The 71,639-nt window shown below is 46.0% G+C and overlaps 1 long non-coding RNA gene across 1 annotated transcript; it reads left to right on the top strand.

Annotated features, from left to right (window-relative positions):
• The first annotated feature begins 28,526 nt into the window (after window positions 1-28,526).
• LOC113601936 (uncharacterized) lies at window positions 28,527-42,080 on the top strand. The gene is made up of 4 exons (XR_003423287.2): window positions 28,527-29,447; window positions 31,080-34,159; window positions 38,684-38,747; window positions 40,100-42,080. It is a non-coding gene; the product is annotated as an uncharacterized LOC113601936 (long non-coding RNA).
• Window positions 42,081-71,639: the final 29,559 nt, after the last annotated feature.

Below are 71,639 nucleotides of genomic sequence, written 5' to 3'. Positions count from 1 at the left end.
CTGTCAGCGCCGGGGGTGGGGGGAGGCTGGGCTGGGGGCAGGGGGGGATTCAAACGTAAAAAGACGTTGCCAGACGCTCGCTCGCCTGGGTGGCCGAAGAGCTCACTTTTGGGAGAGAAAGATGGCGAATGGGGCAGTTTCCCACTGTCCAGGGAAATGATGAGCATGGAGAGGAGGAATAGAGCAGAGTATTTGGAAACTAACCAGGCGGTGACACAAAGTGGCCCGAGGAAGAAATAGATGCAGAGGAAAGAGAAAGAGAAAGTGCCCGGAAAACTTCAGTCGCAGTAGATAAAAGGTTACAGGTTCGAACTTTGCAAGTGGAGGTAGAGGGTCAGGAGGCTCGTGCCAGAGGCTGGCAAACTTGTCTCTTTGGGTGATCTTCAACATTTTCAGCGTTTTGGTGGGGGGGGGGTGGTGGTGGTGAGAATTTCAGATGTTTGCCCCTGGGGTACTGCAGATATATATGTTCAGGGCTTCTTTTGCGCCTGAGTGTCAGAGAAAAGGCAAATGGGCAGACAGTGGGGTCAGGAGGACAGCAGGGTGGTGGGCCCCCGGCCTGACCCCCAGAAGAAGTGAGCGACGAGGAGGGGAAGGCTGCCTGTTTCACCTGCCGGTGCTGCAGGCTGGGTGTGTGAGTGTGCCCAGTGGGCATTTTGGGGCAGCGCATGTCTCTGTCCAGTGAGACGCAGGTGCCTTTCCTAGGGCAGGAAGATGGCCTGAAGCCTCTGTGCACTTGAGAAGACAGAGAATGTGTTATGGAAGTCTGCATTTGAGAAAAGCAGTGTGAGTCAAGGTTTCCTTGCCTCCCTCCTTCCCTCCCGTGTGTGCTCACCTGGAGTATTTGCCAGCCGGTGCTCCCCAAGCCCCACCTGCATCTCGCCAGGGTCCCCCGGGGTTCCAGACCTCTCCCCAGCATCAAGGTCGTCCGCATCATCTTTGATTCAGTGTCTGCCCTCCTCCCCTCCTCTTCCCTCCCTGCCTCCGACCAGCTGCTCGCTGTGGGTTCTCGGGTTCTCGGGTTCTCGTCACTTCCTCACCTCCCCTGCCATTGTTGGCCTTGGTGGCCCTCCTCCCCTCCAGGCCCTCCTTCCCACAGTCTGAGCTCCTGTGGAGTGTCCTAGCGGCTCCCTGAGAGACCCTGGGGCAGAGCCTGGGGGGCTGAAGCCCAAACACCACCCTTGGGGGGTGGTCTCAGGCACTCTCTGACCCAAGTGCTTCTGTGGTCAATGAAGCTTCACTGCCTCCCCATTGCCAACAGATTAAAAGTCCAAACTCTTTAACTTAGCTTAGGGGTCTCTCCGAAGGCTGCTCCGTCTTCTACCGTGACCCCCCTTGCCCCCACCCCCTGCCTGTCCCTGAACAGCCCTTTTGTCAGTGCCCGTGTGCAGCTGTGTCCTCAGCGGTTCCGCGCCATGTCACCTGCACCGCCCCGCCCCCCAGTCAAGGTCCAGTTCCAGCCCCACTTTTACGTGGTGCCGTGGCCTACCAACCCATGGCCCTGTCTCCCCAGGGCTTTATTCTCTGAGGTGTCCAGGCCCCGGTGAGATTTAAGACCTAAGGAGCTCAGGCAGGCACAATCCCACCGTCGTGGGCTTTCTTTGGAGGCCTGGGGGCCTGTGACCATGGGGTCGTCTTTGCCTCCTGATTTTTGCCTTCTGTACATCTGCGCTCCCCTCACCACATCACCCTGGGTGTCAGGTGCAATCAAAACTCTATCACATAAGAGACGTGGAGGCAGCGTTTGGGTTTTCTGGAGGACGTGGGCATGTTCCCGAGAGGCCTTGCCTTGTGCACCGCAAACACATGCACACACTTTTACAAGGGTGCCTTGGACGTTCCTGCCTGTAAGCGTTCTTTCTGTCCCCCATCCCTGCCACTGGAATGTTCCCTTGGCCCCAGGCCCGCGGCGTCCAGCCTCCTACTCTTGCCAATGACACTCTTTTTACTTGCCCTCTTGCCTCGCCCTGCTTACTCCTCCCATCCCATCATCCCATCACCCCCCCACAACCCCCAACCAAAAAATCCCAAATCCCCCTGCTTGTCCCGTGCAGTAGTGGGTTCACCCTGTTCCCTGTGCCCTCAGGCTCTGGGGCCCTCACCTTCTACCACAAGGACGGATCAAACCCTTTCCCACGTGCCCCTCCCCCCCGCCCATATCATTACTTCTCTAGGAAGGTGTCACAGCTATTCCTGCCCTCCTCCCCCCTCTTCCCTCCCCAGGCACTTGCTGATGGATCTGTGACATCATCAGAGAACACTCACTGGCCCCGCCTTCCCCGTGAGGCTCCCTCCAGCTTCCAGGCGGACACAGACTGTTAATTCTCTTTGTGCTCAGTACGGGGTCTCCCACTGGGACCAGTGAGGCAGTGACCACTTTTGATAGCGACAATGACGGTAGTATGAGGACGTTGCCAGTAAACGAATTTGGGAGTGTTTTTTAAAATGGAAAAGAGTCGAGCAGCACTGTCCTAGAAGAGCCTACTCTAAAAGCGCCGGAGGACACAGGCGCCTGAAAAGTCTCGTACAAAAGGAGGAGACAAAAGAAGAGGAAAATGAAGGGAGATAAGGAGAAGGGCTCCCAGTGTTCCTGGAGGAGGAGGAAGTCCGTCGCTGAAGCAAAGGCCGGGGGAAGGCCTGTAGCTGGCTGTTCAGAGTCTCTGGGCTTCACAGGAAATGCTGTGATTGCATTCATTTGCTTGGGGAAAAAATTAAAATAAAAAACCCCCACCAAAACAACAACAACAACAAACCAAACGGCTGAGCCCTCCTCTGTGCTAGGCAGTGTTCTGGGAACTGTGAACACCCTCGTGGACATAACAGTCTTGGCTTTGGTGTCTGTGGAATTCGTACTAAGCGAAGTCAGACGTTAAGCGGATGCAAGTCCCCCGTTGTTGGGAGAGTTCTAAGGGGTGGGAGCGGTCGTGGGCCCTCAACTGGATCCGAAGGGGCAGGAAGGGATGGGGACGGGACAAGGGAGGCTTGGGGGTGAGCCTCAGGAGAAATGGCCAAGGGGTGGGATGTGTCCTGAGCCCATCGAAGAGGGGTACTTTCCTCTCAAACAGGCTGAGCCCTTTTCCCAGTGTTAGACACCCTCCCCCGGCAGGGCCATCTGCTTCCCAAGAAACCCTCCTGGCTCCTTGCAAAGAACACTGGGGGAAAAGATGGTGCCGGGTTTTAGTGGTTTCAGTTTTCTAAGTTTTTGCATTTCTCTTATGGAGAAGAGGCCTCCTTCATGCACGCAACTCTGAGGTCACAGAGAACCTGCATCTGGGTCCAGCTTCATCCCAGAAAAGGGCGCAGTGAGGGCTCGTGACAGCATGGGGAGCGGTCAGGTATGTTTCTGCCCCGTGGGGCGGGCACTCCAGGGTCCTTGTGAGGTGACCTCCGTGTCCTTCTCAGGGAGGTGGCCTGCCAGGAGTTCCTGGACTTCAAGGATGGCTCTTCCTGCGTATGAACGATTTGAGGCCTAGGGTGACGTTAACCTTCTTCCAGAGAAGACTTTCCCTGCTTTTCTGACAGACACTTGCTGGCAGTATGAGAGCCAGGGCCACCATCATGCAGGCTCGAGGCCTGGGGTTCCCTGAGTCAACCAGAGGGTGCGGAGTGAAGCCACAGGCCCACGGAGGGCTGGCTCAGTTCTGGTTTTTCCTTTGCTCTGGGGGTGTACGCCTTCGGGGTAGTGGTTGGCGAAGGGGCGGTGCTCAGTAGGGCCCCAGACTGTGGTGGGCACTGGGCGGTGACTTTTGCCCACGAGCCCATCGGAATCACAGCTTAGTTTCTAAGCAGATTCATCTGGATCCCAGCGCCCTCGAGGCAAGAGCAGATTTGAGAGCTGGGTTTTGCGTTCTGGCTTTTCTTCTCTGCGACTCTGCTCATCAATTCCTCACTAGCTTGTCATCTCTTTGATGCCTTTAAAAAGAGTCTTTCTCTTATAATATCCTATCTGTTTTTTAATTTAAAAAATAATAACTTTTTGGGGGGGGGTATGTTTTCAGTGACCTGATGGGCCATTTCCAGAAACAGAAGTCTTAGTTACTTCTCTAGGCTCCTCTTTGCCGGCGGGAAGTTTCATCCAGCAGAGCTTTTTGTGGGGTGGGTGCGGGGTGGGGGGGGGGTGGAGGTGGGAGGTGGGAGTTGGGCGGTGGGGAGTGGGGAAAGGCAGAGAAAGGCCGGCTGGGCTCTAGGGCAGGCAGACGAGGCAGGCGCATCCGGGCCTTTGGAGCAGGAAGCGCTCAGAGGCACAGCCTCCCGTCCGAAGCTCCCAGGAAGGCTTGGAGGGTCCGGCATCTGGGCCACCCGAAGGGAGGCTCCAGAACCGGCACCTTCGTTCACCAGCTGGCAAGTCTGTGTTTCTCTAAGGGGTTTTGGGCATGAGGACCACCCACAAGGAGAGAGGAGGCAGGAGTGCTGGATAAGCCTGCAGACCTTGGGAGGATCCAGAAGAGAGATCAAATTGCATGCAGATACAAAGAACCCGCATACTTGTGGGGGACCCCTGCCAAGGCCGTTTGGTAGGATAGTCCACGTTTTTTCTGAACTTAGGCACTGGTATAGAAAAAGAGGCCTAAGTGGAAATCAAATGACATTTACATCTCTTCACATTCGCCTCGATTCTTTTTTCATCCGTGTATGTATTTTACATAGATAAAAGTACATACATACATATGTATATACAGCACCTTCTGACAGTGGCCTGCTTCTGCTGTGCTCGTGGGTGCCTGTGCCAGTGACCCCCTATTTGGCCTGGAGCCCATTGCATTTAGATCTCTCTTTTTATAAATATCTAATAAGGAAGAAGACAGAGGCCATGGGGGATGCTGGATCCAGAGGGTCTGGCTGACAGCTGGGTGCTCAGGGGCTGGACATTCCCAGGGAGCCCCGGGGACAGGAGCTGAGTGTAGGTTTTTTTTTTTTTCCTTCTGTTTGGAGTGAAATGCCATGCGCGCTGCAACGGTAAGCCATCTCTGCAAACCCCTACCCTTCGTGCAAATTTCTAAAATCCTTTGCAGGCATGGTTTAATTACATTTGGAGGCTCCTGTCATCTCTTGGCCCTGCGGCATGCTGGGGGCATAAGTGGGTTTCTTGAGGACCACACTCTCGCTTAACCCTTCTCTCCAGGGCGTGTATGTAGCTTCCAAGTTCCCATCATTATTAATGCGTTCAAGAACATCCTTTTTCAGGTGTATTGCGACGCCTCCTGTCATCACTTCTAAGGGTTGATTCCTGGAAGTGGGTCACGGAGGGCAAAGATTCTTGGTATATTTGATAGTCGTTTTTGCCTTTACCAGGAGTTGCTACCAGTCAGTACCTCAAGAAGCCACATACGATGATGTAAATCTTGCCCAAGTGGCCCCACCCCCTGCCCCTGTTAACGTGCCTTGTCCTGATTCCACACTTCCCAGCCCTAAGGTAGACTCCAGATGCATCCTGGAGACAGCCCAGGAGGGGAGAGGAGAGGTCCAGGGTGATGGAGGAGACTCTAGACCTCAGAGGATCGGAGAGGAGGGGGCAGATACCAGGGAGGTGTGTCTGCAGGACCTGCTGGTGTCCCCTGGGGCAGAAGTCTTCCTCTTTTTTTCTAATGATCACCCTTGGCCTTGGAGTTTATCAGTTTTGGATACCCAGGAAAACCAGGCTTCTGAGCTTGCAGGGGCTGGGTGGAGGGAGGTCCTCCACTTTCCTGCTGTCCTCCCGTGGTCTCTAGGGAGAAACGTGCACCTTGGTGGTGAGCCAGCTGGCCTTTCTGGCATCCAGCTTGGGCAGCCTAGCTGGCAGGGGCTCTCTTCAACTACATAATTCCACACGTCTACTTTCGGTCAGTAAGGAACTCATCTTGATTCATTCATTCATTCATTCATTCATTCCACAAATATTTACTGAGCACCTACCATGTGCCAAGTCCAATTTTGGGCACTGGGGACACACTGATCTACAAAACACACCAAAAACCCTACACCTGTGTAGGCTTCACAATCTCAGGAATGTTCTAGAATCCCTCTCCTCCCAGTCACCCCCCCAGCCCAGAATCCCTCTCCTCCCAGTCACCCCCCGCACCCCCAGATTTATTTGTTCCTGAACCAGCACGGTCCCCGCCCTAGGACTTGTATTTGTCAGCCCAGGTGCATGGAGTTTCTTTAACTTCCATCACTAACCTTTTGGGGCTGGGTAGTTCCCTCCGTGGGGCAGAGCAGAGCTCCGTGCTGGCACCAGCAGGCTTTTGCCAAAGGAGGAATTCAAGCTGGGGGGTGGGCTGCGAGGGGGCCAGATGCAGCCCGTGGCACATTGCCTGGGACTCAGAGGTCAGCCAAGGGAGTGACGGCAGAAGCTTTAAGCTTGAATGTCAGGACCCCAGGTCGTGGCATTGCTGGGGTTTTGAGGTCTATCTTCAGAAGACTGTAGCAATTGAAAAAAGACTTGATCCAGTTACGGTATCTTCTGGATACTTTCATTTGCGTTTTCTTTCCATTACATGGATTAAGAAATGGGATGTATAACCTATTTGCATGATTGCAATTTAGCACTTCTCAAAACATGTACGTGACCGAGCTCCCCTACGACGCGCAAGTCACCAGCAGGCTGCCATCATGAATACAGCGGTTAGTTGAGGGCCTTCCCCATTGCGAGCACATTTTGGGATATTTTACTTGGGAATTGGGGAGAGAGTATATATCAGGTTCTGCCGTGCAACATGTCAACAACGCACTTTGCGTGTGCTTAAAAACATAAACTCTAAAAGCATCCTGGAGGGTTCAGGAAGACATCTTAGCCACTGACAGCCAGGCCTCCGTCCCCAGCCCAGGTACCGCCTTAGGTTCCTACTGGTCATGATTGGTGCTGTGCTGACAGCAGTAGTTTTCTTCCTAAGACACAATTCTCCTCTAAAGGACAATTCTAAGGGTGGAGGGAAAGCACCGTCCCTCCTTCCAGAACACCTTGGGTTTTCTCTTTTAGACACAACATTTGCATGATGTCAGTATCCTCCAGGCCTGCAGAAAGAGCTCGGTAGGTGAGAACCCGTTGGGTCGCTGTATTTGATTGCTTTTCTGGAGCCCAGTAAAGGGTACCGTTGTTTCTAGGAGGCCACTTCTTCCATTTTGTATCCAGCTCCCTTTCTAAGAGTTGGGTTTACCTGGCAGGGGGGACTCTCGGGGTATGTTTGTTGAATTGAAAAGCAATCCTCAATTAGACACCTCCTTGGAACTGGCTGCCAACTCTGTCTTCAAATTCAAATGGAGATATACAAAGCTAAAGTTGACATCTCCAAAATGTTTTAGGGCAAGTTTATGAATGTGTAACCCTTCATTTAAATTGCCACCTAATTTTCTCTTTCCCTAAGTTATCAATACCCAGAATTGTAAGTAATTGAGTTTCATTAACCATTCTTGAGTCACTTGTTTGACTGATAAAGGAAAACTCAGGTCTTTGAGATTATGTTAGGGTAGGCCAAAGTGCTCTTAACAAATAGACCCAAGATACAATAGAGCTCAAGGGCAAGAGACGTTTCTTTCTTTCTCACCTAATAGTCCAGGCACATGTCCTGGATGGTTGGAGATGGGGCAGAAAGTATACTGCTCTGTGCATTCCTATAGGACCCACACGGAGAGTGGCTCTGCCGTTTTCAACAAGTGGCTTCCAGGGTTGCTATTCTGGTCATCATCACTCCAGCTCATGGGATGTGGGAGCGTATAATGCTTTTCTGGGCTACCTGGAAGTCATCCACACCTTCTTTCCACACTGGAAAGAACGCAGCCCCATGGCTGTGCCTACCGACCGTGACAGGGAAATGGTGAGAGCTGGTCAACCAGACACCTGACAGTCTTGGAAATGGAGGATGGATTTGGGAGGGAGTAGAGAGATTCGCCAATCTGGGATCTGGAAGAGATCGTCGGGATCTCCTCGTCTGATGGCCAACCCAGCACAAGCATGAATCTCCCCGCTCACAGAGCTGTGCCGCCGTCATGTATCTAAGCTGACTTTCTGATCTAGGACGTTGAGGAACGCTAGCCATAGAGTCTACGGGAAGAAAACAGGAAGGGTCTCTCTCAGACACAGGCTTTTGTCACTTGACAAAAATATGACACGGAGGAGGGAGAAGCGACTTGCACGGGAAGCCCATCTTTTGTGGCCCTGGGGGACTGGGATGGTGCCATATAGTCTTTCCCTTTGGTGTGGCCGCCCTCTCTTCCCCTCAAATTCCTTCTCCCCTCACACCGCCCCCTGTCACAGCACCCCAGTCATCCCGCCCAGCTCCCACCCCCTAGACGCCTAGCTTGGCCTCTTGCAGGCACTCATACATGGCTTGGACTGCTGTCTTCCCTGTGACATTGTAAGCTCCATGAGCATTTGGAATCTGTCTTGTTTCCTTGTTTCCTTGGGCTTGAGTGCAGTGTAGTGAGTATTCTGTAAACACTTGTGGACAGTGGCGTTTATAAGAACTTGGGGGACGCTGCAGTGACTTGAGTCGGATGGAGATGAAAGTGACTCTTGGATGTCAGGGATGGACCACACCCCTCCTGCGGCCCAGACCCTGGTGGCTTGGAGCAGAAGAGGAGAGAACAACAAAAGGAAAGGCTTCTGACCTGGCTCAGCAGCAGTGAACCCAGCTCTGGCAGGGTCAGATCCTAGTGGGCAGCGCCCTGAGGCTCGGGGCCGTCTGGACCATGCCAGGGTGCTGGCGGTCTGAGGGATGCCGCTGGAGACTTGACTACCATGTTCCTGGAAACACTAGGCTCAATGGTTAGGACAATAGCTTCCCAGAGCTGGGGATGCGAGGCAAGGCAAGGATACTGAGAATGGACCGCAGCCCAAAGCAGGGCTTTGTGTGGGAGGGCTTTGGGGCACTTCACCCACCTTCCCTGATTCAGTCCCCCAGGGATCTTTCCGAAGATGCTTGTAGGGGTACAGGGAGAGGGAATCACTAATCTCTTGTATCCCTTGTGAAAAGATATCAGGTGAGCTCAATCTTGCCCTCTCCCAGCTGGAGTTTAAAGGAGTCCCAGCTGCTCCTAAACTCTGGTCATTTAGGGATGGGTGAATGGAGCCTGGGAGCCCAGGATTCCCCGAGGGATATCCCGTGGGGTAAATAGTCTTTGTCTTTCCCCAGCAGGGAGGAGGAGGGGTGCCTGGCATCGAGAATGGGAAAAGCCTAGAAAATACAGGTGCCTATGCTTCTGCCGTGCAGATTGAGCCCTGACCTGGATATGAGACATACCTCGAAGCAGTTTCCCTCCGAGATTCCCTCTCCACTCCTACCCCTGGCATCTTTCCTACAGGCACCAGCCTGTCACCCCCCCAGGGCCCCCCTTAACCTAAAAGTGCCAGGTGCTTACTATGACCTAGCACGGAGAAACAGAGAAGGAGGGGAGGCCCATCACCAAAGCCTTCCAATTCGGATGGTTCCTCTCCAACACCTGATGGGAGGCTGTCAGGGTGCCCGGGGGCCTTAAACTGCCAGCTGCCAGCCAACAGTGAGTCATGAAATGGTTTAGTGGGTCTTGAAGAACATCAAAACTGTAAGAGAAAATATCAGTGTGTACTACACGTACTGGGGTAAGTACTGTTTTGTGAAACTTATGCTTCCTCTTGGAGTGCACCCGTGGGTGTGATGGGTACCCACATCATAGGCGCTTCTTACTGTGGTCCGGGGTCACTCCTGGAGTGAATCTCCGCTGACCTCGACTAATCCTGGAGTCGTGCAGAGTGAGCCCAGAATGGCGTGTGGGGAAGGTCCCAGAGGAAGGGGGGAGCCTTTCCATCTGCTTCCTGGGCTAGCTGTGGAATGCCCCCCCGGTGCCCCCTCACCCCTCGAACATCTAAGGTCGCTGGACCCAGCCTTTCTGGGCCCAAGGGACCGCCCTGAGCCTCAGGCCCCATCACTTCTTGGAGCAAGTCTTGCCACGTATACTTGGGCATTTGACTGAAAGGGATTCGGCAGTTAGCTGTGAGAGTATAAACGACATGTCTGGGCTTTTCTTCATCTCTAGAATCCTGTGCATTTCTGAGATGCCCAGACTGGAAGAAGAGGGGTTTGCCTGCTGCCGCTTGGAAGAAAGAGGAGGAGGGGGTTGGCCTGCCCGCCTCCTGCCCCTGCCCCCACCGCCCCAAGCCTCCCTCCTTTCTCCCTCCACAGGCAGGGGCAGATTGGAACAGGGCAGCCTTTGGGGAGCTGGAACCCTCCTCCGGGTAGGTGAGGCCCCCAGGGGCCCAGAAATATCCTACTGGGGCTGGGAACAGCGTTGGGGGTGGGAGGAGTCATCCAGGACCAGAGTTCATGGTTTCTGTCCGAGAGAGACAGCTGTGGCTAGCCGCAGATACAGGAGTAAAAAAGCAAAAAGGCGAAGTGACCAGAGACGGGTCCTCAAGGGAGGGGGATTCTAGGGGTTTCTCTAAGAGTCCAGACTGAGAGGCATGGATCTCCACCCCCTCGCCCATGTGAGGGAGAGGCAGATGAAGCAAAAGAGAAGAAAAACAACTCCTGAGGAAGAGTCACTTCAAGGGAAGGCTGCCCTCCCTTAGGGGTGGGGACAGTTCCCCCCGGGGGCCCGTGGCTGCCTAGGCTGCATGCACTCAGGTAGATGAGCACATGACGACTAAACCTCAAACTCCTTCTAGCTGCTTCTCGCTGTGGGTGCTTTCTCTGGGTTTAATCTGGGGATTCAGAGGAATGGCAGGGAGAAGGGAGTATCAGTCAGCTGGCAATGCCAAAGAAACTTCCAAGGCTTTCCACGGACTGGCTTAGCACTTGAAGACTCTTTCCTGTTCTGACTTGAGCTCCTCAATCTTTCCTATTGTTTTTCTCATTAAAAAAACCAACCCTGTTCCCACTTCCCACTGATGGTTCAGACCACGCAATTCCTGCCTGTGGCCACGGCCACTCCAGTCATCTGAATGTCTGTTGCGGCCTTTCCATCCGGCCTGGGGCCAGGGGCCCTCTTCCCCTTCCCAGCCCATCACAGTGGATCCTGTACAATTACACTGGGCTCCTGTTCTATTGCCCCCTCTTGTTCTGGCCTGCATTTAAATCTTGTTGTTTAAAGCTCCTGACTATGAAATAATACCTACTTTCTGCAGAAAATACAAAAAACGCAGAAACGTATAAAGAGGAAAAAGTCATCCACAGCCCCTTCCTCTGACATGGCCACCCCGTACATCAGGGTGGGTTTGTTGCCCGTCTTTCTTCTATGTGTCCATCTATTATATGTGATGGTTCTTTGAAACTCATGTCATGCTGTCAATGTAGTTTCTCACTTTAGCCAGTTAAGATTATAAAACAAATATTTTCCCATCAGGGTTCTTTCCAAACCTGATGGTTCACAACCACACAATATCCTATTCAATGAGGAAACACCGTTAATTCCATCGTTGGTAGTTTCCAAAAAGGTTGTGCTCATTGACAGTCCCATTAGCAGAGTAGGACGGTGCCCACATCACTTCCTGTGTCACTATAGTGTCTTGAGAAGCAGGCACCCAGATGCATTTGGATGGGGGTGATGCCAGTGTGAAGGGGGAGGTGGGGAGGGGGGCAGGGCCAGCAGAAGAGCCTTCAGACGGAAATTTGGGAAGGCGAGAGAGGAAAGGGTAGTGTAGAAGTGGCTCAGACTGTGGCATGATTCTAAGAAAGTTTTGAGCAGAGGTAGGGAACCCCCAAACCAAAGTTTCTTGCAAGAATGGGCTGGTCTGAAGACCCTTGTCACTCTCAAGCTGTGGTTGGGACCCTTAGGGGTCACCAGGGGGCAGGCAGCTAGAGCTGTCAGTCAATTCTGCTTCTCAGGCTTCCCAGGCAGGCTCCCTGGAAGGGGACCTGAACAGCCCCACCCCCCGCCACCCCTCTTCACCTCATCAACTGTGAATATAATTAAAATACACAGTTATTAACTGCAAAAAAGGTATCATTTTGCTGATGTGCCTTTTTCTGACTAACCTTGAGATCAAACATTTATCATGAATTTAGTTACACACTTGTATTTCTTCTAAAAATTGTATGCTTGGGATTCTCTGTCTGCCCAGGATTGTCTTCCTTATTGATGTATAAAAGTATTTGCTGTATTAAACCTTTTAGCTCTTTGTTCATTTGCTTCAAATATTTTTAGCTGATTTATCATTTCCTTTTATGTTTTGTGCAGGTTGTTTTTGATATGTTTTTAGATAACTCCTTCTGTTCTGATCATCACTTTCATTTACTTCGTGATCAAAAAGCTTTTGCTAGGGGCACCTGGGTGGCTCAGTCTGCTAAGCATCCCACTTCAGCTCAGGTCATGATCTCACGGTTCATGAGTTCGGGCCCCACATTGGGTTCTGTGCTGACAGCTCAGAGCCTGGAGCCTGCTTCACATTCTGTGTCTCCCTCTCTCTCTGCCCCTTCCATGCTTGTGCTCTGTCTCTCTCTCTCTCTCTCAAAAATAAATAAAACATTAAAAAACATTTTTTTTAAAAAGCCTTTCCTCACCTAGGCTTTAGTTAAATATACACCAATATTTCCTTTTAGATATTTTTGGATTCATTTTTTTTTTTTACATTTAATACACTCAAATGTTTTTGAGTGTATGTTATGAGATAGGAATCAAATTTGATTCCTTCCCTTTCCCAAACGGCCATATTTTCCAATTTCCCTTTTAGATAATTCAAACATTAACCATTGCTTTCTGGTATTTCATTTCTCAGATTTAAGTTAAAAAAAAAACCATATAATAGGTTTCAGGACTGTGTGGTTCCACTTCTTCAACTGATTTGAGTCTTGCAATCAGTAACACACTATTTTAATGACTGTATCGATAATCATATAGCTGATATCTCTTAGGGAAAGTACTTCCTTGATATTCTTTAAACAACTCCTAACTATTCTCCTCTCATCATTTTTTCCCCTTCCAGATCAGCTTTAGAATCTTTCATCAAGGTAAAAAAAAAATCCCACTGGAATTCAGTTAGGCTTGCATTTCACCTAACAATTACTTTGGTGAGGATTAACAGCATTAATATATTGAATGTTTCAATCCAAGGTTACGTCTTTCCATTAACTTTTCTCTTTTATCAATCTCTGTAAAAGGTTTGTGTTTTTAATATAGGTCTTTGACATTTGTCATTAGTGTGGTTTCTGAGTTTTTTCAATCCTCCCAATATACTCCTATATTTTCTGTTTGTTGTTGGAATAGAGGAAAGAAATCAATTTGGGAGATTTTGGTATATTTGGGTAGATTTAGGTATGTATTCCTTAATGTCTTATTAATACAAAGAATGTTCCAATTGATGCTCTTATAATATCTTGATGAATAATCATATTATAGTCTACAGGACTATAGAAAGGAGTTTCCGCCTTTCTAACAGGTGTGTGGCTATTGTAGAGTGTGAAGGCAAGTTGGAGTGTTGTCCTCTTGCCTTGATGTTTGAATTTCCAAGTTCTGGAGTTGAATTTAGTTTGGAATTTCAAGTAACTGTATAAAGGATGGCCGTGATTTGGGGTTGGGCATTGTCAAAATGCCGAGTGGGTTTAAAAAACTTGAACAGTGCTGTTCTGGAGTGCCAGATGGACAGGATGGGCTCTATTTCAGGAGAGTCCCCTTACTGTGCCCAACTGATATCCCTGCTGAATGCTAGGAGTATGCTTACTCCAGGATGCTGGCTAGGTGCTTGGAGAGGCAGTGGGATTGAGATCTTCTAGGAAAGCTGAGAATCCTAACAAGGCCACGGGTTGGAAGAATGCGGGGTTGCGAACGCACACACGAGCCAACAGGACCAAGGTTTCCCCTCAAACGAGCCAACCAGCAAAAACCAACGCCAAACAAGCCCTTTAGATGCTTTTCAAAGTTCTAATCCTTGTGCCTTTCCATCAGCTGTTCCAGAGGATGTTTCCCGACCGTTGGTTCATGAACTCTGAGAGGCGCATGGAGGAATTAAAGAAGATAAATATCCAATTTTCAAACCCTATAAGTTAAGTGTTTTTGAACAATTCCCCTTTAAGGCCAAGTGTGGGTGCTATGTATGTGTATTGGTCACATCTGTGGGGTAGCCTGGGGAGACTCTCTGAGCATCTTTAAAACTTACGCCATCCTTGGGCGGCCTGGCTCTCACTGCCAGCTGCCATGATGTTTTCTGACCACCAAACAGTCTCAGTTTTTTCCCTTAGTCCTTCGTTATTTGCCAAACAGTCTCAGTTTTTTCCCTTAGTCCTTCGTTATTTGCTTTAGACCTGCTTTGGCCTCGTTAGTTAAAAATGGGGAGCAAAGGGAATCCTGGTGCTGAATTACAAGTTACTGCAGAGCACAGACATGGAAATAATTCTATAGACGTGCTGCAGGATAACCCTTTCCAGGTCCCCAAGTGGTAATCATCTCCTCAAAATCCTCAGTTTGAGCAGCATTTTGAAGGACTCTTGCACCGAGAGGCCTCCGATTTCTCAAACACCATTGTTCAAAAGGAAAATGAGTGTGCATTTCAGGGAGGCAGAAATAAAAGCCTTCGTTTGCTGCAGTGTGATGTATGTGGAAGTGTGGAATAGGTGTGATCGTTCTCTACCCTTCAGAAACAAAACATAAAAATCATGACAGCAAATTCACGTAATTAAAAAAAGTATATCTTTCTGCAGCTTTGATCTATTTTTCAGACTGCGATGGGTAGTTAAATTTCAATTTGTGTTCTATTTTTTGATTTCTCCAAACCAAACACAATAGAGGTTTAAACATACTTGTTGACTGTGCTTTTTCTTTTAGCCGGTATCATTCTGAGAACAGGTGTAACCAGATGCCCTCCTTAGCCTATAAACACATTTCTGAAATTACTCTAAAATGCTCAATTAACTTTGAGCAAAGTAGTTTCCTGTATCTGCAAGAAATGTATGTTTTCTAAAACAAAAAAAAATAAAAAAGAAATCCATGTTTTCAAAATGTCACCCCAGTAAATGATAGTGTCGACATGAGGCATGAGGATATTAGAGAGTGGGGGCAGAATTTGTAATGGCTGATTAAAAGTAGGGCCAGTTGTCTATCAAGGTATTTCTAATCTTGGCAATGAGGTCATGTTATTTGCATGAAGAAGAGCTCAGCTACAGTGGGGGACTTGTATCTGGTTCACCTAAAAGTGGGTCCAAGTTACTCACAAATATGAATGGAATTTCAGACTATATCCCATATTCTTGAACTGGAAATTCTTATCTGAGAACGACAGTTTCTATATGCCTTGTTTTGATGCTAGAATACAGACTTCCTACATGCATCAGTACAGGGATCTGAACTGGTCTCATTTAGTGTATTTCAAAGCCCTTTTTTTTTTTTTTTAATCAATGGAGCCAAAAATCCGCACAAGCTACAGCCTTATGTTGTTCCTACGAGATGTCTCCTTGGGGTGATAATCAGCAAGCTAATTTGTCTCTAGACCACTGTGCTTAAATCCTTGTTTCTTGGGTACAAGAGTAGCCAAAGACAGCTATAGTTGGGTTTAATCAAGAAAGAACTGACATTGGAAATTAAAAAAAAATTAAGAATTATAAAAAGCATGAAAGCGACTGCTTACTGTAAAAATGTCAAATAATCTGACACTATATGTAATAAATGAGTGTTCTAATTTACCTGCTTTCTTCCTTCCTCTCCCCAGTACACCCCACCCCCCCAACCCCTCCCTGGATCTCATGGACAGATATGCTGGCCCTCCATCAAGGACGTATATTATCAGATTTTTTTTTTTATGGCAAAGAGAAATTGATAATAATTTGTGAAGATTAGATGTGGTTTCTGACTAGGAAGATTTTTTATTTTTTTCCTGGCTGCAGGCTTGACAGTTCGTCCGAAGCCGACCCCAAAGAGTTTAGTTCGAGGAGCCATCACTTGATAGGCAGCGAGGTAAGAAACCCTCTCTTAGTTGTCTGCTGGACAGACTCGCACAGCTCTGCTACGAAGCAGCATGTGGCCAATACAGCCTTTCACATTTTGGTTTCTAATCATCCCAGTTAGATATCTTAAAAGTTTAAAGAAGGGTGATAAACGCAGCCCGATGTGACATAATCCATGGTGCTGGCCTCTGGTAGAAACGAAGTTAGATTTTGTTTTTTCAGATGTATAGACCACATTGAACACTACCCGTGCTATTTATGAGTCAGGGAGATTTTCTGCTTAGATTAATAATCTGTTTCTAGAGGAACAGCTCATGGGAAAATATTCTCTTTTCCATGTCTAAACAGGGAAGGCCCGTTGTCTGGGCTAAAAAAGTCTTAGAATTTAGGTTTTGATAACTCTTTAGTGGAGTAAACAGAATCAAAGATCATTAGAGGAGACCATAGTCCCCAAGCAGACAGAAAGGACCACACATACAGAAGGAATGTAAATGTAGCTGCCTTAATTTTTTTTTAATTGAGAGAAGCTAATCTCTCCCCTTTGAAAAACCCACTTGAACGTCCCTCTTTGTTATGTAGAGAGAGCAGTGAGAGCAAGCAGTTGCTTTTTTATGGATTTAGACTGTTATAGAACCTTCCTTGACTTGCCCTCAGAAGTCTCCTGAATGCAGAGCTAATTAGGTGAGGAAGTAAATCTACTTGCAAAGGAGCTAGGACCTTCTGGCAAAGACTCCAACCTCTAATTCCTGATATTCAAAGTCCTGAAGTCTTTTGGGATGGATAAAGGTGCGCCACACTCAGGCATAAAATTCTACCTTGACTACTGGCCCAGGCTCAATGTAAGGCCACAAGGAGGAGGTCAGTTGGGGGAAGGGATGGGATTCTAGCACACTCTGTGGGGATGGAAGCAATCCTTGACCCAGTCACTCAGGCACGCTGGACGTGCTTTGGAAATAGCCACCGTGTGTGTGTGTGTGTGTGTGTGTGTGTGCGTGTATACACACCCGTGCATACTCATAGGCATGCTCAAAGGTGGGGCCTAGGTTGAGTTTAACACCATGGAAGTGGGGTCACCTTCTCTTGAAGAAGTCTACAGCCTGCGCAGGGCATCATCACTGCTGGACTAGCTCAAGTCCGGGGACCCTCCACGGGGTCAGTGTTCAATGGTGACACCATGTGGCAGTCACACCTGACAGCGAGAAGAACTGGCCAGTCTCCACCTTTCTTTCCCTGAGACGTTTGAGAGTCACACAGCACTCACATAGGATCCCAAGGAGCCAGGGAAGGGCAAGCCAGAGTGGCATTTGTTGAATCCCAGAATTTCTGGACGCCAGACTTTCTGGCCTCCTCCTTTCCTGTCCAAGGAGGTGCTTTCCAAGGACTCTCTCTGGAGAAAGGGTGTTGAGCAAGAAGTGAAGACCAATATTAAGCTTTGCCCACTCTGAGAGGTAATAAACCAACCGGGGTCTAGGCAGGCTGCACACCAGATTTGGCTGAGGGTTATCTGGGGGCAAATGCCCATTTAGATCCGCCCCCGGGAACATCGCCTTCCTGCTGTGAATTCACCTGTGATTACAAACAAGGAGATTGGTCTACTTCTCAGTGTTCAGCCACAGGTAAGTGGTACAGGCTGCAAACTGGACACTGCGATGCAACTTGAGTCTCTGGAAGGATTTCTGAGCACCCCCTACTTGGGAGACAAAGGACCCAAGCTTCTTGGGGCAAATGACCCAAGGCAGCAGGGCCTCTCCACGGCGAAGGCACCAGGAGCAGGTACAAAGTGAGTTAAGTTTCCATGTTTAGAACCAGGCTCAAAATCGATCTGGCCTTTTTAAAACCAAAGGATAGAGATATGGAACAGAGAAGGACCAAAAATAAGCTAAAATCGCTATCTAGCCGCTCGGCCTTACTGCATGTGCAAGGTTGTCATGTGATTGCAATGTCTCTCCAGCCTGAGGCCTGTGGGAGCAGGTCTCTGGGAGCCCCAGTAACCATTGAGACCCTCAGGGTGGCTTCTGGCTGGCATCCACATGGGAGTTACCTGCAGGAGAGGAGCTCTTTTATCTCATCATTTGGAAGGAAGTTGGGAAGAAACCATCATCTGTTCGGAAGTCAGATTCAGCTGGGGCAAGAGGGAACTAGAAATTTCTAGAGGCCTGTTCTCTACTTTAACCCCCACTATGCTTACAGCACCCTGGGCATTTTCTCCCTGCTCTTAGAATTGTAAGTACAAACTTGGGTCATCATTTGATTAATATCTGTCTCATTGTTCTAGATCACTGTTTTCCTGGGGGCAGAGATCCTGTCTGTCTGCTAGACACTTTTTAATCTTTATGAAGTCAAGGAGGTTGAAGTGTCCACACACACTTTTGGGGACGTGACCACCTGTCAGTATTCAGGCACAGAGTAGGAGGTGGTATCTGGGGCTATCAGGGCCACTTTGTTTTGAGTTGGGATGCTGCTTAGAGTCAGGGGACATGTGCTCAATGGCAGCTTCAAAGCTACTGTAGAAAAGATCCCCCCGCCACCCCCCACTGACCCTGCTTTGGCCCCACTGACATACTTCTATGCTAGTTTCAGACTGTAATACTTCTAGGCCTTCCTTGTGATGATTGACTGGGGCAAAATGGGACAGAAAGAAAGGGGGGGGGTCTCCCAGGCCCCAGGAGAGTTTGGGCCAACCTGGGGGACAGTTGCCATGGCTTAAAAATGTCACCCAAACATATAAGCTGGTCATTTGTTTCAGAAGGAACCTGGCTGAAGAGAAGGGCAAAGAATAAAGGGGTAATGGGTGCTCCTTTGGGGGGTCCTGGGATGAGGGCTGGTGACAGTTTCTGCCACCATCTCTGGTGTCCCTCCATTTTCCCAGTGCTGAGAGCACCATCATCGATACTCCAAGATTTCCTGTCTCATCTGGAGTTGGGGCTCCCAGGTGACAGTGCCCATCAGGAAATGGGCGGAGACTCTAGGTTCCAGGAAGAAAGAATCAGTGTACATCAGCCAAATTTATAAAAGTTTCTTAATAGTCAAGATCCTAATCACCTGCAAACCAAAAACAAAGAAAGTGCCAAAGCATAAAGCAAAAGCTAAAAGGGTGTTGGGGCTACGGGGTTGAATTGGGAGTAACATTATTTCCCTCTCTCCCCACTGCCCGATTCGAAAGTCCATCATCCCATGCTAACCGGGGAGAAGGCAGGGCCTTGGGCTGGCTCGGACCCACCAGGAAAGGCTACATAGTTTAGATTTTCTTGTTTATTTGTTGGTCCATCTCCTCCTACTGAGCCGTGGGCATCTGGAGGTGGGGTCTGCCACGTGTTCCTGGTGTCCTGTACCCACCAGATGCATTTGATCCATGCTTAGGGGTGAAAGCGCCTTCAGAGCGGGGGTCCTTCCAGTGCTGTCACCTGGTTTCTATTCAGGCAAATGTTGAACACAATCAAGATATAATCCCCAGGACATGGCACTGGGCCACATCGTGGGGGACTCCTGCCTGCGTCATTGACGTGCAGGAGGCAGGGAAAATTGAGTTGTGGGGTGAAGAAGAGAAAGCTGATGGGTTTCAGACAATCATGGACCGCTAGTACTGGAGGGCCACTTCCAGGCCCCCAAGTTCAAAGACCTCATTTTACATCAGAAGCGACTGTGGCCTGGAGGGCCCTGTGTGTTTCCTTTGCTCAGGCCTTTCTGGGGCTGGGTCCAGGGAGCCTCCACACTGGACAAGGTGTAGCCTGCAGGGGTGGATCCCTGGGGCTGCTTGGTCACAGCCTACAGTGGCTTGCATGGCTTGGGCAGCTGCCCTGTCTTGCACAAGCCCCCTCCCCGGGTGGGGCCAAAGAGGGTTTCACAGCTGAGGGCCCAGGCACAAGGGACCTTTCGACCCAGAGTCAACAGGAGCTGCTCATTTTTGGTGGTGTGACCAAAGTACAGAGGGAAAGATACAGGAGGGCTTACTCCAGAGCACTTGACCCTCCAGAGAACGAGCCCTGGACTGGGGAACCCCGCCCCTACCCCCCAGAGGTCAGGTTGGCCTTCTCCTCTCTGATCATCTTCTGGACCAACCCCTACCTGATCTCACCCTTGCTGCAAAGTCTGCCCCATCCCCACCCCTCCCACACGTAGGAAGTATCAGGGACCACAGATGCTATTCCAGAGGTAGAAGCTGAGGGCCTTAGGAAGCTTTGACAACATCAAAGAGGAGAGAGGAGCAGGGGCCTCCTGTACACATCGAGTGTGAATAGAAATGGCACTTAAGGGGAAAGAGCCAGATGTGGGCACCAATAGAAAGTGGCCCTCATGTCTGGGCCCAGGTAGACTTGGCTGTGTGCCTTGTGAGGAGCACCAGTAGATAGATGGATCAGATGGTGGGGAAATAGGATTGGCCTCATTCTTGGTCTAACACACTTTTCTGCAGAGATCCTCGTCACTCTCTGCAACCTACTCGTCAAGAAGAAAGGCCTGAATCACAAGAAGTAGGAACTGGTGGGGCACTGAGCCAACAGAAAGACAAGTGGCACCATTTGTTCCCTAAGCACAAGTCAGTTCAGGGGTCTGGGGGTCTCTAGGCAGCACACCAGCCGTCCTCTGTGAGCTGCCTTCTGCTTGAGTCACCTGGTTGGTGGAACAGCTGGTTGCAAATCTCTCTACTGAGATGCACCAGTATTGCTTAGGGCACGATGACCCAGGTCCAAGGAAAATATTCTCTGATGCCTGAAGAGATGTGGTCTAGGGGTGGGGGAAGAGTGGAGAGGGAGAAAAGACGTGTATAATCAGACTCATCCCTCTGGTGGGATTTCTATTCTGCATCCAGGATATAGTCCTTTCCTATAACCTGACTGCAAATGAATTTGACTATGCTCTCAAATAATGGCCAGCCCCCCGCTGTGGAACGGCACCCAGTTCTTCCAAACCAGAAACCTCAATGTCATCTTTGACCCCCGCAAAGTCAGTCACTACTCCCTGGTGCCTTCCCAATGTCATTTGCTGACTCGTGCGTCCCCTAAGTCTCCAGATGAGCTTCGATCCTGGCTGCCAGGCACCCGGGCCTGTGCAGACATTCCCAACTGGTCTCCTAGACTCCGGACACAACCCTTCCAGTCCTTTCCATGCACCACTGACAAGAGAATCGCTTGTCTCTTGTCACCATTTCCTCCCCGCTAGGCTCACAGAACCTTCAACAGCTTCCCATTGCCCACAGATTAAAGTCCAAACTCTCCAACTTGGTGTGAGTGACCGAACAGTCTGTGGCTCCCTGCCTCCCTCTCTTGCTTCGTCCTTCTTGTCTTCTGCAGATGCCCTCCATCCCTGTCCAAATGTTCCCTCAAATGTTCCTGAGCACTTGGTGTCCCCCCACCTGTTCCCCCTAAGCGTTAAGTTTCACTCAGATTCCAGCTGAAACTGGCCTCTGCAGTCACGCAGACTTCTTTAGGAATCTTAAGAACCAATTAGTCCCCCGCCCCCCTGCCTTCAATGGTTGCCTGTATTTGTTCACCTCTTGCTAAAGACACTGTAAATTCCTTGAGGGCACGGATTGGCTTTTATGGTTCCGAGGCCTCGGCCTTGACCAACGGGCCTGAAGACTGTGCCTGCTGCCTCTCCTAGCCCGCGGGCTTACGATGTCCCCTGACCCCCCAGGACTGGGTTCCGGGAGATTGTAGCATGCTATTTGGAGAGGTGCATCTAACTGTCGACTCCATACTGACGTCCAGGGTGGGCTGGAAGAAACTTGGACTGAGGTGAAAGAAGCAGGGAGAAAGGAAGAGAGGAAAGGAGAGTCTGGAGGTGCTCCTTGTGTTCTTGAGGGAAAAGGGGAACCTCTCTGGACCCATCAACAAGGAATACCAACCCTGCCCCAGCCCCAGAGCGGAAATCACTATCACTGTGTGGAGCGTTCATCACATCCCTCCCGGACTTCCTGGGCACACACAGACGACATGGCTATAGGTCATTGGAGAAGCTGGTTGGTTGGACATAGTCTCATGGGCGCAACAGATCCATCGCTTTCAGGGGACTGGGCATCTCAAGTGGACACAGAGCGACCCTTGCCATCCAGAGAAGAATGGAGAAAAGAGTGTGGGTAAAGATGCGGGCAAGCAGCTGGGGCTCCTGCTGTGCCCACCCAGGGGGCAGGCAGTGGCAATGTGGGGAGGCCCAGAAGATGACAAATTTCTTCTGTCAAAACTAAAAGACTGTCAAGTGATTCCCAAGGTCTCACCCTCTTCAAGCTGGAACTGAACACCGTTCACAGATGTCCTCAAACCCCAGCCATTGGGGGTGTGGGTGGCAACCCACCCTTCTCTGGATTCTCAGGGTCAGGGAAGGCCTGTGACATGGAAGGAGTTTTCTGAGTGGAGAAAAGGGGTTGGGATCTGAAAGATGGGGTCCTCTGCCCGGCGGGAGAAAGGGAGGGGGGCAAAGGCCGGTGTCCAGGAGGTGGTGCCGACAGGCGTCATGCCGGCGATAGGGTGGTGCCTTTTCTTTCTCTGCCTCATGCCCACCTCTCCCTGCCCCTTCCCCTCCCACCGGGGCTCAGCAGCCATTCACTTCAACAACTCATAAACGTCATGGAGAGAGGGGTGCAGGGGTTCAGGGAAGACAGACATGGAGAGGGATGCAGGCTGGGTCCTCCCACGCCTGGCCTGGCCTCCCTGAGACTTTGCTGGGCGTCCAGCTCCCTCCGCCTCCCTGGGGGCAGAGGGGTGGGGGATGGGGCGGCTCTCAGATCAGTTCAGATTTGGAACTTTCCTTGGTACCCCTTGAGAATAAAAAAGGCTGTTGGGGGCAAGCTGAATAAGGCACATCACCTATCTTACAATAGTGTTTTTCACACTGTGGGTCGCAAACTGTTAGTGGGTTGTGAAATCAGTTTAGTGGTTTACAGCCAGCACTTTAAAACAAGATTTAAAAAAAAAAAGCCTCAGTGTATCGTTTACAGAAAAGGTAAGTGGGTTTTTTTGTTTTTGTTTTTTTCTGATTATAGGTACATCTATCTGTGCCTATATCTCAATCTAGATTGTATAAAAATATCTGTACTGGGTGGGGGTGAAAAGTTAATTTCTTTCCATGGTTTTGGGGTCAAAAAAAATTGAAGAACATCGGCCTACCCTAGGATGTCACTGTTGGGCCCAGCTGACCCTGAAGTCGTGCAGGGAGGCCAAGTCTGAGGCTCAGGGCCTACTTTGGCCAATGGACTGGACACCCTGGGATTAGGTGACCACTTCATTGGGCCCCATCTCTCCTTGGAGTGAGGACATGTGGGGCAGCTGGACGAGGAAGATTGAAGACGAGAAGCCTCCTTTGGAGGCCTCTGAGTGGCTCTCTCCCCGGTATCTCACAGCTGTGTCAGTGCAGGCATCAGCAAATTAATGAGAGGAGAGAGGAGGCCCCTGCTCTTGGGCACCCGCAGGAACTTACTCCAGCTCCAGACACACCGTAAACACTTTCATCTAACGGAAGATAAGCTGTGAAATCGGATTTCTGAACCACAAGACACTTGTGTAAAAACTGCATTCCATGCCAGGCCTGAAATGTTCCAAAGCTCAGTTCGCTATCAGCATCCCAGGTGGTGCAACTAATAAAGAGCTAGCGTGGGGCCACTGGCACAAACAAGGCAGCTCCTTAGAACCTGAACTTCCTATTTGTTCCATTCCTTGGGTAGATAACGCCTGTTAATTACTCTGGAGAAATTATTTTGGCGAGGAGAGAGGGAAGATGGCGGCGTAGGAGGACGCTGGGCTCACCGCGTCCTGCTGATCACTTAGATTCCACCTACACCTGCCTAAATAACCCAGAAAACCACCAGAGGATTAGCAGCACGGAGTCGCCGGAGCCAAGCGCAGACGAGAGGCCCACGGAAGAGGGCAGGAAGGGCGGCGAGGCGGTGCGCGCTCCACGGACTGGCGGGAGGGAGCCGGGGCGGAGGGGCGGCCCGCCGGCCAAGCAGAGCCCCCGAGTCTGGCTGGCAAAAGCGGAGGGGCCTGACGGACTGTGTTCCGACAGCAAGCGCGACTGGGCGTCTGGGAGGTCATAAGTTAACAGCTCTGCTCGGAAAGCGGGAAGGCTGGAGGACAACGGGAGGGAGAGTTGTTGAGCCCCGGACGACAGAGTGCAGCTTGGTGGGGAACAAAGGTGCTCGCCAGCGCCATCTCCCCCGCCCACCCCCCAGCCAAAATCCCAAAGAGAACCAGTTCCTGCCAGGGAACTTGCTCGCTCCACGCAAACACCCAACTCGGTGCTTCTGCGGAGCCAAACCTCTGGCAGCGGATCTGACTCCCTCCCGCTGCCACAGGGCCCCTCCTGAAGTGGATCACCTAAGGAGAAGCGAGCTAAGCCTGCCCCTCCTGCCCCCGTGCACCTTGCCTACCCACCCCAGCTAATAGCCAGATCCCCAGCATCACAAGCCTGGCAGTGTGCAAGTAGCCCAGACGGGCCACGCCACCCCACAGTGAATCCCGCCCCTAGGAGAGGGGAAGAGAAGGCACACACCAGTCTGACTGTGGCCCCAGCGGTGGGCTGGGGGCAGACATCAGGTCGGACTGCGGCCCCGCCCACCAACTCCAGTTATACACCACAGCACAGGGGAAGTGCCCTGCAGGTCCTCACCACGCCAGGGACTATCCAAAATGACCAAGCGGAAGAATTCCCCTCAGAAGAATCTCCAGGAAATAACAACAGCTAATGAACTGATCAAAGGATTTAAATAATATAACAGAAAGTGAATTTAGAATAATAGTCATAAAATGAATCGCTGGGCTCGAAAACAGTATAGAGGACAGCAGAGAATCTCTTGCTACAGAGATCAAGGGACTAAGGAACAGTCACGAGGAGCTGAAAAACGCTTTAAACGAAATGCAAAACAAAATGGAAACCACCACGGTCGGATTGAAGAGGCAGAGGAGAGAATAGGTGAACTAGAAGATAAAGTTATGGAAAAAGAGGAAGCTGAGAAAAAGATAAAAAAATCCAGGAGTATGAGGGGAAAATTAGAGAAGTAAGTGATACACTAAAAAGAAATAATATACGCATAATTGGTATCCCAGAGGAGGAAGAGAGAGGGAAAGGTGCTGAAGGGGTACTTGAAGAAATCATAGCTGAGAACTTCCCTGAACTGGGGAAGGAAAAAGGCATTGAAATCCAAGAGGCACAGAGAACTCCCTTCAGACGTAACTTGAATCGATCTTCTGCACGACATATCATAGTGAAACTGGCAAAATACAAGGATAAAGTGGAGGCCTCTGAGTGTGTCTCTAGCCGTAGCCAGATCCCTCAGCTCTCCCTTACTGTGGTTGTTCATGTTAGCTTCTGAGATGTACGGACTGGAAAAAGAGAGCCTGGAAGAACTGGGTGATGGTGAGGCAGAATGGGAAAACAGGAGTTTGTCAGCATGTGTCAGCAGCCTTCAGGGCCCTGATGCTTATTTGAGCTTAGGGGCTGGGCAGGGACAGGCCCTTGCCTTAGCTAAAGGCATGACACCCAAGATATGGAAGAGTTGGGAGGCCCCAGGACTGGAGACCTTTGTCCTGGCAGATCAGTCCCAAAGGGCCCCATGGGGAGACCATGAGTGAGAGCACAAGGGTCTGGGGAGGGAGCAGGTCCCACCAGACTCCTCAGTTAGAGCGCTCACCTCTGCTAGCTGTGAGCTGCATTGGAGGAAGACAAAAGTGTGTCAAACTTTGATCATTCACTACAGGAATGCTTTGCAAATTACTACGAATTAGAGACTAGCATCCGGAACACTGAGAGGAGAAAATATTTGAATGTGTATGTGTGTGTGCGTGCACACACACACACACACACACACACACACACACACGATGCCCTGAGTGGTTGCTAGGGGTGATGGCATGGCTAGGAGGATGTCCTGTGTCGAGCATCCCTGAATCTGGGTGGTAAGAATGCTACAGAGAGAGGTGGCATGTTTTACTAAGGAAAAAATTATGTAGAATCTAGCACACTGCCCTGAATATAGATTACATGCTTAATTTCATTGGGATGATTTTTTACCAAAGATTTACGAATTATTTGTGCTTGCTAATCACTGTGGAGATGCGGAAGAGGGTGGGTCAAAGTTGTCAGTGCCCAGGATGTGGGCAGCGTGCAAAAATAAAGGAAATTGGGATTCCAGTGTGAAATTAAAGCTTTGGCTTTCGAAGCTTAGAGTGTGCGCTGCTCTTTGCTTCCTTCAAAACCCCTTTTATTTCCCCGCTGAGAGAGAACCTTCTCTCATTTCCCCCCTCCTCCCTTGTTCCTTCGTGCGCCCCTCCTCCCTGCTGCCCAGGGCTACCCACGCCCCTGGCTTTCAGTGCACCACATAAAGGGTAGAAAAATGATCTGGACTAAGAGGAGCTGTGGACTTGGGGGTTGGGTCTAGTCTATGCTACTTTCCAGGTCTGGGCTTCCAGAAGATTGCAGCTTCTGTTTACTCCCATTTGGGAGTACCAATAAAGGATCCTACCCGCCTCGGATTCATTACTGAGCCCACGTGAGACAGCGGAGGCTGTCTGGAAGGCACTTAGCTTGTTATTGTCATCTCCACCATCCCCGGGGACACTCTGAGGTGTCAGTGGCTGTTCATTAGTGGCCATGTCCCACGACTATTTCCACAAGCACTTTGGAGAGCCCCTGTTGGCTAGCGTTGTGCCTGGGGCAGGGTGGGGAGGGGACCCACAGAGGCCGGAGGCCAGAACGTCCGCCCTCTAGAAGGTTCCTGAACTTGTCTGGGTACAAACAGAGGCACACAGTGGATGTGAAGGCAATGCCAGCTTGGATGAGTTTGGGAATCCAACTGCCTGAAATGGGATTTCACTGCTATTGTTGCTTTCAAATGGGATGCATGTTGCAGATTGAACTTCCGTGTGAGTGAAAACCCTTCCTGAGGCCCTTGGAAACATCTTCCAACTTCCACTGTGTGGACTTGAGTCAACGAAACTACCCTTTACAGGCAAAGGTTCCCAAGAAGACTTAGTATTAGAAGGTGGTTGGAGAAAGGAAACTCACTCAGAAACCACACGGGCGACAGAGTGACCTTTTACAAAATAAGATTTTACAAAAATTTGAGACCACACACGCCTACCGTCTCTTACTCTGCTAGCAGGTAGTTAAGTACTGCAGGACTCTTAATCCAGGGTTTGTGTCAATTCTGTGCCCAGGTGTCCCAGGGCATGGCAGCGAACTCACAAGAGTGCCACAGAATATTTTTAAAATGTTCGAAGTGAACACAGGGACATTTGCCAGGTGCCGTGCTAGCAAGTAGTTTGGACCTAAGTACCTATTAATGGGGCCATCAGGTGTATCTTTTAGCCTGGGGGTACTGCAAAGCATCACTGAGACACCAAGGGCACCTTGAACCAGGAATGTTTGGCAGCCCTTTATGGGTTCGGGTGGCATCATCATGGACACCACCTGATGGACAGAGGGCAGTATGCCGGCCCACAGACATCTCTTCTGCGTATCCCCTGCTCAGGTTTGTCATTGGCCAGCAACTCTGAACGTGCCATTGCTGATTTGTGTCTGTCAAATGGTTGCATGTTCGGGACAAGCTTGATCATGATTCGTAGCACCCACCGATAGTTGGGCCCTACAGGCAGCTGGGATCCCTCTGCCTTTTGGGCTGAGAAACAGCCAGTTAGCACAGTGGCTGTGTCAAATGGACACAACAGAGGTTGGCAGAGTTTGCCTTTAAGCCATCTGATAACAGAGCCCGCTCCTCCTCCTCCCAGAGCTCGTCACATTTCTCCTTGCTGCAGGTGCCAGCTGGGATCTCTGCTCACTACTTCCTCCCTCCCATCAGCCTTCTCCCGCAGGCCCTCAAGGGGCCTGTCCCCGCTTAGCACCCTTCCCGGGACTGTGCATTCTGCCTTTCTGGGGCTGCTCTTGACTGTTGCCTTCAACTGCCGTTGGAATCTTCTCTCGCTAAAATTCTCAGCAGTTGGTGTCCCGGTTCTGCAGCCAAGTGGGCTGGACTATCATGCCTCAAGGACGCGGTCCAGACCTTCATGTGGGGACCCAGCAGCGAGCATGCTGGAAATGCCCAGTGAACTTGTGATAAATGATTCAATTATGAACTTAATTCCCAGCATGGGTTCTGGGCCAGTCAGGGCTGCATATGACACCCTCTTGTCACTGCCTGATGATGGTTTTCCAGGGGCTCTCTCTGCCTTAGCTGAAGAAAAACTTGATGTAGTGGCCTTGCCAGGCCCAGCAGATGAGGTTTTTGGGGCCTGGGAGACTTTGGCCCCCTCATATGGCCCCTCTCCTGTCCTCCCTGGGCTCTTGTGTGTGTCTTTCCCAGCAGGCACCTGGCCAAGTGCATCCAGCTCAGCGATGGGGCAGGGCTGTATGGGGATTTGTGTGCTGAATTTAATAACCTTTCTCCCTTCTCAGGGCGACAGAGGAAACCAGTATCCCCAAGGTGGAGGTGTCCCCTTCCCCTGGGAGCCCTGCCTCCTCACAGGCTGCCATGCTCTGTTGTCCCTGTGACTCACCAAGTGTGTGCAGAGACTGGAGGGTGGGCAGGGGCTGGAGAAGAGGCTGGTCTTGCTTCTGACACTCGAACTCCTCAGAATTGCCACCCGCCCTGTGTGTCAGCACTGAGAGGGCATTTTAGAGATGGACAGAGGCCTGGCCTTCATTTTTTGAGTACCTTGAATATTTGAAAAAAGAAAAATGCCAGAATTGGTACAAAAAATTGTAGATGTTTAATAAAAAAAAAATGCTGCTAAACACTTATAAAAATACAATGGCTAGGAGGACCCTCATTTGGAAAGAATGATTCCATAGATCCATAGACCATAGATTCACAGTCTATGATTTGAGGTCGTTTGTGAATGAGATTCAGAACGCGTGGCTCTCCTGGTCCTCTGCTCCCCTTCACCTCCGTGTTAGATATGGGTGCCTTAGGCGGGGCGGGGTGGGGGGTCTCCTGCTGGAGGGCTCAGGGCCCCACTCTTCTACGGGACAAAAGCCTTCAGGTCAACCTTGTGCCCCTGGGGAGAGGAGTGGTGCCCTCAGGGTGGCCTGGCCTGGGCAGGGAGGGTCTCCTTGTTGGGCTGGGGTGAACAGCAGGTGGAGGGACACAACCTGAGTCATCCGTGGGACACGATGCCCCCTTCTCCTGATGTCCTCTTCCTCCAGCCAGGGGCTCATCACTGGGGTATCTGGGTTACCTTGGTTACAACATGGGAAAAGGAAGTTTTGCGAATGGCTTCTCCTTGGGTGCTTTCAGACTTAAGAAATAGCTCCACCATTTGTGGCCAGCTTTCTGCTGGTTTCCTTCTGTGATGATAGCAGCCACCAGTTCGCCTCATGACATGCCTACATCAGCCAAGCATTGTGTTAAGAGCTGAAAATACAGCGGTTATTCACGCTGGCTGTCCTGGGGGCAGGGGAGCTGACCGTTGATTTGGGAGAAAGGCACAAGTGTGTGAGTCACCTCCATGTAATGAAGTGAGTACTCTTCTTGGATTATGACAGAATCATAGAGGAGAGCCGCCCACCCAGGGTGGGGCATTCCTGAGAAGGTTCTGGAACAGAGAGGGAGGCTGAGCTGAATCCTGATGAAGAAAGGACTTAGCCAGGCTGGAGTGGGTTGTGAGAAGATCCAAGGGACGGGGGCACCCAGCTTGGGTCGAGGTATAGAGGTGTGACAGAGCAAGGGTTGAGAAAATGGGGGCCTGAGTATCCAGGAAACAAGTAGGGGTGGATGTGAAGTGGGAATGAGGGGGCAGGGGTCTTATCTCTCACACTGGTGAGGAGCAAGAGAGCGAGGGGGTCCGGTGGGTGTTTTGGATGAAACTCTTTAGCTGCAGTATAAAGAGACAGATCTCAGTGGGGGAAGGGGGGGTAGGGCTTGACTGGAGGAGGTAGATGATTGTATGTGTAGGGGTGGCCCTGGGGAGAAGCCATCAAACTAAGAAAGGAACAGAGTTGGGTGACAAGGTGTCTTGTGGCCTCAGGGGCAATGGAAGGGAATGTAGCTGGGCCAGGCTGATGTTGGGCATCAGCACTCAAGACCCTTCCATAATAGGAGTGAGGCAGCTGGGAGGGTGAGAGGAGCAGTGGAGAGGAGAAATCCATGGGGACAGATGTGTAAGGGACAGGGGTAGGAGCCAGACAGGGGCAGGGGCTGGGAATGGGGGAGAGGAGAGCTTGCTGGAGAATCCAGAGGGCACGATTGGGTGGGCTGTCCCTCGTGTACCCACTTGGGCATTCTGTTCCACCAGCAAGTGCAGGAACTCTGGGGTCACTGACCTGAGGGTTCAGGGTTGATATCTCCCTCCAGTGCCTGCCTAACACTGTGCCTGACACACAGTAGGTAATAAATTAATGTTAAGTCCACTGAACACAAATACAGCATGGAGGCCAGTGAGAGGAGGGCTGGAAACATCCAGTGGATTTAGCAATGGAGGCGGGGCATTTCTGGAGAGTATTTCTGGGGGACAGGTGGAAGCGGAAACCAGATTTCTGGGGAGTAAGGGAGGAGGTGGAGGAGGCAATTTTTGTGGGTGGAGTTGGGTGAGGCAAGGGGTGAGGAAATAGAAGACAGGGAGTCTGTCTATTCTTTCTAGAAGCTTGGCCAGGACAGGAAGGAGAGAAAGGGCAAGACTCATGGTTGAAGCACTTTTCAAACATTAACAGTAACTTTCATTGCTTCCCCCATCCCTACAAAGATTGCGCGTTCCTTATAGAAAAGCTGGGAAATGCATATAAGGAGGCAAAAAAATCAAAATGAAAATCACCCGTTAATCCCATCCATTGGCAATATATGCTGTTAAACCTTGCAGTCCTTGCCTTCCAGACTTTGTTGCTGTAGTTTTTTTTTTTTTTTTTTTGTTTTTAGTAGAAATGGGTGTCGTGCAGCACATTTCTTATTTTGCGACATACCTTTTTCACTATCTCTTGTATAACTTCCTCTGTCCGAGCTACTATTCCTCCAAAACATCCTTTAAAATTTTATCTATCTACCTAAATGGTCCAAATGGATCAAACCTCAACACTTACAAAAGAGGATTGATTCAGTGAGAAGTTGCCTTTAATTGCCTGCCCCTGAGCTACCGAGTTGGCCTTGGAGGCAACTGGTATTTCCTTCTTTCGTCCAATATGGTGATTAGATACTATTCCAATGCATGTGTCTTTCAAAACTTATTTAAACAACTTCTCATCTTAGATATTTAGACGTGACTTAGTTTTATTTTGCTATTATACATCAGGCTATGGTAAGTCTTCTTCTAGCTAAATCGTTGTGCACATACCTTGTCTTCCTAGACTACATTTCCAACAGTGGGAGTTCAGGGTCAGAAGGTAGAATGACAACTACAGAAAACTTTCAATACCAGGTTTTCCCTCCAAGGAAATCAACGTCCATTGGCGTTCCCCTCCGCAGAGCATGAGAGTCTTTCTATCCCCACCTGCCCCTCCACCCGTGTTATTAAAACTCACTTCCTCCACCTGTGCCAACTCAGTGTTTTTTTTTTTTTTTTTTTTTTAAGGTGCACGTGAGAGCCTCTAACCGTCACTGTGAGTTGCATTTTGGGAGAAACAAATGGCACCATGGGGGACGATAGGGGAGCAGGTGTTGCAAAGGCAGTTCTGAGCCCGGAAAGGGCTGACCTGGCGGGAGGGCAGAGAAGATTGAGCTGAGGAGTGAGCTGGCTGGCTTGTCAGTGAGCACCAAGCCCGGGGACAAGGCCCTTCTTCATTTCTAGAACCCCCGCCCTGGCCATGAGGAGCTGGAGGGCCTCCAGAGACCTGGAAGAATTTGTGGGTGAGGTCCAGGGACAACTGGTATATGGTCTGGGCTGGTTTTTGTTCTTCTTTCAAGAGGCAATCCTGTGGGTTCTTTGCTGACAGCATCCGGGGCGGGGTTCCAGGAACAGCACGGAGCGGGGTGCATGCTCTTGGGTGAGCAGAGTCCGCCTCTCCCTTGACTTTGCCTTGGGGTGACTGCATGTGGCCTTGTGCTCCCAGATGCAAGGCTGCATGATTCCCGATTGGGGAAGAGAGGCAAAGGGCTGTTAGAGACACGCACCCAGCTGGAGCGAGCGCGGAGAAAATCTGCCTCACCCTCATTCATACATTCCCGGGCTTGCAAGGTCGGCACTGGGTGTCGGATGGGCTGTGTTTCCTTTTGCATTCACCCTTCCTTAGGGACCCTCTGGAAAGTCCCTGCTTCTCCCATGCTGCCCCCAAGGGGAGCTGCTTCTCTCTGGTTGTTTTGCATACAGCAGACACCAGGCCTTTCTCCAGACTATTTAGTGTGTGTGTGTGTGTGTGTGTGTGTGTGTGTGTGTGTGTGTGTTTCCCCAAAAGAGAAAGAAAGAAAGAAAATCGTTTGGTTTACAGTCTGTAGTTACTTGTCTCTGGGTTAGGATCGCTGGAGGTTGCCCCCGCCTCGCGTCCAGCTTGACTTCCAAGTTTCTGAGGCCACATTTAGCCCCTACTCCCCGCCCCTGAGCTCCTTCAAGGACTGTCAACTCCCTTGAAATTGACACCCCAGAGAGTTGGAATGGGAATCCTCACTCCCTGTAAATTTGGAGTTGTATTTTGTTGCTGCAGCTTGCTCATTTCCTGGTTATTCTCATGGATAATTCCTGGATTATCCATGAATTGGATATATATGTATAGATATATCTTCTTCTTCCCCCCCAAGGCCCTGTTTTTGTGTGTGTCAGGCATCATTTCCAGAGAGCCCACACTCCACCTAGATTCTGTATTGGTCTCTGCATGCGGGGTTTAGGGCCGCTGTTACCCAATTACCACAAACCAGGTGACTTAAAACAACAGAAATGTATTGTCTCACAGTTCTGTGAGTCAGAAGCCAGAAGCAGAGTTGGCTCCTTCTGGAGGCTCTGAGGGAGAATCTGTTCTATGTCCCTCTCCTCGCTTCTGGTCATTGCTGGCAACCCGTGGCTTTCCTTGTCTTGTAGATATGTCACTCCAGCCTCTGCCTCTGTCTTCATATGGTGTTTTCCTCTCTGTATGTGTCTTTGTGTGTCCTCTCCTTATAAGGACAAAAGTCACTGGGTTTTAGGGCCCACCCCAATCCAGTAGGATCTCACCTTAACTAATTACATTTGCAAAGACCCTATTTCCAAATAAGGTCACATTCTGAGGTTCTGGGTAGACATGGATTTTCAAAGGTCACCAGTAAACCCACCACAGTCTCTCCACCTTCCGACCCTTCCTTCCACCGATCCGTCCCATGCACCTTGCCAGAGCCATTTTTCTCAAACCTCCTTAGCAGGAGCAACCAACTCTTATGCCAAAAATCTCCACTGACTTCCCGCTGCCAACAGAATAAAGTCCTATCTCTTTAGCTCAGCTTCAGAAGACTCACCATAGTGTTGCTCCAGTGATCTTTTTCACATTCCTTTTCTCCACTCTCCTTCACACATTCTCCAGCTGCATCTGGAAGGTCTTCTGTGGCGTGGCACATGCTGTAAAGGGCTCTTGTCTTCTGCTAGGGCCTCTGTCCCTTGCCTAGATGCTCTCCTTTTCAAGCATCCATGTCATGTCATAGCCTTTTTTCTCTGATGAGAACATCCCTGGCCAGTCGAGATCAAGGGCTCAGCGCTGACCACAGACCAACTTAGATGCCACCCCCTTCCTTCCCCCATCCTCAGTGATGACCGATGCTACTCTCTGCCAAGTGGAATTTTTATCCAAAGATAAGCCTGTGTCTAATACGTCTTTGGGTCTTTGGATTGGAAAATGATGCATTGAATCTTGTGACTTCTTGGCAAATGACTGTGGGTGCCGCTGCTGTGAGCACATGAGGGGAATGATTTGAATCTGAAGCAACCAGGATGCTCATGGGTCAGTGCATGAACTCCATGCCTATAGCCCCACTAGGTCTGAAGCAGATGAAGATCCCCTGTGTGGAGATGAAATGAGGGGAAGGAGAGAATGGCTGCTGTATTGAGAGTCAAGGGCAGTGGTCTTTCAAAGGAAGATGTAGGAGAAGTAGATCCCTAAGGTTGGGTACTGAGGGGCACTGGGCTCAGTGGGAAGGGTTGTAGTGATATCCAGCAGGCCCCCTCCCCATCCTCCCTGATGGACGGTTGGTGAGCAAGATGGCAGGTGGGGCAGGGCTAGGGAGGGAGGTAAAATGGAGACCTAGGGTACAATGAACAGAATGGGTTCCAACACCTTTCACTTCCAGCTTTCACAGATGCCCTGAACACTTGAAAGCAACAAGGAAGTTTTCATTCCAAAGAGTGATGCTGGCGTCTTTTTCTAGCCCCTCCCAAGTGGCACTGATTGACCATTGACAACTGGCTCTTCAAACTCTCTTCCAAAGCATTGCATCTCTGTGGAGACACATGAGGAATGTAGTTCATCTGCAAGTAGGTTTCCTCTAAACTGTCTTGCCTCCCTGTGTTCTGTCTTTTTCCTCTGCTCATACCTCAGTCGCATCAAAGCCCCATAGGCATTGTCCCTGGGGATCAAGAAGCAGTCCACCCCAAAAGGAATAGCAGAGACATAAAGAATTGGAGTGAGAGAGAGAGTTCTGGGCAGATGCTCAAGGTGTGGGTGGCAGGTTGAGCCCACTGATTTGTGACATTCTGTATTTCAGGTACTGGGACATTTCTAACATCAAAATCTTTGAAGCCACCAGGGCTCTTTCTTGCTGGGTCTTGGCAATACTCCTTCATGTCATAGGTTTAGAAACTCAGGCTAAAGAAAGTACCCAGGGAAAAGTGCTTGCCCCTGGAAATGTTTATGATAGCTCTGCTCCTTCCTCTATTGACTCATAACTCCGCGTGCATGGTCTCACCTGGCTGGGTTCAGAAAATAGTTATCTTATTATAAAAACAGTAAACCCTTGACTCCATTAAATAATTATAGCTTCTTAGACATCCCATCTAAAAGGTTTCCCATTTTTCTTCCTGACAAATTGCCAATTTGTGCATTTCGAAGCAGATGGATCTAGTCAAATTTCCTTTGTCAGTAAGTATTCTGTGCAACAAATCTGTTTCCAGGTCCTAAAGGTGACTTTGCTCAGGTTCAAGCCAACAACCTCCACCCCCCAACCAAACAAAAAGGAATGACCCCAGTTTGAGTTAGTCGTATCCATATACATGAAGAATATCAATGAGTTTGAAATGTTTTAAGAATCAGGAAGGGCAGGGGAGAGGAGACAAGAGGAAAAGGATGAATTGCTTATGATTCTGCTCTTAAGGAGTGATTTTATGTCACTGCTCCCTGCTACTGGAAGTTGCCATCCACCTCTGACCAAAGTACAAAGAACATTTGACACAACATAAAACATGAAAAGAACTTTCAGTGGCTTAGTGTCCTGGCTGTGACTCAAATGTGCATGCCCAGGCAGGCTCCACAGTGGATGTCCAGCTCCATTGCTCTACTCTAGGAGGCTGAAGCAGATGTGGTCCATTAATATCACTGTCTTGCCAATAGCAGTTTCCATTGATGGAAGCTGGACTGATCCAACTGTAGTCTTACTTCTGAAACATCCAAGGATTCTAGGTAGCTGCTTCTGTGTTTCTTTTTCCAACTAGACAGTGAATTCCTTGAGGGAAAGGATAATGTCCATTTGGTTTGCATCTGTAGACATCAGCTCAGTAATCGGCACATAAAGGCACTCTGATAAAAAAAATTATTTTTTAATGAAATGGTTTAAAAACAGCAAGATCCTCTGTAAAAGTAGGACATTATACTCCTCTAGTTTTCTTCAGAGCATATAAATATTTGGTAGGAGGTTGCTCCAGGACTGGGATTCTGATTCCTAGTGGTGCCGGGATCTGGGGCTCCGGGACTTAGAGACAGAAGAGATGGAACTCTGGTTCCGTCAAGGACAAAGCTGATGGGAAACTGTGGCATGGGTGTTAGGAAGGAGGGTGAATTAGTTTCCTATAGCTGCTGTAACAAATTACACCAAAAGATGAGTGGGTTAAAACAACACCAACTTATTAGCTTAACCATTCTGGAAGTCAGAAGTTCAAAATGAGTCCCCCGGGCTAAAATCAAGGTGTTGACAAGGCTGTGTTCCCTGGGGAGGCTCTAGGGGAGAATAGTTTTCTTGCATTTTCCCATTTCTAGAGGCCATCTGCATCCTTTGGCTCATGGCCTCTGCCTCCGTCTTCAAAACCAGCATCTTCAAATCTCTCCCTGACTCTTACCCTGACCCTCTTGCTTCCCTCTTTGACTTATAAGGACCCTTGAGATTACATGGGGCTCAACTGGTTCCCCATCTCAAGGTTACCTGATTAGCAGCCTAAATTCCATCTGCAACTTTAATTCCCCCTTTCCATGTATTTAATCTGCATTTAAATTTAATCTAAATTCCATCTGCAACTTTAATTCCCCCTTTCCCGACCGTCTGCACCCAGAGCCCTAAGCAAGACTCAGCAGGAGGCCCCTGGCCTCCTCTTCCTCCAGTTCTTTCTTCTACACCTGTGCCTCATTGCTTTCCCACCCTGTCCAGGGGAGGGTGCCAGGGTGTGTGTGTGTGTGGGGTCACAGTACACCTGACCCATTTCCAGACTGGATGGAGAGTGGCCATTTCATGGGGCCAGAGAATGGATTGATAAGAGCCCTGTCATTTTGGCAGAAGTGTGAGCTCTTAGAAGTACAGCTTCTGGAGGGAGGGGAGGATAGGTGATAGGTATTGAAGAGGGCATCTTTTGGGATGAGCACTGGGTGTTGTATGGAAACCAATTTGACAATAAATTTCATGTATCAAAAACAAAAGAAGTACAGTTTCTGGAGCCACTTGCGTGGCTCAATGACTTAAGTGTCGGACTTCAGCTCAGGTCATGATCTCACAGCTCCTGAGTTCAAGCTCCGCATGGGACTCACTGCTGTCAGCTCAGAGCCCACTTCAGGTCCTCTGTATCCCCTCTCCCTCGCCCCTCCCTCTCCTCTTTCTCATAAACAAATAAACATTAAGGAAAAAAAGACTGGGTGTCTGCATGGCTCAGTTGGTTAAGTGTCCGACTTTTGATTTCAGCTCAGGTCCTGATCTCATGGTTTGTGTGTTTGAACCCTGCGTTGGGCTTCTGTGCTGACAGCATGGAGCCTGCTTGTGATTCTGTCTCTCCTCTCTGTCCCTCTCTCTCTCTCTCTCTCAAAAATAAATAAAATGTTTTTTAAAAAAAAGAAAAAGAGAAAAAAAAGAAAAAAAAAGAAGTACATCTGCCAGTTGCCTAACTTGGACACTGAACTCAAGGGACTTGGGGCCTCAAGAATCTGAAAACCTGTATTGTCCTTACTAAGAAGTCCATAAAAGGGGGAACTAGTGGGTGATCCCGAACTGGCTGGTTCACAACTGACACTGATATTGCTGCTGGGGCCGCTGCTGTGGGTTTCTCAGCCTGGAGACCCTGTTGGACCATGGCCCATTCTTGGCAAAAGAAGGTTCCGGCTGCCGAGTGTCCTTTGAGTAGATGCTGGTGATTCTGGCCCCAGAGCTCAAGTTTAAGGCAGTAGGTGGTCCAGGAGGCACAAGAGCAGGTCCCCAGTCAAGGCCGGGGCCAGAGGAGAAGACACAGGAGGACTTACTGCATGAGACATTTACTAGGAAAGAGCAAACCACCATCTGGGGGAGCAGAGGACCAGGGGATGGGACAGGTCTTATTCCTAAAGTTCCCTCCTTTCATGTCACTCCGTTCTGTGCGGCTGGCCAGCCCCTTTACCTTCACCACAGCCAACAAAAGCCTCTGGCCAAGGACACGAGGGCCCAGGACCTTGCTTGGAATTCCTCAGAACCCTGGGATGCAGCCAGTCTGGTGGGGGGAAGATGGGGTGGGATGGATGGGATGAAGGATGGATGGGACCACTGAGGAAGGCAGGCCAGGCCTCTAGAGGCGGTTGACATGGCTCCATGAAGCACAAGGGGACCATGGCCCCCTCAGCGTAGGGCTATAGAGTTCCCCATCTGTCCCCTGGCAGCTGACAGGTGGAGACAAGAACCCTGACCCGAGAGGTGAGTGAAAAGAGAAGCAAGGTATCTTCACCCAGGGGAGAGCCCATGTCCTGTGGCTGAGTGCCTGGCGAGGTTGGGATCACCATGAGCAAGTTCTACTTTGATTGAGAGCCTCTAACCCAGGATTCTGGACCAAAAACTCAGCATCCTCTGAAGGAGACACAGCTGAGGATCCAAAAGGGCAGAGAGAGCTTGCGAGGAAACGGGTGCAGGTGAAACTGGGGAGAACAGGTGGAAATAGGTCAGGGATGTGGCTGAGGCTGAGGTTGGTGGTTCCAGTGATGGTGGAGGTCGAGGAAGATGACGCGTCGGGGATCAGGATGTGCTTCTGAGACACAGTATCGAGGAAGAATGAGGTGGGGGTATCGATCAGCCTGAGGGATATTCCTTCTGCAGATGGGCAGTGTTGATGGAGCCCTGCCTTTTCAGTGGTGCTGAAAACTGGGCAGCCCCAGGGAGGAGAGAGGCCTTATATACTTTGTCTGCGCCTACAGCTGCAGACAAGAAGGCAGGGCACCCGCCTTTTCCCAGAAGAGTCAGTTGAGAAGGATATAGCCGCCGCCCCTAGGGAGGCCCCTGCTTCCTTCCCGTCAGGGCCCTCCAAAGGCTTCACAACCCAGGCCCCCAGAAGTGAGTCCCCCTAATGTGTAGTGGAAAATGAATCCTAAAGGAAGGCCAGACTGCCACCTGACGAGCACCCTAGACTGGATGTCACTTGAAGCCTCCTGGGGCTCCGGTGCCCTGTGAATCTCTTCCTCTTGGTACCTGGGCAACAGCTATCTAGTGCCTTGATGGGCCCCGGGCTCTCCTGCCAGCAGTGCCTGAGATGGGAAGGCTGAGAGCTAAGATTCTCCTTTAGGAACTCAGTGTTCAGTTCAAAAATGTGCCATGACCCATGGTGGCCCTTTTTCTCTTGGGGCTCCAGGGAGCTTCTGAGCTGGACAGACTGGAATAAGAGAACCCAGCAGAAATGGAGGGAGAAGCAAGAGGTAAGATCTCTGGCTGAAACGAGGCTGTGGGGGGGGGGGGCAGCCTCTAAGACACTCTTCCTGGTGGGTAAGAGCTGAAGTACTCCAGAAAGCCCACCCAAGGAAGTCCCTGACCCCTGGGCACGGGACGGCCCCTTTGGGACTGATGAGTTCATCAGGATTCGGCCAAGTTTGTGTTTCTCAGAGGGACCATGGCCAACCTCTGGTGCATAACTGTCTATGAGTGGAGACTGGATCTTGAGCAGAGAAAAAGTACTGTGGGCTCTGGAGCAAGGAGAACCCCCAAAGATATGGGATGGAGTCTGGCATTTCTGGGAGCTGGAGCAGGCCTGGGTGGGAAATGCCAGTGGGTGGCATGGTGTTACGAAGTTACTTCTTCCCAGAACTTATGAGACATTGAATTCATTTCTAGAATTTCTGTCCTAAAACCATGAGTTAAATGTTCTGTGTTTTTTTGTTTTTGTCTTTTTGTTTTGTTTTGTTTTGTTTTGTTTCTAACCCAGTTAAGCACAGGAGTTTGATAATGGCCATGAGGTAATGTGTTTGGAAATCTGGTCTGCGAAGACCAACATCATTATATTTTAAAGCGCTGACGTGTATCTAAATGGCTATATTTTCAGATGAGCTTGAGTATGATTTGTCAAGATCTATAATGTCACCATGAGAACTGTAACCACATCAAACCTATGGATCACTTGGGAAGTGAAGCCATTGTTGTTGGATCTAGCGTTTTCAATTCAGAGCAGCTTGCGTAGAAAGGCAGAAGGTAGTGGTTAAGAACACAACCTCTGAGCCTCGTTGCCTGGGTTGGGGTCTCTACTTTGCCTCTCTGGCCTTGGGCAAGAGCCTTAAGATTTCTGTCCCTCAGGTTCCTCATCTGTAAAATGGGGATTAATCCCAGGGTTATTGTGAAGATCAGGTAAGTTAATAGATGTAAAATATATAGAACAGTGCTTGGCATGTACTAAGGACTCAAACGTTAGCTACTATTATTATTTCTAATTTTATTTTATTTCAGTTCTTTAAAAACTGCATTCCATTTTTGTGGATTCTGCAATGCTTTATTTTATTTTATTTTATTTTATTTTATTTTATTTTATTTTATTTTATTAAGGAAAAGTTACTCCTTCCTTTTTTTATGACCTGACAGCATGCCCAGGAAACAAGGTGGTTTGTTTTGGGGCTGAGGATTCTGGAAAGATATTAGGAACAATACACGGGAATGTAGTTTTTCAGTATCCCTAATCTACGCTCAGCCTTAAGCCCTGTGCCCTTTACAATGGTGTGAGCTTGGTAAATCGTCAATAAATAATTTCAATACATTCACCAAAATCATTTTTGGTTGTTTCTAGGTCCAGAGTCTGGGAAAATGTCATTGGAAAGTAGCTAGCATGGAAATGTGAGTTTCCCTCCCTCTACTATTCTGATATTCTCAGGAGCTGGGAAGCTGGCATAAAAAATAGTCAAAGTTTTAAAGCTGCAATGGACTATATTCTGTTTCTTTCAAAATTCTTTTCACATCCTCCCTGGCAGAGAGGCCTGCCTGCTTTCCTATCAACACTGAAGAATGTATAGCAGCATCTATATATACAGCCTGAGGTGTGCTCCCAGAGCCTGATGGTTGGAGCTGCCTCCCTGGCTCTTTCTTCCAATTGATGGAATGGTGTCTGTAAAAATGTTTTGAAAATATGAAAAGTGGCAAATTGGCCTTCATGACAAATAGAACTTAATGTAACATATTTTACATGTTAAATCTCCACGAACAAAAGCGATCTCTAATGTTTTCTTTCTCAGGGCAAATTTCTTGGCATTTACACACCTTCAGTGTTTTACTGTGATCCTGGCTGGTGGCGGGGGGAGTTATCATAATAAATAAAACAGCTTTCACCTGTATGGAGCTTATGATTTATCTGATAGCAACCCATTGTGTCTCACCCCCGAGAGAGGTGGGGTGCAGGTGATGGGGAAGAGGTCCTCATGTTGCAGCCCCCAGATGGAACCTGTTTGACTCCCTCCCCTAATCCCCCAACTCCCTGCTCCTCCAAACCCTGGGCTGTTAAGTGCTCCTTTGAAGGAGAGGGAGTCAGAGGTATAAGAAATACCAGCTTCTGAGACTTTGATGGCTGAGCCCAGTATGGTCTGGGGTGTCTCTCCCTGAGTTAATGGCATGGGGACTCCCCAACAGCAGTTGACCCAACTGATCCACTCCACTGTGGGAAAAGTAGGCTCTGCTTCTCCAGTGTCCCAAATGGGGTGTGGGGTGGCAGTGGGCACAGGGGACAACTGTTGAGGCAACTTCGACCCTTCGACACCCAGGGTTGCATTGGACAGAAGCTGAAAGGAGGAGAATAGAAATGCACAGTGTTTGTGTTTTGCACTCCCCCCCACCTTGAAACAGTGAAATTGGGAGGGGGAGCAAGAAGGGACAGGGGACAGGCTTGTTTATTTTAATTTAATTTTTTTAAGTTTATTTTGAGAGAGAGAGAGAGAGAACAATAGGGAGAGGGGCAGAGGGAGAGGGAGAGAGAGAGAATCCCAAGCAGGCTCCTCACTTTCAGCCCAAAGCCTGACTCGAGGCTTGATTTTATGAACCGTGAGATCACAACCTGAGCCAATATCAAGAGTTAGATGCGTAACCAACTGAGCCACCCAGGTGCCCCCAGGCTTGTTCATTTTAAGGAGAGTAGAGTGGAATCAGAAAAGATAGTCTCATCCAGATGGTAGTAAATACGGTACTGTTTTTGAGTGCCTATTGTCTTCCTGGGACTGGCTACCTGGTACTCATCCTGGGTGTGGATTTCTCAAGTTGCCAACCATGGCACACGTGAAATACTTCCTACAACTTGATTTCTACCCAGAGTTGTCATTTCATCTGGCAGTAGAAATTTAATGATTAATTCGCCATAGTTCAGCCACTCTGGGTTTTCTGAGCATGCTTGGAATGTAACAGCTTAATTCTTTCAAAGCTCATCCATCACCCTTATGCCTCCCTCCCCTGGGATTTTCACCCAAGATCTGAGAGCCTTAATGGTCACTGGGGGTGGGGTGGTGGGGTAATGACCAAGGGGAGGGGAGTGGTGGTCTTGGGAGCCATTCCCTGTGGAGTACCTGTGGGCCTTCTCCCTGACACTTCTGGCTGTGACCCTCTTGGTCTGTCTGCCATCCCAAGCCAGCTCTAAAATGAATGCACTCGTGGTGGGGGCAGTTTCTGGTGCCTTGAGCTTTTTCTTATTCTTCAGTGCTCCTTTAAAAGTAATGTTATTTTTTTTTTTAATAACTAGAAGTTTGTACTTCTTAACCCTATTTTGCCCATCCCTCCCACCCCGGCAACCAGCAGTTTGTATTTAAGAGTCTATTGGTACTTTGTTTGTTTTTTATTTCATTTATTTATTTTTAAGTTTTTTAAGTTTATTTTTGAGAGAGAGAGAGAGAGAGAGCAAGCTGGGGAGGAACAGAGAGAGAGAGAGAGAGAGACAGAGAGACAGAGAGAGAGAGAGAGAGAGAGAGAGAGAGAGAGAATCTCAAGCAGGCTCCATGCTAACAGCCCAGAGCCCCATGCAGGGCTTGAAACTACGAACCGTGAGATCATGACCTGAAATGAAATCAGGTGTCAAAGGCTTAACCGACTGAGCCACTCAGGCTCCCTTTCCATATATAAGTGAAATCATATGGTATTTGTTTTTCTCTGACTTATTTCATTTAGCATAATACCCTCTAGCTTCATCCATGTTATTGCAAATGGCAAGATCTCATTCTTTTTTATGGCTGAGTAATATTCCATTGTATATACACCACATCTTTATCCATTCATCTGTTGGTAAACACTTGGGGTGTTTTCATCTCTTGCTATTGTAAGTAACACTGGAATAAACATAGGGATGCACCTATCTTTTTGAATTCATGTTTTCATTTCTTTAAATAAAATTTTTTTAATGTTTATTTTTGAGAGAGAGAGTGAGACAGAGTGCAAGTGGGGGATGGCAGAGAGGAGACACAGAATCTGAAGCAGGCTCCAAGCTCTGAGCTGTCAGCATAGAGCCCGATGTGGGGCTTGAACTCACAAACCATGAGATCATGACTTGAGCCAAAGTTGGATGCTTAACCAACTGAGCCACCCAGGTGCCCCTCATTTCCTTTAGATATATCCCCAAAATGGAATTGGTGGATCATATGGTAGTTTTATTTTTAATTTTTTGAAGAACCTCCATACTGTTTTCCATAATGGCTGTACCAATTTACATTCCCACAAACAGTGCATGAGCATTCCTTTTTCTTCACATCCTCATTGACACTTGTTATTTCTTGTATTTTCAATTGTAGCCATTCTGACAGGTGTGAGGTGATATTTCACTGCAGTTTTGATTTGCATTTCCCTGATGATGAGTGATGTTGAGCATCTTTTCATGTGTCTGTTGGCCATCTATATGTCTTCTTTGGAAAAATGTCTACTCATGTCCTCTGCCAATTTTTTAATCAAATTGTTTGTTGGTTTTGGTGTTGAATTTTAGAAATTCTTTATATATTGTGGATATTAACTCCTTATCAGCTGTATTGTTTGCAAATAGTTTCTCCATTCACTAGTTGTTTTTGTTTGTTTGTTTTGTTGATGGTTTCCTTGGCTGTGCAAAAGCATTTTATTTTGGTGTATAAAAGTAAATTTAATGATTAAACTAAAAATCAATCCTCTGTAGACTTCACTAGGAATTTTAAAAACATGCCTCTAAGGATTCAGAAGTCCCACAATTTCTCTGTGCGCACCCTCTGGTTAGACCTGCCTTTCCTTAAGTAACTGTGTTCAAGTTAATAAACGATTTTCTACCCATTCTGTTGTGTTATGACTTAGTTACTAAGTTATTGTATTATTTCCCACTCTTCAAATGCATTGCTGGTGATATTATTAGTTTAGTAGGTTTCTATGGGCTGTACTTGGACACCTACCATCAACCAATTTCATTATTTCTTTGGGAAAATGTATTTTGAGTTTCTCACCCAAAGTGTAGACATCTTTTTAGAACTCAAACCAGTTTTGGGGAAACTTCTTATGTACTATATTAAATTTTTGAAAAGTGTTTCTCTGGTGCACAAGTTGAGAAAGATGTCATATTTTTATTATTTTGTCCTACGAGTTTAGCTTCTTCAACTATTCAAAATGGCAGGCAGGAAGTTGATACCATAGGATGGATTGTAAGAAAACAGGTTAAGAGACATGGATGTCTTTTCTCCTCCTCAGCCCAGGAAAGAGATGCTGGCATTGGGTTTCTTTATTTATCTCCTTTTCCTAAGTTTTTTCTTTAGCAGTGATGATTTGTATTGTGCGTTTTAGGAAGACCAAAGGGCTTAGGCGAAACTGAGCCCCTTAACGGTGAGTAAACGAAGTCCACTTTCAGCAAGTGAGCAAGTCAAGCTGCAGGCCTTTATGCCTCTAAGGCCCCTGGGGGGATTACTGCTGATGGCTGAGGGGTCTGGGATGGCAAGAAGGTCTCAAAGAAGGCTTGATGAAATCAGTGGAGCAACCCAATGACAGTGGGTATTTCCTTCCAAGGTGGGGAAAGAAGATGGTGTCACATTGTAAGACCAGTGCCCAACTGGTTGGGGTTTGGCCACATATTTGGAGGATTTCAGCTAGTGTGGAATTTCACTGTTTTCTCCCAACATTCCCAGATATACTGGATATACTTGATGGGTCTAAGTCACTAAGTTCTTCCTCCCTCCCCCTCATCCCGAGTTGGGGGTAGTAGACACTCTCAATGTATTGCCTGTGTGCCCTGGCATACCTTTGACTGGTTCTGTGCATCCTTCCCTTCTCTCTGGCTTTTGTGTGCTAGGAGTTTACATTCCCCTACCCAGCCCAGAGTCTGACTTGACCCCCCACATTTTTTCCCACACAAACCAAGGATTTAATAGAAATACAACCAGTATAGGAAAACAAACTACATAAACCCAAACCAGAATGCCAAGTGGTCAAAGCAAAGCAGAATTTCTGACCCTTTGACTTAGCCAGCACCCAAATAAAAACCAAAAAAGATGATGAAGTTAAGAGTACTTAATAGAGATCTTTGTCGGGAGCATTGGGAGCTGTTCTGTCTCCAAATGAGGAGACAAGGTCATGCTGTCTTAGTTACTATTGCTGTGCCCAAAATTTAGTGGCATAGAATAACAAGTTATTTATTTTGCTCATTAAGTCTGCAATTTGGGTGGGGCACAATGGGGACAACTTGTCCATTTGTCAGCTCTGATGACTCTACTGGGAGGAAGTTTCACTTCCAAGATGATTTATTCACATAGCTGGCAAGTTGGTGGTGGCTTTCAGTTCTTCTCATGGATCTCTCCATGGAGCAGAGCATGCTTCCTCACAGCGTGGCATCTAGGTTCCAAAGCAAGTGCTCCAAGAGTCAAGAAGTGGAAACTGACATTTTCTTAAGATCTGAGCCTGGAAACCAGCACAGCATCACTTCTGCTGCATTTTATTGGTCAAACAGAGAGTCCAGATTCAGGTGGAGGGGTCAGTATTAACACATTTTGCTGCCATGTTTTCAGACTTCAACAAGCATCTTCCACCAAGTTGTGATGGCTGACAACCTGAGAGTCATCTTTGTCCCTCCATTTCCCTCACCCCTTATGTTTAATGTACCACTAAGACCTGTTTTTTGCTTCTTTTTAAAAAAGTTTATTTATTTATTTGGAGAGAGCACAAGTTGGGGAGGAACACAGAGAAAGGGAGAAAGAGAATCCCAAGCAGGCTCTATGCTGTCAGCAGAGAGCCTGATGTGGGGCTCAAACTCACAAACTGTGAGATCATGACCTGAACCCAAATCAAGAGTCAGACGCTCAACTGACCAAGTCACCCAGGTGCCCTGAGATTTTTTTTTTTAGTTCTTTATTATGTTAAAATATACATACTATAAAAAGTATACAATCCAGTGGCATTTGCTACATTTGCGATTTTTAATTGTAAGTCATTGCTGATTTCCCTCCCCTCTGCCCCCATCCCCTGGTAATGACTCATCTGCCCTCTTCTAAGGATTTGCCTATTCTGGATATTTCATATGAATGAGTTGTACAATATATGGCCTTTGTATCTGGCTTTTCCCACATAGTGTAATGTTTTTAAGGTTCATCCATGTTGTAATATGTATCAGTATTTCATTTCTTTTTATGGCCAAGTGATAGTCCATTGTATGAATACACCACATTTTGTTTATACACTTACCAGTTGATGGACATTTGAGTTGTTTCCATCTTTTGGCTATTGTAAATAATGCTGCTATAAATATTTGTATATAAGTTTTTGTCTGAACATGTGATTTTAATTCCTTTGGGTATAAGTCTAGGAGTGGAATTACTGGGTCGTATGGTGATTCTATGTTTAACTTATTGAGGAACCTTCATACCGTTTTCCATATTGGCTTCCCCATTTCAAATTACTACAAGCAGTATTTGAAGCTTCCAATTTCTCCACATCCTCACCAACACTTGTTATTTTCTATAGTTTGCATTTTCCTAATGACTAATGATGTTGAGCATATTTTCATGCATTTGTTGGTCATTTGTATATCTTCTTAGAAGAAATGTCTATTCAAGTCCTTTGGCCATTTTTTAAATTGGGTTGCCTTTTTGTCATTGGCCTGTAATTGTTTGTTACATATTCTGAACAGTAGATATTTACCAGATCTATGATTAAAAATATTTTTCTCCCAGTCTATGTGTTGTCTTTTTACTCTGTTTGTAGTGTTCTTTGGTACGTTAAAGTTTTTAATTTTGATAAAGCCTGATTGATTTTTTCTTTTGTTGCTGCTTTAGCTGTCATATCTAGAGTCAGTTGCCAAATTTAAGGTCATGAAGATTTATTACTATTTTCTTTTAAGAGTTTTGGCTCTTATATTTAGGTGTTTGGTCCTTTTTGAATTAATTTTTGTATATAGTGTGAATTAAACATCCAGCTTCATTCTTTCATATGTGGCTATCCAGTTGTCTAGCTAGCACCATTTGTAGAAAAAATCATTTGCCCATAGATGTATGGCTTATATTCTGGGCTCTAAATTCTATTCCATTGATCTCTATGTCTACCACACTATTTTGACTATTCTTAGCATTGTACTAAATTTTGAAATTGGGATGTGTGTGTTCGCCAATTCTCTTCTTCTTTATCAAGGTTGTACTTGGGGTCCCTTGGAATTTCATATGGATTTTGGGATCAGTTTTTTCATTTCTATAAAAAGGGCCATTGAGATTTTAATAGAGATTGCATTGAATTTGTAGATTGCTTCAGGGAGTATTGCCATGTTAACCATATTCTTTTAATCCATGAACATAGAATGTATTTCCATTTATCCAGCTCTTTAATTTCTTTGAGCAATATTTTGTAGCATTTAGTGTACAATTCTTGTACCTTCTTGGTTAAATTTAGTCCTAAGTATTTTATCCTTTTAGATGCTATAAAAATGAAATGAAGAAAAAATGAAAAAAAACTTTCTTATTTTCCTTTTCATATTGTTCATTGTGAGTGTATAGAAATACAATAGATTTTTGTGTGTTGATCTTGTATATTGTAACTTTGTTGAATTCATTTATTAACTCCAATAGTTTCTTTGGTGTGGATTCTTTAGGATTTTCTCTGTATGAGATTATGTCATCTGCAAATAGAGTTTACTTCTTCATTTCCAGTTTGAGTGACTTTTGATTTTGTCTCTTGCCTTATTTGCCTGCCTAGAACTTACAGTACAGTATTAAATAGAAGTGGTGAAAGTGGGCATCCTTATCTTCTTATTTCTTAAAAATTTTTTTTAAATGTTTATTTATTTTTTAGAGAAAGAGAGAGACAGAGCATGAGCAGGGGAGGGGCAGAGAGAGAGGGAGACACAGAATCCGAAGCAGGCTCCAGGCTCCGAACTGTCAGCACAGAGCCCAATGTGGGGCTCAAACCTGTGAACCTCGAGATCATGACCTGAGCCAAAGTCGGATGCTCAACCGACTGAGCCACCCAGGTGCCCCCTTATCTTCTTATTTCTAATTTAGAGAAAATCTTTTCCGTTTTTCACCATTGAGTCTATTAGCTGTGGGTTTTTCATAAACACCTCTTATCATGTCGAGGAAGTGTCCTTTGTTCCTAGTTTGTTGAATGTTTTCATCATAAAAGGGCACTGAATTTTGTCAAAATTATTTTCTGTATTGGTTGATAATCATATTTTCCTTCATCATATTAATGTGGTGAATTATGTTGATTGATTTTTTTATGTTGAACTGTCCTTGCATTTCTGGGGTAAGCCCCACTTGGTCATTGTGGTTAACCATTGTAATGTGCTGCTAGATACAGTTTTCGAGTATTTTATTGAGGATTTTTGCATCTATATTCATAAGGGCTGTTTGTAGTTTTCTTCTGATGTCTTTGTCTAGCTTTGGCCTCATGGAATAAGTTAGGAAGTATTCCTTCTTCTTAAATTTTTGGGAAGGTTTTAAAAAAGATTAGTGTTAATTCTTTAAATGTTTGGTTGAATTTACCAGTGAAGCCATTTGGTCCTCAGCTTTTGTTGTTATTGGAAATTTTGATTACTGGTTTAATCTCTTTACTGGTTATAGGTCTGTTCAAATGCTCTATTAAGTCAGTTTTGGTAGTTAGGTGTGTTTCTGGTAATTTGTTCAATCTCACCTAGGTCACTAATTTGTTGGCATACAATTTTTTCATGGTAATCTCTTATAATCCTGTTCCTTTGGTTTCTTTTATTTCCTTATAAATGGTCTCCTTTAGCTCTTTGAGCATATTTAAGACTTTATTTAAAGTCTTGGACTGGTAAATCCAATGTTTGGCTTTCCTTAGGGATGGTTTCTCTCAATTTCTTTTTTTCTTGTGAATGAACCACATTCTCTTGGTTTTTGTTTGTTTTTGTTTTTTGTTTGTTTTCTTTACATCTCTTTGTCTCTCTCTCTCTCTCTCTTTTATTGGAAACCGAATGTTTTGAATATTATAATGTGGTAATTCTGGAAATGAGTTTCTCCCCCATCTTCAGGATCTGTTGTTGCTACTTAGTATGGGATGTTGTTGTTTGTTTAGTGACTTTTGTCTTTGATTTTTGTCAAGACCATATTTTTTGTCATGTGTGACCAGTGGAGTCTCTTTTTAGTGACTGGCTAATACTTTGACAGAGATTTCCTTAAAGGCCTCGAGCAGCAAAAAAAAAAAAAAAAAAAGGGGGGGGTGCGCCTAGGTGGCTCAGTTGGTTAAGTGTCCCATGTCCGACTTTGGCTCAGGTCATGATCTTGCCATTTGTGAGTTTGAGCCCCGCATAAAGCTCTGTGCTGACAGCGTAGAGCCTGGAGCCTGCTCCAGATTCTGTGTCTCCCTTTCTGTCTGCCCCTCCCCAACTCATGCTCTCTCTCTCTCTCTCTTTCAAAACTAAACATTAAAAAAAAGTAAAATAAAAAGAAAACTTTCCCTTGCTGGTTGTCTCTGTGTTGGGGCACTCTTTCCATGCTTAGTCAGACCATTTATAACTCTGCCTTAGCCATCACTTCCTGCTTGTGTGGAGCCTAAAGGTTAGCCAGAGGTGAAAGCTTAGGGTTTTAGGTCTTTTCTGAGTGTGGGACACACACACACGTTCCCCCTGATTCTCTGGCATATGTAGAAGTCCCCCAAAGCCCTCATCTCCCCAGGTATCTCCCTCCTGAGCTTCCTCTTCCCAGTCTCCTTAGTCCATCCATTAATTACCTTGTTTGCCATCTTCTGCCCCAGGAAGCTGTGGATAGAACATTTACCTTCAAGTGCTTTTGACAAACACCACCTGGGAGGCTGCCCTAGCTCTGAGAAAGTGCTAAGACTAATTCCTCAGGGATCCACCAGCCAGGTCAAATCATACAAACACAATTCCTGGAGAATGAAACAAAGATCTCCCCCTCAGACACCAGCCAGCCACAGCACATATGTGGGACACCATCCCTCATCCCTATAGCTGCTGACGAGCTGGGGACATAGCAGGTGGATAAGTTAAAACGCCACAGCACTCTTTTGCAAAAATTTCGTAGTTGCTTTCTGTATTTAACATTCTTCTGGTTGTTGTTAAGTTTTTGATTAGTTTCCAGTGTTCTAAAAAAGTTGATTCTGATAGTTTTTGCCAGTTTTAAAATTGTTTTTTGGAATTTCTTACTTTTCCATTTTCAGTGACATCATCTGTTGATTTTAGTTCTAAAATATCTCTAAAATATAGCTTCTTTTTATCCCTCCCTACTGCCCTCACTCTGGTCCAAGACATCATCTATGTCACCTCATTACAATGCGTTCTTAACTGGTCCCCTGACTCCCACCCTTGTTTCCCTATAAGCTAGAGTGAGGTTTTAAAACACAACTCTGCTTATATTACTCATTTGCTTATTGTAACCATTATTTTTAGAACAAAGGCCTAAACGTTCATCTCTTCTGCTCTCTGAACTTTAGCCCCACTCCCATCTCCAATGGACTTTGGGTGGAATTTTCCTTGTGCACAAAATGCTTTATCCATCATTCCACTTGTTAATGCATATTCACTTTTTAGGTCTCAGCTCAAGCATCACTTCCTAGTGGAAGGCTTCCTTGCTTGGCCCAGACTAGGCTCCTAGCACCCTGTATTTTTCTTTTCTAGCATTTGAAGTGAACAGTTATTTATGTAATTATTTCGTTAACAGTTATCTCCTTAACTAGACTGTAAGCTCCATAAATGCTTTGTTTTGTTTACTGCATATATCCAGTTCTAGCATCATGCCTGCTATAACGGGTTTAATGGTGGTCCCCCAAAAGATATGTCCATGTTATAATCCCTCATAACCTGTGGATGTGATCTTATTTGGAATATGGATCTTTTTTTTAAATTAATTAATTGATTTATTATTTTTTTTTAATTTACATCCAAGTTAGTTAGCATATAGTGCAACAATGATTTCAGGGGTAGGCCTTTACCCATTTATCCCATCTCCCCTCCCACAACCCCTCCAGTAACCTTCTGTTCTCCATATTTAAGAGTCTCTTATGTTTTGTCCCCCTCCCTGTTTTTGTATTATTTTTGCTTCCTTTCCCTTGTGTTTATCTGTTCTGTGTCTTAAAGTCCCCATATGAGTGCAGTCAAATGATATTTATCTTTCTTTGACTAATTTCGCTTAGCATAATACCCTCTAGTTATATCCACATAGTTGTGAATGGCAAGATTTCATTCTTTTTGATTGCTCAGTAATACTCCATTGTGTATATGTACCATATCTTCTTTATCCATTCATCCATCGATGGACATTTGGGCTCTTTCCATACTTTGGCTATTGTCGGTACTGCTGCTATAAACATTGGGGTGCATGTGCCCCTTCGAAACAGCATACCTGTATCCTTTGGATAAATACCTAGTAGTGCAATTGCTGGGTCACAGGTAGTTCTATTTTTAATTTTTTGAGGAACCTCCATACTGTTTTCCAGAGTGTCTGCCCCAGTTTGCATTCCCACCAGCAGTGCAAGAGAGATCCTCCTTCTCCGCATCCTTGCCAACATCTGTTGTTGCCTGAGTTGTTAATGTTAGCCATTCTGACAGGACAGGTATGAGGTGGTATCTCATTGTGGTTTTGATTTGTACTTCCCTGATGATGAGTGATGTTGAGCATTTTTTCATGTGTCAGTTGGCCATCTGGATGTCTTCTTTGGAGACCTGTCTATTCATGTCTTTTGCCCATCTCTTCACTGGATTATTTATTTATTGTGTGTTGAATTTGATAAGTACTTTATAGATTTTGGATACTAACCCTTTATCTGATATGTTGTTTGCAAATATCTTCTCCCAGTCTGTCAGTTGCCTTTTAGTTTTGCAGATTCTTTCCTTGGCTGTGCAGAAGGTTTTTATTTTGATGAGGTCCCAATAGTTCATTTCTGCTTTTGTTTCCCTTGCTTCTGGGGATGTGTTGAGTAAGAAGTTGCTGTTGCCAAGATCAAAGACGTTTTTCCCTGCTTTATCCTCAAGAATTTTGATGGCTTCCTGTCTTACATTTATGTCTTTCATCCATTTTGAGTTTATTTTTGTGAATGGTGTAAGAAAGTGGTCAAGGTTCATTTTTCTACATGTCGCTGTCCAGTATTCCCAGCACCATTTGCTGAAGAGGCTGTCTTTATTCCATTGGATATTCCTTCCTGCTTTGTCAAAGATTAGTTGGCCATACGTTTGTGGGTCCATTTCTGGGTTCTCTATTATGTTCCACTGATCTGAGTGTCTGTTTTCGTACCAGTACCATACTGTCTTGATGATTACAGCTGTGTAATACAGCTTGAAGTCCAGGATTGTGATGCCTCCTGTCTTGGTTTTCTTTTTCAAGATTGCTTTGGCTATTTGGGGTCTTTTCTGATTCCACACAAATTTTAGGATTGTTTGTTCTAGCTCTTGAAAAATGCTGGTGTTATTTTGATAGGGATTGCATTGAATATGTAGATTGCTTTGGGTAGTATTGACATTTTAACAATATTTGTTCTTCCTATCCAGGAGCATGGAATATTTTTTCATTTTTTTGTGTCTTCTTCAATTTCTTTCATAAGCTTTCTGTAGTTTTCAGTGTATAGATTTTTCACCTCTTTGTTCGGATTTATTCCTAGTATTTTGTGGGTTTTGGTGCAATTGTAAATGGAATCAATTTCTTGATTTCTCTTTCTGTTGCTTCATTGTTGGTGTAAAGGAATGCAACTGATTTCTGTGCATTGATTTTATATCCTGCAACTTTGGTAAATTCATGGATCAGTTCTAGTAGTTTTTTGGTGGAATCTTTTGGGTTTTCCATATAGAGTATTATGTCATGCGCAAAGAGTGAAAGTTTGACATCCTCCTGGCCAATTTGGATGCCTTTTATTTCTTTGTGTTGTCTGATTGCTGAGGTTAAGACTTCCAGTACTATGTTAATTAAAATGTCCAGAGTGGATAACCCTGTCTTGTTCCTGACCTTAGGGGTAAGCTCTCAGTTTTTTTCCCCATTGAGGATGATATTAGCACTGGGTCTTTTGTATATGGCCTTTATGATATTGAGGTATGCTCCTTCTGTCCCTACTTTCTTGAGGGTTTTTATCAAGAAAGGATGTTGTATTTTGTCAAATGCTTTCTCTGCATCCATTGAGAGGATCATATGGTTCTTGTCCTTTCTTTTATTGATGTGCTGAATAACATTGATTGTTTTGCAGATACTGAACCAGCACTGTGTCCCAGATATAAATCCCACTTGGTCATGGTGAATAATTTTTTTAATGTATTGTTGGATCTGGTTGGCTAATATCTTGTTAAGGATTTTTGCATACATGTTCATCAGGGAAATTGGCCTATAGTTCTCCTTTTTAGTGGGGTCTTTGGCTGGTTTTCGAATCAAGGTAATGCTGGCTTCATAGAAAGAGTTTGGAATTTTTCCTTCCATTCCTAGTTTTTGGAACAGCTTCAAGAGAATAGGTGTTAACTCTTCCTTAAATGGTTGGCAGAATTCCCCTGCAAAGCCACCTGGCCCTGAACTCTTGTTTTTTGGGAGATTTTTGATTATTGATTTGATTTCTCTACTGGTTATGGGTCTGTCCAAATTTTCTGTTTCTTCCAGTTTCAGTTGGTAGTTTATATGTTTCTAGGAATTTGTCCATTTCTTCCAGATTGCCCATTGTATTGGCATATTATTGTTTGTATTTCTGCTTTGTTGGTTGTGATCTCTCCTCTTTCATTCTTGGGTTTATTTATTTGGGTCTTTACTTTTTCTTTTTGATCAAACTGGCTAGTGGTTTATCAATTTTGTTAATTCTTTCAAATAACCAGCTTCTGGTTTCATTGATCTGTTCTACTGTTTTTTTGGTTTTGATGGCATTAATTTCTGCTCTAATCTTTATTATTTCCTGTCTTCTGCTGTTTTGGGGTTTTATTTGCTGTTCTTTTTTCCAGCTTTTTAAGGTGTAAGGTTAGGTTGTGTATCTGTGACCTTTCTTCCTTCTTTAGGAAGTCCTGGATTGCTATATACTTTCCTCTCATGACTGCCTTTGCTGCGTCCCAGAGGTTTTGGGTTGTGGTGTTATCACTTTCATTGGCTTCCATGTACTTTTTAATTTCCTCTTTAACTTCTTGGTTAGCCCATTTATTCTTTAGTAGGATGTTCTTTAGTCTCCAAGTATTTGTTGCCTTTCCAAATTTTTTCTTGTGGTTGATTTCGAGTTTCATAGCATTGTGGTCTGAAAATATGCACGGTATGATCTCAATCTTTTTGTACTTGTTAAGGGATGATTTGTGTCCCAGTATGTGGTCTATTCTGGAGAACATTCCATGTGCACTGGAGAAGAATGTATATTCTGCTGCTTTAGGATGAAATGTTCTGAATATATCTGTTAAGTCCATCTGGTCCAGTGTGTCATTCAAAGCCATTGTTTCCTTGTTGATTTTCTGATTAGATGATCTGTCCATTGCTGTCCAAGTGGGGTGTTAAAGTCCCCTACTGTTATGGTATTATTATCAATGAGTTTCTTTATGTTTGTGATTAATTAATTTATATATTTGGGTGCTATAGCATTTGGAACATAAATGTTTACAATTGTTAGCTTTTCTTGGTGGATAGACCCCTTAATTATGATATAATGCCCTTCTTCATCTCCTGTTACAGTCTTTATTTTGAAGTCTAGATTGTCTGATATAAGTATGGCTACTCTGGCTTTCTTTTGTCAACCATTAGCATGATAGATGGTTCTCCATCCCCTTGCTTTTAATCTGAAGGTGTCTTTAGGTCTAAAGTGGGTCTCTTGTAAACAGCATATAGATGGATCTTGTTTTCTTATCTTATCCATTCTGTTACCCTATGTGTTTTGATTGGAGCATTTAGTCCATTGATGTTTAGAGTGAGTACTGAAAGATATGAATTTATTGCCATCATGTTGCTTGTAGAGTTGAAGTTTCTGGTGGTGTTCTCTGGTTCTTTCTAGTCTTTGTTGCTTTTGGTATGTATGTATTTATTTATTTATTTAATATTTTCTCCCCTCAGAGAGTCCCCCTTAAAATTTCTTGCAGGGCTGGTTTAGTGGTCATGAACCCCTTTAATTTTTGTTTGTCTGGGAAACTTTTAATCTCTCCTTCTATTTTGAATGACAGCCTTGGTGGATAAGGAATTCTTGGCTGCATATGTTTCTGATTCAGCACATTGAATATATCCTGCCACTCCTTTCTGGCCTTCCACGTTTCTGTGGATAGGTCTGCTACAAACCTGATCTGTCTTCTCTTGTAGGTTAAGGACTTTTTTCCCTTGATGCTTTTATGATTCTTTCCTTGCCTGAGTATTTTGTGAATTTGACTATGATACGCATTGTTGATGGTCAGTTTTTGTTGAATCTAATGGGAGTCCTCTGTGCTTCCTGGATTTTCATGTCTGTGTCTTTCCCCAGGTTAGGAAAGTTTTCCACTATGATTTTCTCACATAACCCTTCTACTCCTTTCTCTCTCTCTTCCTTTTCTGGGGCCCCTATGATTCTGATGTTGTTCCTTTTTAATGAGTCACTGATTTCTCTAATTCATAAATTGTGCTCTTTTGCTTAGTCTCCCTTTTTTTTCCTGCTTCATTATTTTCCATAATTTTGTCTTCTATATTGCTGATTTTCTGCTCTGCCTCATCCATCCTTGCCACTGTGGCATCCCTTTGAGATTGCAACTCAGTTATAACATTTTTTATTTCATTCTGACTAGCTTTTACTTCTTTTATCCCCACAGAAAGGGATTCTAATCTATTTTTGACTCCAGCTAGTATTCTTATTATCATGATTCTAAATTCTGGTTCAGACATCTTGCTTGTATCTGTTTGTATCTGTGTTAGTTAAGTCTCTGGCTGTTGTTTCTTCCTGCTCTTTCTTTTGGGGTGAATTCCTTCGTTTCATCATTTTGAAAGGAGAAAAGGAATTAATGAGATTAAAATATTTTTTTAAAATTAAAATTAAAAAATTAAAAACAACAAACACACAAAAAAATCAAATAAGTGATGCTAGATCCTAGGTATGTTTTGGCCTGGGTGTTGAAAGGGGCTTGATAGATTAGTGAAAAAAAGGGGAAAGAAAAAAAAGGAAATTGTTTGAAAATTTGAAAAAATGAATACACCGAAATAGAATAAAATGAAATAATGGAAGTAAAATAGGATTTGAAAAATTTACACAAAAGTAAAAAATATAGAAGAAAAAGAAAAATACTTTTAATAAAAATTGAAAATAAAAATAAAATCTTTCTCTTTCTGTATTCAAGAAAAAGAAACGAAAAAGAGCAAAAAAAGGGAAAAAAAGAAAATTGAATAGATGGACCAGCAAACAGACTGAAATATGATTGAAATTACTTCGTTTTCCCCTAGAAGTCAAACTATGAAGCTCTTGATAGTCTGTAAACTAAGCAGGCGCAGACTTGTGTTCTGAAGAGCGAGGCTGGCCCAGTTGGGCGGGGCTTAGTGTAACAGCTCTGTTCTCCACTAGATGGCGCTGCTTAGCCTACTGGGGAGGATTGTTTCGGCGCGCCTAGGTGTGTATGCGCATGCGCGGGAGCAGTGGCAAGGGCGTTTCCCATCTACCCAGTCTCTGTTACTGGAACTCTGTTCTCAGGGATCAGCAATCCCGCAACAATCTTTGCCCCCGGCTTCCCTGCACTGCCCCCTTTTACACCCTCCGTGACGAAGCCGTCAGGTTGCCAGGCGGCACCTCCTTCCTGAGTTTTACTTCCGATGCGGCTGTGTTTCCCGACCCCTCACTTCTGCGGCTTTGACCTGCTCCGCCCCTCTGCGGGAGGGTTTCACCCAGCACAGGCCGGGGGCCGGGTGCGGCTGCCCCCAGGAATGTTTGTGGGACCCTGCTGCCGCTGACCCCGAAAGTCCGCGGCTGGGTGCCAGCCGCCCCAGAAAAAGTTCCCGCGTTTGTGTATCAGCAGCGTTTTATGGACTGTGGACAATGACAACACACACGTGGCACTGGACTTCACCCCAGCGACCTTGTTCCAGCAACAGCCAATGTGGTTGTTCTCCGGGGTCTGCTGGCTCCACAGCCTCTACCGAATGTCCTTCCAGCAGGGGAACCGCTTCTCCCCGTGTGGCCCGAGAACCTCCCGGACCCCACTCTGCTCCTGAGGATCCGCCCTTCCCACCAGAGCTCCGCCAGGTAACGAGCTGCGGAGTTGCAGACTACGCGCTCCCCGTTTATACAGTCTTAATGGAATTCACCCCTCTCCTTTCTCCCGTCTCCTTTTTTAGTTAAGTCTCTGCGGCTGTTTCCACTTTTCCACCTTCTCTCCAGCTGCTTTTGGGGGCGGTTGCTTTTCCCGTATTATACCCCCGCCCTGCGCCGTCTGGGTCCTCTCTCCACAAGCAAAAACAGCTCCCTGTCTTCCGAGGCTTCTCTCTCCCCAAGTTCATCTTTCCGCGCCGCATACCTGCTGAGTTCTGTGGTTCAGGTTGTGCATACTGTTGTGTTAATCCTCAAATCAGTTTTGTAGGTGTGCAGGATGGTTTAGTGTTGATCTGTCTGTATTTCATGGACGTGAGACACAGAACTTTCACGCTGTTCCCTAGAATAAGGGTCTTTGCAGATGAAATTAAGATTTTGAGATGTGGAGATCATCCTGTATTATTTGGATAGGCTTAAATCTGTTGCCAAGTGTCCTTAGAAGGGAGCCACAGAGGAAAAGACAAAAGAGAAGGCAACATGACTACAGAGGTAGAGATTTGAGTGATGTGACCACAAGCCAAGTAATGCCAACAGACACCAGAAGCTGGAAGAGGCAAAGAATGGATTCTCTCCTAGAGCCTCCAGAGAGTGTGGCCCTGTTGACACCTTGATTTTGGCCTCTTGGCCTTTAGAACTGTAAGAGAATAAATTTCTCTTGTTTGAAGGCACCCAGTTTAAGCCACCTAGGTTTTATAGCTGCCACAGGAAATGAATACACCTGACATACAGCTGGTGAGCAGCAAATATTTATTGACTGAATACACAAAAGCAGGAAGTGTTTTCATCATTTTGGGGTCATTGAGCTAAAATAAATGTTTCAGGATTCTGAGCCAAATCTAGGTTCCGCAAGAGAAGGTGTTGGAATTATTCGGGGATTGTACTTGTATAGTTAGGCCAGATTAATAACAGGTTACCCCCTCCCCCCCCCAAGTAGCAGGAGAGTAACACAATTAACATCTACTCCGGGCTCACGTTCCATGTGCAACATAGATCTGTGGGGGTAGGGTTGAAGAGTGACACTGCTCCAGGTGGTCACTTGGGGATCTTGTAGCCACACCATCTAGAACATGTGGCTTCTTTAGTCACTACAGATGGGGGAAGAAGCACAGGGGACTTCACATCAGTTCTGTGCTTCAGTCTGGCAGTGACTCACATCAACCCAGTCATGGCCCTTTAACTGTTACTGGTCACCTGACTGTGCCTAACTGGGAGGCCAAAGCGTCTAGAGTAGCATGTGGGAATTGGATAAAGAGCAGGTGTCTCTGCTGTGATGATGTTTGCCAAGAAAGTAATACCTTGTTCTTTCACTCAACATGTATTTGTTAAGCTCCTGTGATGTGCTAGGGCATCGTACCAGGGTCTGACCAGCCATTGGTCATCCATTACCATGAAGATTCAGGAACAGAAAGCATGAGTCTGAACCTCAGCCCCTCCATGAAAGTAACTATTTCACCCTGAGCAACTTTCTTAAACTCTCTGAGCCCCCTGGTATTCTTACCTGAAGTGCTCACAGAATGGGAATCTTCTCCAAGCAGCAGAAAGATTCTCTTTTGGGGGGAACTCCCCTCCTCCATGATTCCTCATCGTATTTTGGGTGGGATCACACCCCACTGTCATCTTCAGTGTTTGATCTCAGGCAATCCTTGTAATGTGTTCCTGTGGCCAGAGTGGTTGGTTCAGGGGAGCACGTGATCTAAAGGAGGCTCAGGAGTTGTCCTTAATGGCTGGGGAAAGACGCTCTCCCTGTGGGTATGAGTGAGGAAGCCAGAAGCCCTCTTCCCTCTTTGCTGTTGGCAGTCATCCTGTAAACCTGAGCCCAGCCAGCCTTGAGATGACACTACATGGTGGATGGTAGAGATGGGGTTCTTGGGACATCCCTGAGCCCTAGGATCAGTCCTTGCCGAAGTCTGCCCCACCTCCAGAGCTTCCAGTAACATGAACCAATAAATTCTCCTGAAAGGCTGAGCCAGTCTGGGTTGGGGTTTCTGTTCACTGTAGCTGAAGCACCCTAATGGGTCCACACCTTCCAACGCTGTTATGAGGATGTTTGAGATCTTCCTGGTTTCAGGTATGATAAGTGATTTTGGAATGAAATCTGGACATTTTGGGTACTACGTTGTAAGACTCTGGATCTTATTTAAGTCTTGCATTTTAGCAGCCACCTCTGACACCCTTTTGGTGGGTGAAGGGGGCACCACTTTGTTCCTGCCAGGCCTCTGCCGATACCTCCCTGGCGGGGAGGGAAGTGGGAGGAGCATCTCCTTACTGCTGCCCATGTGGCCTCCAGTGACACCCTGGGGAGGTGATCTTATCACCACCGAGCCGTGAGAGGTCCTGGCTCTCCACTAAACATCCTCTGATACCACCACTAGTGGTTGTCCAGGCTGCTCCCACACAGCACCGCAGACGGGGGGCTTGAATATCAGAAATTTATTTTCTCATAGTCCTGGAGGCTAGAAGTGTGAGATCAATCAAGGTATCACTGGGTTGGTTCCTTCTGAGGCCTCTCTCCTTGGCTTGTACATGGCCATCTCCTCCTCCGTATGTCTAGACATGGTCTTGTGTGTGTGTGTGTGTGTGTGTGTGTGTGTGTGTGTGTGTGTGTGTGTGTTCTGGTCTAGTTTCCTCTTCTTAAAAGGACACTAGCCATACTGGATTAGAGCCTACCCCAATGACCTCATTTCACCTTAACTGCTCTTTAAAAAACTGTCTCCAAGGGGTGCTTGGGTGGCTCAGTCGATGATGCCTCTGACTTCAGCTCAGGTCATAATCTTGAGGTTCGTGTGTTCAAGCCCGGCATTGGGCTCTGCGCTGACAGCTCAAAGTCTGGAGCCTGCTTCAGATTCTGTGTCTCCCTCTTTCTCTGCCCCTCCCCCTGCTCACACTCTGTATCTCTCTCTCTCTCTCTCAAAAATAAATAAAACATTAAAAAATAAACATTAAAAAATTAAAAAAAAACTGTCTTCAAATACAGTGACATTCTGAGTCACCCTAAAGAGGATGAAGTCCTGCTCTGCATACAGTCTTTTATGGCCTCACCCTGGTTGAGAAGGGAGGTGGATGGAGCATCTTGTTACAGCCTTTTGAGGGTGGCTGTCTGGGCTTCTCATGTGGCCTTTGCTGGCATGGGTGGGGTGGGGTGGAGCCACAGGTTTTTTTTTAGGTGTGCTGTTTGGCTGGCCAAATGGGTTATTGTCTGAAAGTTTTCTGTCTTGAGAAGACATCTCTCTCTTGGTCCTTTGGCTAGAGAGAGTAGGCTTTTGTTGGAGTTCGTATTGCCTATGGTTAGCATATATATAGGGCAGGGGGAGATCAGCTACAGGATGGTTTTCCTCTACCAAAGGCCACAGCTCAGTTGGGATAGCCCCCTCCTGCAGCTACGACTCCAGCTTTCTCTAGGCTCCAGGAACAATCCCTCCCAAGCCCCTTCGGGCCTGCGGTTATGATGGGTCTCCACTGTCTCTATATCTATGCACCACCACCCTTGTGCGTTTCTCTTACATGTACCCACACCTTTGAATGTGGCCGCTTTCCTAAACTCTCTCCAGTTGCTCTGCTCAAGGGCTGCATCAGTATCTTGTCAGGAAACCGACCAGTCATGTGAATATGTTCGTGTGATGTTGGCAAAGTGTCCTGTGGAATTTCCTGTGACTTTTCCTTAAGAGTTAGCCTCTCTCCGTGGCCTCTTCTTCCACTCTCTGGCTTGGGAAGTGACACTGCCATCCATCCTGGATGATGAGGCCCAGGGCCACCGCCTAGGATGGCAGTGTTGTGAGCTGGAAGGAGCCCACACATCCTTGAGGGTTTGGTGGGAAGAGGTGCTACACTGGTCCGGAACTGATGTCACTACTTACTGGCTGTGGGATATTGGGTCAATTGCTTAATCGTTTTGAATCTTAGTCTCCTTATCTGTGACGTGGGTTTTAAAACGAGTTGCTCCCTGAAGGTGAAATGATTTATATACAAATGCCTAGCAAATGCATGCAAACAAAAGGAGCTCAATAAACATTGTGAATTTGCCTTTAATGAAAACTCCAAACCTTTATACTCCTGCCGAGAGGATGTACAGCCTGTGTTTACTTTCTCCAAGGGAATAATAACACCTTAGATTTGCAGTTTACAAAGCACTCTGACATTCATTATCATATTTAATCCATGCAACACTTCGGTGAGGAAGGAGGCAACTCAGCATGACTGTTCTTTTTTTATATTAAAGAAGGAAGAGCCCTAGAAAAAGAACGACTGGCAGAATGATAGTTACCTAACTAGTTAACTAGTGAGTGACAGAATCAGGCCCAGAATTCTGGCACCCTAGCTTCACCAGAGAGATCTAGAGATATGTCCAGTGGAACATCCCTATTGGGAAACCTTGTTATGTTTTCTATTTAAATTATTAAAAAATGTCCTGTGGTAAATATCAGGCCTCAGACAAGAGATTATATAAGAGGCAAGTTTGCAAATTGTTCCCCAAGGGAACCTGTTGCACAGTCAGTATCGGGGGCAGCTGGGGGGGCTTCCTGGGACAGGAAAACAGTGGATGAAATTCACAAGTAATTAGGAAGAAATCAGGAAAGTGCCCTCAGAGCCTGTCGTGCTCGGTATAAAGAGGTCCATGTGGCTGCAATGATTTTTCTTTCTAGTTGGAAACTCAAGAGAAAAGAAGTGGAGAAACCAGAGTGTTGTCATTTGTAGCCAGAAAGGAGACTTTGAGTCTCTCGCTGATAGTGTGAGCCAGGTGAGGCCTGTGTTTCAGACAGCAGAGAGAAGTTAGCGCCTGAGCTAAGTGGACTAACAAGCAGACCAAAGGGCCGATACCCTGGAGCTGTGAGCTGTGAGAGAGATGCTCGCCACTCAGTTCTGGATGGAAGACTATGATTAAATCATGACCAGTTTGCAGTCAGGAAGTGGAGGGAGAAAGGGGTGCCTGGGTGGCTCAGTCGGTTGAGTGTCCAACTTTGGACTTTGGCTCAGGTCATGATCTCACAGTTTGTGAGTTTGAGCCCCATGTGGGGCTCTGTGCTGACAGCATTGAGCCTGCTTGGGATCCTCTGTCTTCTCTGTCTCTACCCTTCCCCAGCTCATTCTCTCTCTCTCAAAAATAAATAAACTTAAAAAAAAAAAGAATTGGAGGAAGAGGGTTTCAGATAGCACCTGGCTAGCTGTCCCCAGAGTAATCTATCCTTACTAAAATATCCAGAAGCTGTGGGAAGAGAAGAGAGCTCACTGCAGTGGAGAAGGCTGGGGCTGGGATCAACCCAAAGGCTGAATTAGGGAGAGCTTGTTGCTAACTGCAAGGAGGGGGGAACCAGCTGGAAAACAGGCCCCTGGTCTCTTGCAGCTGACGGGGTGGATGGAGCCACTGCTCCAGGAGCACTGGTCTGGTTGGAGCCTCAGCCAGACCTGGCCGCCGGTTAGGTTTCTCTGCTCCACATCCTCTCCCACCCTACTCGGTGACTCATACATACTGTTTTCACACCCCTCGGACTTCTGACTCAGTCTCTCCTTCATACTCCTCTCTTGCTTGCAACATTTACCCCTATGCCCACTGCAAGCATAAACTTACTGTGTAGGTCACAGAGGAAGAAGTCACGAAATGGTAAATCCCTCAACTTCATGTATCAGACTTGCAAACCCACTTTGCCGTATTCCTGCCTGTTATGAGGGGATGTCCTGTCTCCTACCTAATTGGAAAAGTTCTTCATATTAACGGAGGTAAATTAATCCATTTTATATAGAGTCATATAGGACTATGACTATCAAGCTTACAGTCTATTCTAGATATCCAGGCTGTCCTTTATTTTAGCTTAAGTACAGTTGGTTCTACTTCCCTGTACCGTTAGCCCATGTACCACATGGAATGTTAGCCGTTGTGCAGACTTACCTCCTCCCCTGACTGACCAAATGAAAAAGAATTCCATTATTTAGAACTACCTGGACTAAAGAATTTAAACTTGCTTGTTGTGATCCCAGGGAGTGGCTCCCTAAATCACGACATCAGCTCAATTAGAGAAAAACTTTTTGATTGTTCCAAATTCCCCAAATTCTATTCAGGATATTGATATCATTAGGGATGCATTCCACCAGTACCTCCAGGCAGAGATATTATTCTTTAGGAATATTTTTTAAGGAGACATAATTTACTGAAGATATTGAGGAGTCATAAACTTGGAATGATCTAACTAATAGCTCCACAGGGTAATTAGCTATGGTCCTTGGTTGGCTTCTAAGAGCCTGATTTTTACACGGGAAAAATAACTTGAGGAAACGCACAGTAGTGTCACAGTATGTGGCAAATCTTAGTGGAGCCAAGGTGTTGTCAGGACTATTACATCACTGTTACATCCCAAGAAATTTTACATCTTCTTTTCCAAGCAGAAGTACATTTTTCTTCATTGAAAATGTCTACTAGGACTACTATAATTAGTGAGGTCAGCATAATTTTATGAGTATGGCTTTGGATATTTTTGCCTATTAGGGGATTTGACCTGAAGTATTAACACTAAGGAAACACCATGAGTAGCTATGAAAGGAGGGGTAAAGAAGAGGGCTGGACCAGTTTATATGCTCAAGTTGAGTCATGGTCATGACATAAATATAGTTGTAGCAATCCTATCCTGGATGTTCATTAATAAATATTAGTCTAAAAGCTATTTGTTGATTAGAATATTCTTGAGCAAAATTCTCTTTAGGAGGATGAAGACTGATTGCATGTATGGCTATTATTTGGGGGTTTTTAGGAGTTGGCCACACTGGTAATAACTTAGGAACACTGTATTATAGAGTTGGGGTAATTTTACCTTCATTAAGGCCTAGACAAAGGAAATCGTTATTAGTAGGAACAGCAACATTATAGGCTAAGGCCAAAGTGTATGATGTTAAATCAGTAATGAGGAAAAGTATGATCAAAAGGTAATAGAGGAGAGTAACAAAGGGAAGTGTAGCATATAGAAAAATCTTGTTCTAATCATCTTCATGATGGGCATCAACTTGTTCTGAATCCCTTGAGTTAGAAGCCAACTTCTATGGACTGCTTCCTTCTGGAAGCTTTCTTTTTGGGGGAAATCTCAATTTAAGATATTTAGTAGATATAAATTTCTGGTGTGTGTGTGTGTGTGTGTGTGTGTGTGTGTTTTGGGATACCTTTTTTAAATTTATTTTTTTAATTTACATCCAAGTTAGTTAGCATATAGTGCAACAATGATTTCAGGGGTAGATTCCTTGATGCCCCTTACCCATTTAGCCCATCTCCCCTCCCACAACCCCTCCAGTAACCCTCTGTTTGTTCTCCATATTTAAGAGTCTCTTATGGTTTGTCCCCCTCCCTGTTTTTATATTATTTTTGCTTCTCTTCCCTTGTGTTTATCTGTTCTATGTCTTAAAGTCCTCATATGAGTGAAGTCATATGATATTTGTCTTTCTTTCACTAATTTCACTTAGCATAATACCCTCTAGTTCTATGCACGTCGTTGTGAATGGCAAGATTTCATTCTTTTTGATTGCTCAGTAATACTCCATTGTGTATATGTACCATATCTTCTTTATCCATTCATCCATCGATGGACATTTGGGCTCTTTCCATACTTTGGCTATTGTCGGTACTGCTGCATACCGACCCTTGGGGTGCATGTGCCCCTTCGAAACAGCATACCTGTATCCTTTGGATAAATACCTAGTAGTGCAATTGCTGGGTCACAGGTAGTTCTATTTTTAATTTTTTGAGGAACCTCCATACTGTTTTCCAGAGTGTCTGCCCCAGTTTGCATTCCCACCAGCAGTGCAAGAGAGATCCTACCTCTTTGCATCCTTGCCAACATCTGTTGTTTCCTGAGTTGTTAATGTTAGCCACCCTGACAGGTGTGAGGTGGTATCTCATTGTGGTTTTGATTTGTATTTCCCTGATGATGAGTGATGTGGAGCATTTTTTCATGTGTCAGTTGGCCATCTGGATGTCTTCTTTGGAGAACTGTCTATTCATGTCTTTTGCCCATTTCCTCACTGGATTATTATTTATTGTGTGTTGAGTTTGATAAGTTCTTTATAGATTTTGGATACTAACCCTTTATCTGATATGTCGTTTGCAAATATCTTCCCCCGTTCTGTCGGTTGCAAAACTAAAATCAGCCTTTTAGTTTTGCAGATTCTTTCCTTGGCTGTGCAGAAGCTTTTTATTTTGATGAGGTCCCAGTAGTTCATTTTTGCTTTTGTTTCCCTTGGGGAACACATCCCTCTGGGGATGTGTTGAGTAAGAAGTTGCTGTGGCCAAGGTCAAAGAGGTTTTTGCCTGCTTTCTCCTTAAGAATTTTGATAGCTTCCTGCTTTACGTTTAGGTCTTTCATCCATTTTGAGTTTATTTTTGTGAATGGTATAAGAAACTGGTCCAGGTTCATTTTTCTGCACGTCAATGTCCAGTTTTCCCATCACCACTTGCTGAAGAGGCTGTCTTTATTCCATTGGATATTCTTTCCTGCTTTGTCAAAGATTAGTTGGCCATACGTTTGTGGGTCCATTTCTGGGTTCTCTATTATGTTCCACTGATCTGAGTGTCTGTTTTTGTGCCAGTAGATAGAACTTTCTGATTTTTATCAGATGGATGATGTCATTTTGATTGAGTAACATGTATCTAAGGATAATTCCTTGTTTGACAGATGCACCAGGAGCTAAGAGCACTTTATAAGGTCTTTTTCAGTGAGATTCAAGGACATCTTTGTCTGATGTCCTTTCCAGTGCTCTAGATGACCTTGTTTTAGGTCAAAGAGGGGCGAGTTAGGTCATTGGAGGGGGAATAGCAGCCTATGTAATGATTGGACTGAGTGATTGAGGTAGTCCCTTATAATATTTAGCTTGATTAGCTTACAAAAAATTGGAATCGAGTATGGATGGAGATTCTCCTAGTCACATGGATTTTCCAGTCATCCTTTTACAAGAAGGTAGTGTAGGAGTTCCTGAAGAACAAGAACTCAGGACTATAATACCTAAAGGTGGTGAGGTACTTTCAGTTTTAATATTTAATTTGTTCTTTCTATTTTCCCAGAGGATTGGAGGCAATAAGGACAACAGAGATTTTGAGAAAAGAGCAAAGCTTTGCATAATTTATAATTAACTATTCCAGTAAAATGTATTCCTTCATCCCTGGATGGATTAAATAGGAAGGTCCCAAGTAGGTCACACAAAGCTAATAGCATTTCGGCTATGGTAGATCCTAGGTTTGTATCAGAGGAATACTTCAAGTCACCCACAACAGAAATATACTATTACTATTATACGTACATAACCTGTAGAGGAAGGCAGTTGTATAAAATTCATTTGGAGATTGTCCAAGTATCCCTTAGGATGTACTTCTGGTCCATATCCCACTTTTACAGTATTCCCTAAATTATGTTGGTTACAGATAAGGAATGAACTGGATAGTCTAGAAGAGTTTCTCAATCAGTGTTTGTTTAATATTGTAGTAGGCTCGTTCCTACTGTGATGAGTTGTTTCATGGTATATTTTAGAAAGTAGCCCTTTGAGGTTGTCTGGTGTTTCCATTCAGCCATCCTGGCCTCACCAGATCTGCCTTTCATGTATCTTCCTCTCCAGTTATTCACAGCATTTGTTTTCCTAGTTGGTAGCCAAATTTTGTGCATCTATTATGGAATTCTTTCTTTCTTTCTTTCTTTTTTTTTTTTTTTTGTATTGTGGAATTCTCGAACAACTCTATGGATATTTATTTTTTCCTCTAAGAGATTCTTGCATAAGGATGATTATCAGGGCAGCTTGTTTAGCATGATGATGTACTAAAGCATTTCTTCTGATTTCTGTAGTATCTCATTTGCTTTTACAAGAACAGTTACCTTAGGTAGCATTAAGACATCAAGTAATTTATGTATTTGTTGTCCTTTGCTTGTGTAGGAGTGTTTGAGAAGGTTAAGACATTTACTTGCTTCCATGTCATTTCTAAGTCATGAACTACTCCAAAAGCATGTCAGATCTCTGTGAACATATTTACCCTCATATTTTTTGCAATAAAAATGAACTTAGCTATGCCCCTGAAAGAGCTATGTATTTGATTACCTACACTGATTTGACTTTTAGTAAGGGACTGGTAATGCCTTATGGTATTGAGGTGGCTGTTAAGGGACTTTTCTTTTTTTATTTTTTATTTATTTATTTATTTATTTTTTTTAACGTTATTTATTTTTGAGACAGAGAAAGACAGAGCATGAACGGGGGAGGGTCAGAGAGAGGGAGACACAGAATCTGAAACAGGCTCCAGGCTCTGAGCTGTCAGCACAGAGCCCGACGCGGGGCTTGAACTCACCGACCGTGAGATCATGACCTGAGCCGAAGTCTGCCGCTTAACCGACTGAGCCACCCAGGCACCCCTGTTAAGGGACTTTCAAGGGAATCCGTGATAGCTTTCATATAACCAGCCTGGTCTTATCTCTTCTTATTTTTATTTCTTATTGTGGTAAAACATCTGTAACATAAAATATACCACTTTGGTCATTTTTAATTGTACGGTTAAGCAGGAAGTGGCATTAAGTGGCATTACATTCACAGTGAGCACGCATCACTCTCATGCGGCTCTAGAACTTTTTCATCTTCTCCAACTGAAACTCTGTACCCAATTAAACACTAACTCTCCATTCCCTCCTTCCCTCAGCCCTGGAAACCACCATTCTTGTTCCTGTCTCTATGGATTTGGCTCCCCTAAGCAAGTCATATAAGTGGGATCATACAATATCTGTCCTTTGTGTCTGGCTTATTTCTCTTAGCAAGCATAATGTCTTCAAAGTTCAACCACGTTGTAGCAGGTGTTAGAATTTCTTTCCATGGTAAGGCTGAATAACAGCTCATTGTATGCATATACCACACTTTGTTTATCTCTGCCAGTGGATTCCTGGGCTGCTTCCACCTTTTTTCTGTTGTAAATAATGCTGCTGTAGACATGGGTGTGCACCTTTTCAAGTAAGACCAATCAACCAACAATATGTAGTTAGGATTTGGTGTGGAGATGCCCACGATATGTGTTCTGGGCATGGACAATTCTTAAGCAACAGAAACACCATTATAATATTCCCTTTCCTGGGGTAAGGATAATAAAGTTGCCGGGTGGAGTTGTCAGAATAGTGTATGGTTTTATGAGAAGGGAGAAAGTAACAATATTTTTTTTATTAATAGACTAGAAGAAAAATGTTGGCATTTTCAATTAGCCATGGGGATTGTTTTACGTGTAGTCCCATCAGGTTTAAAGGCAATCCAAATACAGGATCTGAAGTACTTTGTTTAATTTAGCTGAGGGTACACAGTTGCTCTGAGGCAAGTAGGAAAATCTCTAGCTAGCAGACCAAGGGGCCAGATATAATAAGCAAAGGGTCTTTGATGTGAGGAATGTTTTTGAGTTAATACCCCTAGAGCAGGGCCTAACCTTTCAAGCACAAACAAAAGATAAGGCTTATGATAATTTGGGAGATTTAGTTGAGGAGGCTGTCAAAGGGATATTTGAAATCACTGAAGGCCTTTCTAGTTGCTTTTTTATTTTGTTCCCTGGGAGGGTGTCTGGTATTTGATCCTGTCAAATCATATACAGCCAGAAAAACTTTGTGCCCGTTCTCCACAATACCCAGTTAATGCCAGATATCTTGTTTTTTTAGTAGTTGGTCTTGGGTAATTTTGCGCAATTTATAATCTCTCTTCAGATAATGCCTTTCCTGCAGTTGATAGGTCACCGTCCAGACAATGAATTATTTTTTTCAGAATTAGAAATTGTCCCTTACCGCTCTGTTTGCTGTTTTTGGTAACTCTGTGAGTAGAAGTACAGAGTTGGTTTTAGAATCTTCAAGAATAATGGAACATAAAAAGTAGTCATCTATACATTGGATCCAAATGGACCCACAAGGAAACAGTATATCCTTAAGATCCTTTAAGACTTGAGAAAAGTAGGATGGAGCTTTGGTGAATTCCTAGGGCATAACTATCCAGGAGAATTGTTGCTTTTCTGAAGTGAAGGCAAATACATATCAGGCTTCTTCACCACCTGGGATACTAAAGAACATCGAACAAAAATCTGTTACAGTACAGAATTTGCCTTCAGGTGGGACGAAGGAAGGTGTGGTATCTGAGTAAGGCACTGCTGGGAAGCAAGCCTATTTTAACTACTCATAGACCTTAGACAAATCTATATGTTCAACTGTTAGGCTTTTAAACAGGTGAAACAGATATTACAGGGACCAGCTCAAAGAGTAATTAATTCTTTTTTCAGTTGAGCTGGTTGTAATTGGCCTAAGACCTTTGCATTTAGTTTCAGTAGGTTATTGAGAAGTTTAGGTAAAGGTGTAGAAGAATAGATCTGGACTCTTGTGGCTCTGCTCCAACTAGTTTACTTGTGGTGAGGGAGCATAAGGCAGGCTGTGGGCAAAGCACCAGCGAGCACAACCCTCCCCCTCCCCCCTCCTTCCCCACCCCTGCCCCAGGTGAGATACCTGGGATATTCCTCAGGCACTCCTGGCTGCCCAAGGACAGAGGAAAGGGAAAAACAAATGGTTAATCGATAGAGATCACAGTCCTGAAGGACCTGAGTCTTCATCAGTTTGCGACTCTTTTAATGATTTACGCAAGAAAAAGCCAATCACCAGAAACCTATAGACTCAGTTTCCTGGAGTCCTGACATCATCTTCCCTTCCACGATGATGTGGGGAACAAAGGCAAGAAGAAAATGTAGATCGAATTACATTTCTTTATAACCTGCAGCCCAGTGACAAATACTTGAGGCAAGTACAGAGTATAACATTCCTCCAGGAACTCCCTACTGTCTTAATGTTAATGCCTTACTAGAGGGAAAAATAACTTCAGCTCAACAACAGCAAAGCCTCCGGTATCTGATGAGTCCCCTTTGGCATAGGAAAGTCCTTTTGTCTTCCCTCTTTCCTTATTCTCCCCCGGCCCCCCCAACTCCATAGTATATAATCAGTCACTCCTCACAACCCCAGTGAGCTCTTTCCGCCCACAGGTCCTGTCCCCATGCTTTAATAAAATCACCTTTTCTGCACCAAAGATGTCTCAAGAATTCTTTCTTGCCATCGGCTCAGGACCCCCGCCACCACTGATGAAGTTTTTGAGGTGATAGTGGGGTCTGGAGCTGATGGCCAAGAAAGAATTCTTGAAGACCTCTTTGGTGCAAAAAGGTGGTTTTATTAAAGCACGGGGACAGGACCCATAGGCTGGAAGAGCTGTCTTGGGACCCTGTGGAGAGACTGGTTATATACTTGGGAGGTGGGGGAGGTAAAGTCAAGGAGAAGTTTCTAGTGAGATTTTCATCTGCTAAAGAAGACTCCCAGGATACTGGAGGCCTAGCTATTGTCAGGCTAATGTTGTTTTTCCCTGTAGCAAAGCATTAGCATTAAGGCAGTAGGAAGTTCCTGGAGAAATATTTTACTCTGCTGGCCTCAAGTAGTTGCCAATGGGCTGCAGGTTATAAGAAATTTTAATTTTACCTGCCATTTCCTTCTTGCCTTTGTTCCCCACATCACTATGGAGGGGTGACGTTGGGGCTCCAGGAAACTGAGTCTATAGGTTTCTGGAGATTAGACTATTGATAAGACTGCCTTTTTCTTGTAATTTACTAAGATATTTGTAAGTTGATAGAGACCCATGTCCTGCAGGACTGTGATCTCTATCAGTTAACCATTTGTTTTTCCCCTTTCCTCTGTCCTTGGGCAGCCAGGAGTGCCTGAGGAATGTCACACATATCCCACCTGGGGCAGGGGTGGGGAAGGAGGGGGGAGGGGGAGGGTTATGTCCTTGTGTCACCATCCATGGGAGACAAAGAAGTAGAAATTGCATTGAAGCCTATACCCCTCTACATTCAGGGTTAAGCCTTTTTGAGATCTTAGCCCGCTGAGCCCATGCAGGCATGAATAAAGCTGCTTCCTGGAAAGAAGGGCCTTGGTGTCCTGTCCCTCTGTGTAAGACTCCTGTTACGCGTAGAGCAGCACCCATGTCAATAATAAAGATGAATTGTTTGTATATATTTATAAACCGTTACCCTTGGGAGTTTAGGTGAAGGGCAGGGAAGTAATTGCGTACGAATCTTTCTCCCAGCTGCAGCACCACTGGGCTGACTTTGGACAGTTCTTTTCTGTTTCTTAACCAACAGATGACATGTGTTTTTCCAATGGCCCTTCTGCCTGCAGTATCTACAGGTGTCCTTACTCATAGACCCTTGGGATTCTCAGAGAATAGAAAACCTCCTGCTTTTGTTTTTATTTCAGGGACCAGTTGTTTAATTGGGACGGCCAGAAGTTTGTTTTCATTCCTAGCTTGTTTATTTTCTAGGGCTTTTTGAAAATGTTAAGCCACATGTTGGAGATCTTCTAAATTGGCAATTTCCCAGTCCAATTTATTTTTCTGACTAAATTTTCTATTTCAGATGTGAACCTATTTACAAAAAGAGAGGGCAAAGCTTCTTTTGCTTCAGCTGCTAGGTATATCTCAGAATATTGTTGAAAGGATTCCTAAAGTCTAGTTTTCAAGTCTCCTATTGAGACATATTTATTTTATTTACAACTTTGAAGTTTCATCCAATCTTCTCTCAAGGGGAAGACTCCAATAAAGGCTGTATGTATTTCATTTCCTATTTTTTTGTCCTCTCAAGGCCAATATCTGAAATATCTGAATTGAGCACAGTTGGCTTATTTAAATCCCATCTTGGCCTTTCCCACCCTATTGCC

The sequence above is a fragment of the Acinonyx jubatus genome, chromosome B3, assembly GCF_027475565.1.
Source record: "Acinonyx jubatus isolate Ajub_Pintada_27869175 chromosome B3, VMU_Ajub_asm_v1.0, whole genome shotgun sequence".
Classification (NCBI taxonomy): Eukaryota; Metazoa; Chordata; class Mammalia; order Carnivora; family Felidae; genus Acinonyx; species Acinonyx jubatus.
This window is presented reverse-complemented; position numbering and strand designations above follow the sequence as displayed.